Source organism: Physella acuta, unplaced genomic scaffold (genome assembly GCF_028476545.2).
Source record: "Physella acuta isolate Inbredline_101_S28 unplaced genomic scaffold, ASM2847654v3 ptg000915l, whole genome shotgun sequence".
In the NCBI taxonomy this organism is placed as follows: domain Eukaryota; kingdom Metazoa; phylum Mollusca; class Gastropoda; family Physidae; genus Physella; species Physella acuta.
In genome coordinates this window covers 54,241-126,329 of record NW_026732432.1, presented here as the reverse complement: position 1 = coordinate 126,329, position 72,089 = coordinate 54,241, and the positions used below count along the sequence as shown (strand labels likewise).

General features: G+C 37.9%; 2 protein-coding genes across 2 annotated transcripts; both read left to right on the top strand.

The window, feature by feature from the left end:
- The first annotated feature begins 25,773 nt into the window (after nucleotides 1–25,773).
- LOC131953266 (sodium-dependent multivitamin transporter) lies at nucleotides 25,774–42,001 on the top strand. Its single transcript, XM_059316372.1, has 16 exons — nucleotides 25,774–25,914; nucleotides 26,366–26,590; nucleotides 32,944–33,012; nucleotides 33,212–33,263; nucleotides 33,630–33,697; nucleotides 34,088–34,168; nucleotides 34,660–34,733; nucleotides 35,289–35,426; nucleotides 36,786–36,921; nucleotides 37,363–37,451; nucleotides 37,962–38,074; nucleotides 38,371–38,441; nucleotides 38,987–39,073; nucleotides 39,646–39,884; nucleotides 40,159–40,265; nucleotides 41,354–42,001. The coding sequence occupies exons 1-16, from the start codon at nucleotides 25,792–25,794 to the stop codon at nucleotides 41,563–41,565; spliced, it is 1,884 nt and encodes a 627-aa protein (XP_059172355.1). The 5' UTR covers nucleotides 25,774–25,791; the 3' UTR covers nucleotides 41,566–42,001.
- A 17,078-nt stretch (nucleotides 42,002–59,079) lies between these two features.
- LOC131953274 (lipoxygenase homology domain-containing protein 1-like) lies at nucleotides 59,080–64,305 on the top strand. Its single transcript, XM_059316388.1, has 5 exons — nucleotides 59,080–59,164; nucleotides 62,032–62,198; nucleotides 63,015–63,104; nucleotides 63,483–63,644; nucleotides 64,183–64,305. Exons 1-5 carry the CDS (start codon nucleotides 59,107–59,109, stop codon nucleotides 64,303–64,305), a joined length of 600 nt encoding a protein of 199 aa, XP_059172371.1. The 5' UTR covers nucleotides 59,080–59,106.
- Nucleotides 64,306–72,089: the final 7,784 nt, after the last annotated feature.

The window sequence follows — 72,089 nt, the reverse complement described above, 5'->3', positions numbered from 1 at the left end:
TTTACCAAGTCATGCAATGGTGCGGCAATTTTTGCAAAACCCGGCACAAATTTTCTATAATAGGAAGCAAAGCCCAAGAATGACCTGACCTCTACCGTAGTTGTTGGTTGTTTCCATTCTTTAACAGCTGCAATTTTATCTGGGTCAGTGGCGATGCCATCCGACGAAATCACGTAACCCAAAAAATGTACCGATTTCAAACCAAAGCAGCATTTGTCTGGGTTCAGCTTTACTCCTATCTCCCTAAGACGGAGAAACACTTGTTCTAATCTTTTTAGATGGTCCTCCCAAGTTTTTGAGTAAACTAGAATATCATCCAAATACACCAACATTATTTGAAATAGAAAGTCACTCATAGCACTCTGCATTACTCGCTGGAATGTAGCAGGTGCATTAGTTAGACCAAACGGCATACGGGTCCACTCGTACAGTCCCAGTGGAGAAATAAATGCAGTTTTATGTTGATCGTTGGGGTGCATGGCCACTTGGTGGTAGCCACTGGCCAAATCCAAGGTAGAAAAAAATCTTGCTCCCCCCAACGCATCAAGACATTCATCAATACGAGGCAAGGGGAATGCATCCCTTCTTGTGATATTGTTCAATTTCCGGTAATCACAACACAGTCTTATCTCCCCTGACTTCTTTTTTACCACTACAATCGGTGCCGCATACGGGCTTGTACTAGTTGTAATAATTCCCTTTTCTAGTAGATCATTCAGGTGTGCCTTCACCGCCGAGTAGTGACTTGGTGGCAATCTTCGATAAGGTTGCGCCACCGGCTTGTCTTGTAGTAAGGGTATCTGGTGTTTTATTACTTCCGTGTACCCCAAATCACCCTCATACGAGGCAAATATATCACTGTATTTCTTCAGCAATTCATTTAATTTTGGGTCTTCAGTTTCCGGGAATATATATGATCGGCCACCCTTTTTCTTCACCTCGGCCGTCACATTGACCGACCTAATTGTTACTTCATTACTGCTGGTATTGATCAGTTCGATGCACTGTGCCGACCTTTGTACCTCGACGTTCTGTGGTACTCCTACCAGAGTATTAGGCGGTATAAAAATTTCTTCATCCAAAACATTTGCTACCAACCCTTGAACTAGTCCGTTTTCCGCTGATGTGTATGTCCGCAGTAACACGACGCCTGCCCTCAGTGCGGCGCCACATGGTTCTATCATCACATCACCATTCACGCTTCTATCACCAATTTGTAATGTGATTGCCTTGACCGTGTTTGCCGGGACTGCTGTCCTTCCTCTGGTCTTGGCAAACCTGGCCAACTTGGATCCCCGACCTGGTGTGGTCGATCCGACAATATTTGTAAGAAATTCTGGCAACTGGCCAAGAATATTCATGCCCAACAGGCAAGGTATATTTGACACATTTGTCTCTAGGTTGTGTTTCGTAACGAACACCCCAACCTGCTTCAACCTATGTCCTGCCACCACGACATCCGCCAGAAAATAACCACAGTATGGAATGGTTAGTCCATTAGCTGCCGTTAGGCGCATGCCTGTGTCAGACCTCAACCTATGGTCTTTTCCTTTCATCCATTTGGTGTAAAAATTTTCCGTGATTGTCGTCACCTGGGAGCCTGTATCCACAATTGCCTTCACCGCGATGTCCCCAATCGTAATCACCATTTCGGGACAGACTCCCATCATTTTGTTTCTTGGGCCATAACCTCGCCCCTCTGTAGCTTGGCCCTGCCTTACAGAGGACGACCGTTTCCCTGGCAGTACCGTGCCATATGTCCGGGTTGTGAACAAGACCAACAAATTGGTCGACCGTCTGCCGTCCATTGGAGTGATGGCTTGGCAGGACGCGGCCGTCCAACCCGTCCCTGTTTTGTACCGTTCTTTTCCTGATTCTCAGCTGTTGACCTGCTTTCCAACCACTTCAAGCGTTGGTCAACCTTCTCTAGGTGGGCCAACAGTTGAGCCATCATGGTCTCCATCGTGTCGGCCCCTGTGGGTGGGGATTGTCTCTGTTCAGGCACAGAGACTTTGTCCACCGAACAGTTCGATTGGTCCTCATCCTCGGACCTGCGGATCGCTGAGTTCCTGACCTGAAGGAAGGTCAACTGCTGGTCTCTGTGGACCTCCTCTTTCAACTCTCTTCTTAAGATCGGGGTTGCTAGCCCCTCGATGAAATGGTCCCTCAGTAGGCGTACATCAATGTCCGGTGATTTGCCCTTTACCAAATCAAAGGCCCTGTTCATCCTGTGTGAGTACTCCATCACACTCTCCGCCATTCTCTGCTTTAAGCCCACGAATCCCGATAGCAGTTGCACTCCCGACCGTCTCTCCCCAAAGGTCTCCATAATCAGATCCAGCACCTTATCTGGATCTGATTGGACGGTCCTATCGTGGCACTTAACCTCTGCCCTAACCGTTTCACCTATACTACCCATCAGCAGTCTTAATCTTTCCTCTGGTGACATATGTCTCGAGGCCCAGGCCGCTTTGACCTCTTCACTGAACCTGTTGGTTAAAGTTGGGTCTCCGTCCCCGTAAAATTTGTTAATATGGGACTCTCTGGGTAGGACCACTATATGGGTCTGCTTCTCGTCCAGAGTAGACATTTTCTTCCTTAAGTACTAAAAAAAGAGTTCTTTCTTACCGTGTGTGTATGAAAAATTTTTCCTCGTTCCTCAATTTTCACAGTTCCTGAATGTCCGAATTCACACACACACTAAACACAGTTATGCACAAGGTTGACTATAGGTGCCTTAAACGGCAAGTCTAGTTGAATTCATCCTGTCCGACGACGCCAAATGTGACCTAGGCTACTCGCAGCGCCAAATGTGACCCTGCTCGCAGCGCCAATTGTGACGAGCGAACATTTATCCTGCCGACAACGCCAATTGTAACGAGCCAACAGTTACCATGCTCGCAACGCCACATGTAATGAGACCTAATTGTCTGTAGTGCCACGTGTTAACGAGTTTAACCACTCATTCTAGACAACATTGACCACAGTATAGATACTCAAGATGCAGGTTCGCTATTGATCCTTTATTACATGAATCAAGAAATGCTTCATAATAACACAATAAATCAACAGGAATGCTTCTCAATAATAGTCTGAATCAACTGACCCCTAACAGTCCTTCACTAGGCTTTATATAACTGAATCCACATGTCTATAATCCTCCTTAACACAATACGGCTAACCCGTTCTATAACCGACTTGACATAGTCACACAGACTGACTGATCTAAGCGAGCGATGAAGATGGAAGAGAGCTCGCTGAAACGGGAAGAGAGAGAACGAGTCCTGCCGTGCCCTCCTATTTATGCCTTGTATCCGTACTCGTCTCTGTACTTGTATTCCTCCGTAATCGATACTTGTACTCGATCTCCGACCACCAGTTGCGTAGTTCAAACGTACAGACCGTAAAATAACATCTGCGTCCTATCCATCAAAGTTGACAGGCCGTCTGAATACCGTTTCCCAAAATAGCACGCGCCGGCTTTGAGGTTGTTATCAGCCCGACCCAATAAGCCACCTGCTATGTTGCGTCAGACTAATACCGCGTCTCAGCCTCTCGTTCGTTATCATTTGTAACTGGTAGTTAGGCCTACCCCAGTTACATATATATATATATATATATATATATATATATATATATATATATATATATATATATATATATATATAGGCCTGTATGTGTATGTATATAAAGTATATATATATATATATATATATATATATATATATATATATATATATATATATATATATATATATATATATATGCATCTGTGTGTAGGTTACGAAACCTGAAGAATAAAATCAATACAAAGCCAACAATAATTTTCACCGGATATTTTTTTTCTCCCACTTATGGCTCATAAACCCTCAGCTTAAGCGGACAAATCGTGTCCGGACAAATGTTAATGTCGAAGATTTTATTTAGCATTCCACGCTTGCTGCCGTCAACTGAGGGGACTCGATCAATACTTGGGGGGGGGGGGGGGGGGGGGTGGTGGTGACAGAAGAGCAGGAATCAAGTGTCAGATTCTGGGATCTCAGCTCGCCTCAATTGTAGTAGTGTGGTGTTATTTTAGTCACCTTTAGTCACGTGATTCTGTTATTTTAGTCACCTTAAGTCACAGGTTTCTGTTATTTTAGTCACCTTTAGTCACGTGAATCTGTTATTTTAGTCACCTTTAGTCACAGGTTTCTGTTATTTTAGTCACCTTTAGTCACGTGTTTCTGTTATTTTAGTCACCTTTATTCACCCGTTTATGTTTTTAGTCACATTTAGTCGTCCTTTTTTTAGTTTCACCTGTTTATGTTGATTTAGTCGTTTTTAGTCACACGTATGTCGTTTTAGTCGTAAAGAGTCACACGTTTAAGTCAACTTCAGTCAGATTTTTTAATGTCACATTCGGTCACATTTTCTACTGAGCGTGACCTTTAACCTCTGATTTAGTCACCATTAGTCGATGTTCTAGTGTTTTGGTCACATTTTCTATTGCTCACTCTCAATCACGGTTTAGTCACCATTAGTCATGGATTTCTGTTTAGTCACCATTAGTCATGCATTTCTGTTTAGTCACCATTAGTCATGCATTTCTGTTTAGTCACCACTAGTCATGCATTTCTATTTAGTCACCATTTAATCACCATTAGTCACAGATCTTGCTAATTTCAATGTTTCTCTCTATTGATAAAGTCACCCCTGTTATTTAATGAGGAAAAAAATCCTTGCACGTACATTCCTCGTGCATCCTGACACCCCTGTGTTGTGTCTTGGTGCTTGCCGATTAGCCGTACCCTTCGGCTTTATCGATCATGCCTGACACTATCCTTAACCCTGGCCATAACTCCAATTACAGCCATAAGCTTAATTATAGCCCTGAGCCCTGACCAAAATCCGGGCCTAGAGGGTTCGATGACGTTAGCCGTGATACCACCGGGGACGAATATTGGGCTATAAATAGATCAGAGCCCATATTGTTTACAGTTCTTTCATACAGACTCTATCCTAGTTCAAGGAGAGGGTGCTTGACTCCTAACATCCTCCTCCCTGCTTTTCAACAGTTTTTTTTGTAATAACAAATCTAGTAAACCTACACCCCATCTTTACTGTCCGTAACCCCTTCTGGATTTTGGGCCGCCAACTAAAGGGCTCCCAAATCATCTGTCTTGTGCCATTTTCACAAAATAAAATGTACAGTTAGTCTACACAGTTTAAAAACACAAAAAGTCAACCAGGATAGCTTCTTAAGAAACGTATCCCATACTTGTCTGTATGACTATAAAACAACAAACCTACGAGTGCAACGGTCCATGGGGCAGGTGTAGTAGAGTTAAGCTGTTTATGTGACCTCGGAGTGTGTGATCAGCACTATGCATATCCGACTTTATTTCCATATCAACCACAACAATATCAAAACTATACAAAAACTAAACCACAATTATACCACAATTATACCACAAGTATACCACACGTATACTACAACAAATATCACAACTATACGACAAGTATACCACACGTATACCACACGTATACCACAAGTATACCACACGTATACTACAACATAACACCCCAACTATACCACACGTATACCACACGTATACTACAACATAACACCCCAACTATACCACACGTATACCACACGTATACTACAACATAACACCCCAACTATACCACACGTATACCACACGTATACTACAACATAACACCCCAACTATACCACACGTATACCACACGTATACTACAACATAACACCCCAACTATACCACACGTATACCACACGTATACTACAACATAACACCCCAACTATACCACACGTATACCACACGTATACTACAACATAACACCCCAACTATACCACACGTATACCACACGTATACTACAACATAACACCCCAACTATACCACACGTATACCACACGTATACTACAACATAACACCCCAACTATACCACAACTATACCACACGTATACCACACGTATACTACAACATAACACCACAACTACATCACAAACATACCACCAACACTAGCACACGGGTATTAACACTGGCTAATAAGATTATAAATGGACACGGGAACCATTTTAAAATCATTGATTGGCACAGCTCATTAAAAAAAATCATGGAGCGTTAAGAATAGACGCTTAAGCATGTCTGTGAATCACAAATGAGCTATCATTAAAAAAAATAAGTTTTTATCGTTGAATCGTTCATTCGAAAAAAATAATCAGCCTGAACAATGGCATTTTTTGAAATTTTCTTTTCATCCTATAGAAGAAAAAAAATCCCGACCTCAAAAAGAAATATAACTTGAAATGGATTGCTGAATTACATGAGAATAAAATGTATCTCAGGCGAAGCGTTTAATTTCCCCTGTATTTCCGCTCCATTCTTAACATCTAAGGCCGTGGGTGAGTACCGAGTGTTCAGTCTCCACCTCCAGGTCAGGCTGACATCTTGTATTGTGTTTACAGGGGGCGCTCACACATGGCGTGGTATCCAGTTGTGGGGATTACCACGTGACGCAGGATAACGAGAACACCTGATCTGGCACCGGGAATAAAAGAGACAGGTGTGAACTTCCAGACTTCCAGAAGATTCTCATCACCCACCCACTACTGTCCACAGTACAACAGATGTTATATATATATATATATATATATATATATATATATATATATATATATATATATATATGTTATATTTATATATATATATATATATATATGTTATATTTATATATATATATATATTATATATATATATATATATATATATATATATATATATATATATATATTATATTTATATATATATATATATAAATATGTTATATTTATATATATATTATATATATATATATATATATATATATATATATATATATATATATATATATATATATATGTGTGTGTGTGTGTGTGTGTGTATACATATATACATTTTTTTATAAAGGGCCACATACTTAAAGAAATTATATATATATATATATATATATATATATATATATATATATATATATATATATATATATATATATATATATATATATATATATATATATATGTCTACATTATGATACCACTGTGTTTGTGTAGAAAGGTACTCTACAGCCTGCAGGAGAGGGTGCAGGTATAATATTCCACATGCGGATACACTATGACGCGATGAGGCTCCTCCCAGCCACATCATGATGTTAGCCTGTAACATGGAGAAGCTCCTCCCAGCCACATCATGATGTTCGTGTGTCACATGATCACATTGCTTGCAGCATCGACTCCGCTAAACGAAAAACCAATTATTTTTTTTCCTCTGCCATTCTTGACAAATGTGATTTGAAATGAAATCAAACACACTGCGCATGCTTGTCAAATCATGTCCGCTGGGTTGGTCATGTGACTTGTCACACGTGAAGGGGAAAAAACTCAGGAAAAAAAATTGCCTCCCTTTTATTGGGGGATTTTATTCTTCCCCCTTTCGGTTTTTAAATGGCCACTTTGTCTGACAAACCGAATTTGCTGGATAATAATTCAAGAGGGGTAGAAAAAAAATCTGGCGTTGTAGAGCTCCTCAAATGTGTGAGGGGAATTTTTTTGGACCTTATTTTTGGAGGCTGGAATTTAACTATAAAAAACGAAAGGCAAAAAAAAGGTAATTACAGTAAAAATTGTTTCAAGATTTCTGGTTCTAAGAAGTGTGATAAAATGCTGACCCAAACAAAAGTTGTAAAGTACGCCAATAAAAGTGGGAAATACAGCAGCAATAAAAGTGGGAAGTACATCAACAATAAGAGTGGGAAATATATCAACAACAAAAGTGGGAAATACATCAACAATAATAGTGGGAAGTACATCAACAAAAGTGGTAAAAAAACAAACTGCACGAACAAAAATCGATAAAATAATTGAGAAAAGTGGTAAAAAACACTAATAAAAGTTGTCAATATTTTTTTCAGATGACCGCCATGTAAAGTTATAATATGCTAACCACCAAGAAATTTGGTGAAATACTAACCACTGACATGCGCTCTTCTCGATGAAAATACGTCACGATGACGTCACTGATGCGCTAAATATTAATGAAATAATTCCAGCTTAAAGGAATGATGGATAATTACTTAAAAATTAGTGGGGTTTTTTTTATGGAGAGACTATTGCATGAGCATAATGCATAATCGAACTACATGAATCTACTCACTAACCACATGCACCTACACAAAAACCACAGGCACCCAGAGTTTCTTTCAGACTTTTACCTCCCGCCTTCCCCCACCGAACGAAATATAATTTACATAGAAAATAAATACTGTTATCGGTGAAAGCCGCCCCCCCCCCCCGATAAATTTCAACTGCCCCCCTCCCCCGAGAAAATAAAAGTCTGAAAGAAACACTGCCGCACCTACACGCCAACCACTGACACCTACACACTCACTACACACTAATAAAAGCACCAACACACCAACCACATACCTACCCAACAACCACATACAGCTATCCACCAACCACATACCTACCCAACAACCACATACAACTACACACCAACAACATACCTACACACCAACCACATACAACTACCCACCAACCACATACCTACCCAACAACCACATACAGCTACCCACCAACCACATACCTACCCACCAACCACATACCTACCCAACAACCACATACAACTACACACCAACAACATACCTACACACCAACCACATACAACTACCCACCAACCACATACCTACACACCAACCACATACAACTACCCACCAACCACATACCTACACACCAACCACATACCTACACACCAACCACATACAACTACCCACCAACCACATACCTACACATCAACCACATACAACTACACACCAACCACATACCTACACACCAACCATATACCTACCCAACAACCACATACAACTACCCACCAACCACATACCTACACACCAACCACATACAACTACCCACCAACCACATACCTACCCAACAACCACATACCTACCCACCAACCACATACCTACCCAACAACCACATACAGCTACCCACCAACCACATACCTACCCAACAACCACATACAGCTACCCACCAACCACATACCTACCCAACAACCACATACAGCTACCCACCAACCACATACCTACCCACCAACCACATACCTACCCACCAACCACATACCTACCCAACAACCACATACAGCTACCCACCAACCACATACCTACCCAACAACCACATACAGCTACCCACCAACCACATACCTACCCACCAACCACATACCTACCCACCAACCACATACCTACACACCAACCACATACCTACACACCAACCACATACAACTACCCACCAACCACATACCTACACACCAACCACATACAACTACCCACCAACCACATACCTACACACCAACCACATACAACTACCCACCAACCACATACCTACACACCAACCACATACCTACACACCAACCACATACCTACACACCAACCACATACAACTACCCACCAACCACATACCTACCCAACAACCACATACAACTACCCACCAACCACATACCTACCCAACAACCACATACCTACCCAACAACCACATACAGCTACACACCAACCACATACCTACCCAACAACCACATACAGCTACACACCAACCACATACAGGTACACACCAACCACATACAGCTACCCAACAACCACATACAGCTACCCACCAACCACATACCTACCCAACAACCACATACCTACCCAACAACCACATACAACTACCCACCAACCACATACCTACACACCAACCACATACCTACACACCAACCACATACCTACACACCAACCACATACAACTACCCACCAACCACATACCTACCCAACAACCACATACAACTACCCACCAATCACATACCTACCCAACAACCACATACCTACCCAACAACCACATACAGCTACACACCAACCACATACCTACACACCAACCATATACCTACCCAACAACCACATACAACTACCCACCAACCACATACCTACACACCAACCACATACAACTACCCACCAACCACATACCTACCCAACAACCACATACCTACCCACCAACCACATACCTACCCAACAACCACATACAGCTACCCACCAACCACATACCTACCCAACAACCACATACAGCTACCCACCAACCACATACCTACCCAACAACCACATACAGCTACCCACCAACCACATACCTACCCACCAACCACATACCTACCCACCAACCACATACCTACCCAACAACCACATACAGCTACCCACCAACCACATACCTACCCAACAACCACATACAGCTACCCACCAACCACATACCTACCCACCAACCACATACCTACCCACCAACCACATACCTACACACCAACCACATACCTACACACCAACCACATACAACTACCCACCAACCACATACCTACACACCAACCACATACAACTACCCACCAACCACATACCTACACACCAACCACATACAACTACCCACCAACCACATACCTACACACCAACCACATACCTACACACCAACCACATACCTACACACCAACCACATACAACTACCCACCAACCACATACCTACCCAACAACCACATACAACTACCCACCAACCACATACCTACCCAACAACCACATACCTACCCAACAACCACATACAGCTACACACCAACCACATACCTACCCAACAACCACATACAGCTACACACCAACCACATACAGGTACACACCAACCACATACAGCTACCCAACAACCACATACAGCTACCCACCAACCACATACCTACCCAACAACCACATACCTACCCAACAACCACATACAACTACCCACCAACCACATACCTACACACCAACCACATACCTACACACCAACCACATACCTACACACCAACCACATACAACTACCCACCAACCACATACCTACCCAACAACCACATACAACTACCCACCAATCACATACCTACCCAACAACCACATACCTACCCAACAACCACATACAGCTACACACCAACCACATACCTACCCAACAACCACATACAACTACCCACCAACCACATACCTACCCAACAACCACATACAGCTACCCACCAACCACATACCTACCCAACAACCACATACAGCTACCCACCAACCACATACAGCTACCCAACAACCACATACAGCTACCCACCAACCACATACCTACCCAACAACCACATACAGCTACCCACCAACCACATACACCTACCCACCAACCACATACCTACCCACCAACCACATACCTACCCACCAACCACATACAACTACCCACCAACCACATACCTACCCACCAACCACATACAGCTACCCACCAGCCACATACCTACCCAACAACCACATACAGCTACCCACCAACCACATACCTACACAACAACCACATACCTACCCACCAACCACATACAGCTACCCACCAACCACATACCTACACACCAACCACATACAACTACCCACCAACCACATACCTACACACCAACCACATACACCTACCCACCAACCACATACCTACCCACCAACCACATACAGCTACCCACCAACCACATACATCTACCCACCAACCACATACAGCTACACACCAACCACATACCTACCCAACAACCACATTCAGCTACCAACCAACCACATACCTACCCAACAACCACATACCTACCCACCAACCACATACCTACCCACCAACCACATACCTACCCAACAACCACATACAGCTACCCACCAACCACATACCTACCCACCAACCACATACAGCTACACACCAACCACATACCTACCCAACAACCACATACCTACCCAACAACCACATACAGCTACCCACCAACCACATACCTACCCACCAACCACATACAGCTACACACCAACCACATACCTACCCAACAACCACATACCTACCCAACAACCACATACAGCTACCCACCAACCACATACAGCTACCCAACAACCACATACAGCTACACACCAACCACACACCTACCCAACAACCACATACAGCTACACACCAACCACACACCTACCCAACAACCACATACAACTACCCACCAACCACATACCTACCCAACAACCACATACCTACCCAACAACCACATACAGCTACACACCAACCACATACCTACCCAACAACCACATACAGCTACCCACCAACCACATACCTACCCAACAACCACATACCTACCCACCAACCACATACCTACCCAACAACCACATACAGCTACCCACCAACCACATACCTACCCAACAACCACATACAGCTACCCACCAACCACATACAGCTACCCAACAACCACATACAGCTACCCACCAACCACATACCTACCCAACAACCACATACAGCTACCCACCAACCACATACACCTACCCACCAACCACATACCTACCCACCAACCACATACCTACCCACCAACCACATACAACTACCCACCAACCACATACCTACCCACCAACCACATACAGCTACCCACCAGCCACATACCTACCCAACAACCACATACAGCTACCCACCAACCACATACCTACACAACAACCACATACCTACCCACCAACCACATACAGCTACCCACCAACCACATACCTACACACCAACCACATACAACTACCCACCAACCACATACCTACACACCAACCACATACACCTACCCACCAACCACATACCTACCCACCAACCACATACAGCTACCCACCAACCACATACAGCTACCCACCAACCACATACAGCTACACACCAACCACATACCTACCCAACAACCACATTCAGCTACCAACCAACCACATACCTACCCAACAACCACATACCTACCCACCAACCACATACCTACCCACCAACCACATACCTACCCAACAACCACATACAGCTACCCACCAACCACATACCTACCCACCAACCACATACAGCTACACACCAACCACATACCTACCCAACAACCACATACCTACCCAACAACCACATACAGCTACCCACCAACCACATACCTACCCACCAACCACATACAGCTACACACCAACCACATACCTACCCAACAACCACATACCTACCCAACAACCACATACAGCTACCCACCAACCACATACAGCTACCCAACAACCACATACAGCTACACACCAACCACACACCTACCCAACAACCACATACAGCTACCCACCAACCACAGAGCCTGCTTTCTCACAAAATGTCCACGTTAGAGAGAGACGTCTGTACGCCCAAGTCATTTGATTGATGCCTCTGTGTGTGTGTGGTGGTGGGGAAGGGGTGGAGAAGGGATGAGGGGCCGAGATCGACTATTTCAACTGTTGTCATTGTCATTTGTCTCTCCCTTTCACTCGTGATCAGGGGGTTAACGCGGTGTCATTAGCTGTCATTAGATGTCATTAGATGCCATTGTTTACTCAGGCGGAGGCGGGTCACGGTGACCTGGGATAATTTTATCAACTGGATAATGGTAAACATTCCACTTCTTAGGTAGCAGTACATACAAATGGTAAACATTCCACTGCTTAGGTAGCAGTATTTAGAATTGGTAAATATTCCCTGCTTTAGGAAGAAATAGAAAATGGTATACATTTTTCTTCTTAGCAATAAACCAAAATGATATACATTCTCACTGTTATAATATAAACAAGAGAATGGTCTTACATATTTCTCTACTTGTAGTATCAGTCATATTGATGTGTGTGCTACATTCATATACTAATTGAGTTTAGCATATATTTCCTATGCTACGGAAATACCAACTTGATGATATACATGCATCAGTGGATGACGGAACACATGTCATACATTCCTCAAAGCTATTCATAAAATAGTCCTAGAATGGAGAATTATTTTCCTAGAGTCCTTGAAACTGAAGCACTTTTATTTTTGTTTACTTGATAAAAAATCTCAGACGGATAATTCAAAACCCCAGACGTAAACTAACACCCCGAAATCTGAAAAAAAGAAATTTAAAAACATTTCCATGTAATTTGACGGTCTGAACGCCAATGCATCTTTTTATTTTCTTGTTTTGCTTTCGATTTCTTCGCTTCAGAAAAAAAACAAAAACAAAAAAACAACCCATTTAAAGTAGATCCAGCCGCAGTGGTTATTTCCCTTGGCTGGAAAAAAAACCGGTGGTCATCTCCCCTGAATTCAAATGTAACAAGACAAGGGGCATGTTGAGGCGAGATACAGCAAGCACTTAATGCAGCATAAAAGTTGATCCATCAACACAAATCTCCGGGTCTGAATACAAAAAAAAAGGAGAAAAATTAAAACGAAACAAAAATATAGGGCTAAACAATTTGTGAAGGAAATGGGAGGTAATTCACTTAATTTGATCATAAAGTGCGAAAAGCGTGGTAAAAGCGTTTAGTACAAATGAACTTTACTGTCGAAACGAGTGTTTTAATTTTAAAAAAAAACAACTGTTGTATGCTTACTGTTCAATATTTTACTTTTATAATTGAAAAAATTATCTTAGTTTACTAACTAAACTTTTAAAACTTCTACTATATCGAACAAGGTGACCAAGCAAAAAAAAAAAAAAATAACTAGTCTGAAGCGAAAAAAAAAACACATAAGTAGATATACAAATTAACGGGTGTAGGACAAAAGGCCGACAGCTAAAAGGCCGACTTGGCAAAAGGCCGACACGGACGAAAGGCCGACATGGACAAAATGCCAACAGCGAAAAAGTCGACAGGACCCCAAAATTAACTCTAATTAAATCCAAAAAGTAATTTTTTCAAACCAGGCGGGGCTGCTGAAGTAGAGTTTAACTTTTTTCTGACATCGGCCTTTGAAGCGATACGGTGGTCTACACAATGCCTAGGCAATATGCTGTCTCAGAATACGACTTACGGACTCGAGATCCGAACCGAGGTCAAGACTTTCAGGTTAATAATCAATCGTTCTGCCACTCGAGGTACTCACTGGTACTTATATAGTATATTCTAAACTTTAATATTTGGAAACGTGGTTTCTGCAACTTCGAACACTTTATTCAAACATCGATCATGGGTGTGCGTTGCAGAGTGCGGATAGCCTTCTCTATATCTAGTAAAATTAATCTTAACAGTGGCGTAGCCAGGATAGTCTCAAGGGGGGGGGGATCCAATTTTTACCCGCTGACAAACTTTCGATTTGCACCCCCACCCCCTCAAACTTTCGATTGCACCCCCCCCCCCCCCCTTAAACTTTCGATTTGCACCCCCCCCCCCCTTATACTTTATATATATACCGAGGGGTCTATGGGGGGGTTATGACTCCCCCCTAACCCTCCCCCTGCCTACGCCACTGAATCTTAAACATCTGGAATCTGTCACTGCGAATTCACAAATTTTTTCAACATCGGTCACGGGTTTGTGTAAGTGGGTTGCCCCACATGGTATAATCAGCCAACTGTCAATATCATGTGCTTTTGCCGATTTTGAAATCTGTAACAAAACGGTGTAACAAGCATACAACATCTCGGATGCTGTTGTTTATGCGATTGTATGATGTTTCTTTTAAAGGTCTGAAAATAAAATTTATCTTTATGATTTCATCAGCAGGGTTTTGTGCCAAATTTGCATGAGGTTGTGTAGGCCTCACCGCTGAATGTGATCAAACTTTTTTGGTAAATCAGGCTCGTATGTACGTTGTAATTATTCCAATAATCATCACAACATAGAGCAGACCTACATTCAGATGCCCCCCCCCCCGAAAAAATTCTACCGCCCCCCCCCCCCCGAAAATTTCAAGTGCCCCCCAGGAGAAAAAAGTCTGGAAGAAACACTGACTACATTGAAAGAAAAATTAAAATCTTTAGAAAACTAATTAAACATAATACGTGTTATTGGTCAGTATTTGGTAGCTTTAAAATAATATGAAGTTCTCAAATACCATACTAAATTACGGAAAATAATACGTTTAAAAAGATTCATCGTGCAAATTTTTGTTTTAAATAAATAATCACTAAAACACAGAAAGGGATATTTAGAGTTGATACACTTCAGAAGATAGAGTTACACATTGCTGGTTAAAAGTATATTTCGTTTCCCTCAAATAATTTATATGAAATAAAAGGATTGTATTTGTAGTTAGCCGAAGGTATTGATTGCCACAAGAGGAATTAATTAAACACAAAAAACATCGCAAAAAGCTCTATATTTGTGTTAACATGGGAAGTAATCAGGGTAAATGTATTAAATATAGCACAAACTGACGCAACTAAAGCTATAAAATGTTAAAATTCGTTTGATAATAAAAAAATACTTTAATGATTATGTTGCATTTTTACTAATATTGAACTTAAAAATACGCAATATAAATAAAAATTTACGAATAATTTTCAATGATTGTGTATAATATTAATTAAAACGAAAGCAAAACTGCACACATAATCTATACTTATAAGTTAATCTCAAGTTGCCGACAACTTAGTAACATTTAATGAGTGATATTTCCAAATTTCAGTTTTTTTGTGCACAAAATGCACTGACATCAATATTAAAGAAACATTTCAAGCAAAGCTATGACAAAGACTGGGAATATTCACATAACTGAGAAAAAAATGTACAGGAAGACAAAAAATAAAGTATTAATTTCTAATTTAGACAGTCTCAAGTCAAACATCACTCAATCAGCCCTCAAGTAAATTAACATTAGAACAGTCTTCTGTTTCCCAGGTTTTAAAAGTGCACAATCTGAATGGTAGAAAGAGATACATACCTCACCTCCCCCCCCCTACACACACACTTCCCCCCACTCAACCGGACTGGCTGATATATCAAGGTAGCGTGCCCTCATCGCCAGGGGTCAGTTTTGTGTCATGGAAAGTTTTGGAATGATAGATCAGTATGAGTATTAGCGAGAACCATCTCCCACAGTCGTTTCTATTTCTGTCCATGGGTGGCTACAATGTGAGCTTTTGACTCCGCAGCTAAGGACGGAGCACAGTAAACTAAGCAGTCAAGAGAAACTGATTTTGCACAATTTATTTTAGTCTAGTTCTTATGCCATTTTATTTTCTCTATTTAATTACTACATATGCAACTGATGTTCATGTCTTTAATGCTGTGTAAAACCATCAAATAAATTGTCATTAGTATTTTAAATTTTTAAAACAATTGAATTAATAATAATAAAATAAATAAATAAATAAATAAAACTGTTTGAGGACTGCTATAGATATAGATGTTTGAAAGAGAAGAATGTTTGATTTGATGTTTCCCATTGTAATAACATAACTTTTCCGGTTGCTTAAAATTTGTATCATTTTAATTCTCTGTAACCCCAAATTTATTTCAGCTCTTCTTAAAAACCCAAATTACCCCCCCCCCCCCCTCAGCCCACCAAAAAACCCTTGAATCATCATTTAATTATACGTTTGCATTTTCAGGTAGTTGTTTTTTATTATTATTATTTTATATTTAGATGTTTTGTATTAGATCTATGTATAAGTAAACCATCTTAAATGAATGAAAGTAGGCTACAAGTAAGAAAGAAATATTACTATTTTAAATATGTATCAGTCCTCACAAGCCGATTATGAGAACTAATACTAAAACGAACATGCAAGGCAAACTGACGCTGTAAATTACATGTCTGAGGCGGAAAAAAGGAAAATGAAAAAAAAAACAACAACATTCTAATGCTATTTCAGTTTCTACTAAAATTTTCTCAAATTTTGTACACCTCGGATTTTTTACCAAGAGCGGCTAAGACCAAATCATCACCAAAAATAAACTATTCTACCAATGCAACTACTCAATATTCTCAACTCGCGATTTTAACATACAATCACTCCACTCACATCTACCCAACCAGAGACTAATCAACTCTCGGCCACCCCAAAACGCTTTACCCTCAACTCGACATCATAAACTCAAGAGATTCAAGACTACCCAACCCTACAATACTATCAACTCTCCGCCTTTCTTCAAGGTCCATTTACAAGCAAGAGCTTCAACGCAAGCAAGGCTACCACTACAAAACCAGCACAATGGTAACATACAGAAAAATATCAACACACACACTCACACACACACACACACATATATATATATATATATATATATATATATATATATATATATATATATATATATATATATATATATATATATATATATATATATAATAAAAATAGAACTCTAAAACACACAAAAAAAGTATTCATTCAATTGTTGTAGAGTGAGTTATTAGCATGGGATGCACAATGTAGGACACATGTACTGTTGTATTCAGACTGTGAATTGCCTGCCTGTGAGTGTGTGAGACCAAAAAACAAAACAACAAACAAAATCTAAAGAAACAGGATTGCTTGATACATGGACACACACAACCCCATAAGACGGAACGGAAGTTCTGTTGAAGATATTAAAACCACACAACTGACCAGGGGGGGGGGGGGTGTGAAGGATTGAACAAGACCTCGATTTGACTCGGGTAGAGATACGTCTCGCACTGTGGAACCTTTAAGATAGATCTGCATTCGTGTCTGATGAGCGTGCGAGTGCGTGCCCCCCACCCCACCCCACAAATGTCAGATAAAGTCAGGAATAGCCTGGGGGGTCCCCGTATGACGTCACATCTAGGGGCGAGATGTTCACAGAAATTAGAAAGAAGGCGGAGTAAGAAAGAAAAAAAAAGAAAAGTTAATTCAAACCAATTCATGCGAATGAAAGGGCGGCAATCAGTATATGCATGAATAGGGCTGTTTCCAAAATGCTGAGGTTGTTTTTTTTTTCTCTTTCTGCAAGTCTATCTTGTATTATTTTTCTAACATTTAACAGAACGCATTCTTTTGCCTTCAGCGAGTAGATATAGAATATCTCTCCTCAAAAACAGTCTTATATGACTTTTTACGGGCCATTCATATCTAGAGCATGGGAGGCAATTCGATTTTATGATTCTATGGTTATTTATTTCATAACGGTATGATGATGTGATGGTACGATTGGATGAATATATGAATAATGATTGTGTGATGGTATGCTTGTATGATCATATGATCATACAATCGCATGATTACATGATTGTTACCTATTAGTTTCCGGCGTTAGTTAAACGGTAAAGAAAATAAAAGGAAAATATTTTTTTAAATAAATGTAATCCACTCAAGAACGACAACTCGATTTGCTATATTTATGGAGTTAAGTAATATTATTCATGAGCTGAGTTTTTTTTTAACACGAAGATCACGTGTCTAGAAAAAAATGAACAATAAATACATGAATATAAATTAATAAATGTGAGATGTTTTGAATATAGTGGTCACAAATAAAACTGCTTGCTGTGAAGTTTAAAATAAAAATACCGTAAGTATTTTACAAACGTCAGCATCCGTCAGCCACTAAATAAACATCCGTTTCTCTAGAGGCTTGGTATGTTGTATCTATTCAGTGACCTTTAATTGGGAGGGGAGGGGGATTTTCTAAATAAGTATTTATAAAGGGAAGCTACCTCACGTCTACCCTGAGGCTATATGACATTAGAGTTACCCTAAAAACTCATGGTCCGATATACCGTGAACTTTCTCATCTTAATAGACCGTTCACTGCTTACCTTTATACGTGTAAACCCAATACAACTTAATCCACACACCTTACCCCACACATCTTACCCCACACATCGTACCGCACAGACATTGCCCCACACACATTGCACTACACGCTTTACCCCACACGCCTTACCCCACACATCTTACCTCCACACACCTTACCCCCACACACCTTACCTTATACACCTTACCCCCAGTGGCGGAACTAGAAAAAAATGGCCACCCCGCAAATTTTTTTTTAGGCCCCCCCTCCCATATATATATATATATATATATATATATATATATATATATATATATATATATATATATATATATATATATATATATATATATAAAGCAATGTATGTGTGTTTGTCCTTTATGCATTACTACACCTCTCATCACATCGCCGTGAAACTTTGGGAAGTTGTTGAGAATATTCCTGGGGAGGTTTCTGAGAAAAAAAATATTTCAAATTCGCAGGGGTGGCGCCCCCACAGGGCGCGATTTGTTTTTTTCTATATACGGTATATAAAAATAAAAGTCGATTTTGGTTTGGCATCGTTCATCCTATAGCCATGAGACTTTGGGGAGTTCATTATACCACTCTAGGGAAGGGTTCTGTAAAAAAATAATTTTTAATTTCGCAAGGGCGGCGCCACGGGAGGGTCCGATTTTTCTCTATATACGGTATATAAAAATAATAAAAGTGAATCGCTGTGACACCATTCATCCGATAGGCATGAAACTTTGGGGAGTTCATTATAAAACTCTAGGAAAGGGTTCTGTAAAAAATCATTTATAATTTCGCAAGGGCGGCGCCACGGGAGGCTGCGATTTTTTTCTCTATTTACGGTTTATAAAATTAAAGTCTATTTCGGTTTCACACCGTTCAACCATGTACCATGAAACTTAGGGGGAGATGATTAGATCACTCAATGGTAGGGTTCTGCAAAAAAATATTGTTTAATATTGCAAGGGCGGCGCCCTCCGGGGGGGAGGGCGATTTTTTTTCTCTATACACGGTATATAAAAAATAAAACTCGGATGCGGTTCATCCGAGTGCCATGAAACTTTAGGGAGTAGATGAGAATACTCCCGAGAATATTTCTGCGAAAAAGAAAACTAAAGTTTCTTATGGGTACATATAAGGTACAACTTTCGTCAATACACGGTTTGGCGCCCAGAGTTTTAGAGCGACTATGTTGGCACTTAGCATCCGTTAATCGAGCGTCCTGCATAGCGAGAAAGGGGTACTACTATATTCAGCGGTAAAACTAAAACAAGCTTCTAAAAATAACTTTGTAACGCGAGGAAATCCTTCTGTACAGTTTCGTCACCTTTGCGAAAGATAAAAAAAATAACTTTTTGAATATGAGGAGCCTACGCTACTGTAGATTTTCATCACTTTGCGAATGATGCAATAAGCATCTATTATTGGACAGTCCAGTCAGAAATTGAGATTGAGCATCTAATAATAGACCATTAGTAACGCAAGCATATTGCATCAGTCACACTGATATTTAAAACACGTCAACTATTTTTTTTTACGTGTTAAAGAAAAAAATCCTGTTCATTTGTGTCACTTTAGCGAATGGCGAAATCTGCATCATTATTAACAGGATGCTATTTGGCCGATGGCGCCTTTTAGTTTTAAGGAGCCAGGGGTCGTACGCCGCGCCTATGCGGTAGTGTAATCGGGGGTGGGGGCCCTGAGAGCGCCCCTCTACGTCTCTGAAACAGGGGCGGTCACCGAAGTGTGTTCTACCATATTATTTCGGTGAGTGATTAATGTACACTCAAGGTTTTCATGCGGTAGTGTAGGTAAACCCGTGTCCTGATATTTAAGATCCAAGCGCAGGCATTGTTTACATTTAAATAACTCATTTTTAGAAAAGAAGGTCACGCGTCTAAGAACATATAATTGATAACGCGTTGGTGAAATCCTTCTAATATATTTCGTCAAACTTTCTTCTATCCCCGCGGCAACGCGCGGGGGGCGGGTACGCTAGTATATATATATATATATATATATATATATATATATATATATATATATATATATATATATATATATATATATATATATATATATATATATATACACAAACAGAAAATACGAACAGAGCATAGGATACTCATTGCTGGCCTGTTCGAATTTTGAAAAAAAAGTTATTTTTTCAATTAAAACAAATTACTACAAAACGTCATGTGTGTAAGTGCATTAGTGTGTTTTGAGAAAATCAGTTTCATTTTATCTGCTATGGGTTCTCTTAACATCTATCTGGCCAAAAGAATATAAAATATGAAATCTTTGTAGAAGTAATGGTGTCTCGTGTTATGATTATTTTTATGGGTTTTTTTTGTATTTATATTATTAATTTTAAATGCATTTCCTTTTTATACAAGGTCATTCTTTAGTAAGTACTTTATGAAAAAATATTTAGTAAGAGAAGTAATTGCTTTTTAATTTGTTTAGTACACATCTATTAAAAGGAGCTTATGAGCACCCCAATTTGACTATTTAAAAAAGGGAAATAAGTTATGGAAATGGTTTGAACGTTAGCTTATCTTTGTTAAGTTTAATTGTAGAAGAGAGAGGACTTGGCTTTCACAGTGGTTTAAAAAGAAAGGGAAAAAGAATATACAAGAGCGTGGAGATGGCGTCTATAGAATAAAGATAATCAAACCGCAGCTATGGTAATCGTTTTACAGAACAAACATCAAGTCAAAAATTGCAAGAAAATTAGATTTTTTTTTAACTATAATAAAAACTATTAGGGTCGGCCGTTGGCCCCTAAATGGCGTGGGCCCCCCCGCATTGCGGGGTCTGGCGGCACTGTAGTTCCGCCCCTGCTTACCCCACACACCATATCCCAGACACCTTACCACATACACTTTACTCCACACAACTTACCCCACATACCATACCCAACTCACCATACCCCACACACAATACCCCACACACCTTACCCCACACACCTTACCCCACACACCTTACCCCACATACTTTACTCCACACATCTTGCCCCACACACCTTACCCCACATACCATACCCTACACACCATACCCCACACACCTTACCTCACACACCTTACCCCACACATCTTGTCCCACACATTTACAAACACATACACACATACACATGTGCATAACTTGCACACCCAGTTATAAAATGTACTCCACCCACCAAGACTCACACCAACACGAATGTCGTCCTACAATGAAGATGTTGTTCAACTCAGTTCACTACACCAGTTCTTCAACTTACCGTACGATTCACGCATTGTCTGTCCAACCGAACACATTATTCATACTTAAGACGTTAAACCTACATTTTTATTGATACTCAATATTTTAAATCTACATCCACTATACATACTAAGTTGCCCAACCTACCAAACTATCTACCACAATTCCACATCGACGAAAACAAAACAATCGACAACCTCTAGGGTGTTAAAAAACCCAAATTACGATGTTTCTTAAAATAGAAACAAACCGCCCCTAGAAAAAGAAACAAATATTCATGAGAAATCGCACCCGAGAGCATTGCGCACCAGAAAACGGCGCGCTAATCAGAGAACGAGCCCAGGGAAAGTCTTGCATCAGAAAACGAAACAGGACGCGTATGTTAATAGCCGATGCCCAATATACTGAAGGCAATCGTTGCCTTCCCAGGAAACCACGACAGAGTTATTGCCCCTAAAGAAAGTCCTGGAGTTAACCCCCTTTTATGCCGTACGGGGAAACAACATTAACATTCAATCTAATTAACCTTAATGATTGATATGTGATATTTGTGAATATTTACAATAAAAAATCTTTATTGATGTCCACGAATGATGCTAAATATATTAGAGAGAAGGCAAGGGGGTAGTTTTGATAATAACTTCATTTTTGTGTGGATATGAACCGAGTAGAGTCTAGACAGAATAGTTGATAATAGAATTGTCAGTCTAAAAGCTAATCAGACACATTTCAAATATTTATGATATGGAATTAAAACTTTTCGAGATACACGTTGAGGATTGGGCAGTTCAGTTGCTAGTCTGTATAGAAAGTTTGATTAGTTCAGGTCTGTAAATGAGATTTGAGAAGTTCAGTTGCTAGTCCGTAAAGAAGGTTTGGTTAGTTTAGTAGTTTATCTAGTAATGATGTTTGGTTAGTGCAGTCTTTAGTCTGTAAAAAGGTTTGGTTAGTTCAGCTGTTAGTCTGTAAATGCGGACTCAAAGGCGTGTCTGTTTCTTTAAGCTATTAGTTGTAAAGTAATTAATCAATGATGCATAGAGTCTTATGTTGGGTTTATTCTTTGTGTGTACAAGTGTTGGATAGGGTATACTTATGGTTTAAAAAAAAACACAAATCAACCTCCCACCCTTAAAGCATATTTTTTTTTATTAATAATTTACACAAAAATCTATGCTTTTTTAAATTATTGCTTTAGCCTTAATAAATATGTTTTTCAATAATATATTTAAATAATCCTGTATTTTAATTAAGTTTTCCAACTAGAAAATTCAATTTTTCATTAATTCTTAAAATTAAAATAAACTTTTTAGAATCTAGAGTTTCTTCCAGACTTTATTCACTGGGGAGACTCTTGATATTTTCGGGAAGAGGGGGGGGGGGGGGGCTAAATTTTCCGGGGGGGGGGGGGGGGGGCGTACACGTGTAGAAGTATGTTTTCTATATAAATTCCATTTCGATCGGGGGGGGGGGGGGGATAGACCTCCTTCGAGGGGGGGGGGGAGGGCAGAGCCGCCCAAAGATAAGTCTGGAATAAACTCTCTTAGAATCGTTTATATAGCCTACTATTTCATCACTACCGACTCTAGTATACTGTTTACTTTTCATTTCATATTTTCCCGCGCGCAAGCCCTAAGACAACTAAAGATAATACTATCTCTGAAATCCGTTGACCCCAATTTATAAAAGTCGTCCGTGACTGGTCACTCGAACAATAAGAAAATTGTCGTCTGCCCGTGTAAACTCGAGTCTGCTGGCAGAAGGCACGTTCATGTCCCAGGTCTGCTGGTCTAATCAGTTCTACATGAACAGAAAGTTAGATCGCCGTCTCCATCCGCCATTAATCATAGCCATAGTTTGTCTCCTGGAGGAAATATATAGCACGACGTCAAGAAGATCGATAAGGGGAGGTAAGTAGAAAACACGGGCTCGAAAACAAAGGATAACTCTGTAACGGAAAAAAGGGGGAAAAGGGACAATTTTTTTTTCAGAAAAAAAAAACGAAAACAAAGTTAGTTTTTAAAAATGTAGACATTAATTTTATTTATACGCAATATATTTAAGATTAAAAATAGTATTACACTATTATATCGGGTTGTTATAAAATATAATAAAAAGGATTATCTTGACCAAAAGCTTGTACGATTACTCATCATTTAATTATTTTCGAGCACATTTTTATTGTTAACGCCTTTGTTCTGTACATATAGCGTCCCTGGTTCTAAAAAACAATAAACCCTTTGATTCCAATAATGACCTTACATTATACACACGTGATTCTAGTACTTTTACAAAGTCCCCCTAATCTCTACAACAACTACTATCTCTACCTTTACAGTTTGCATTAATTAGGTCACCTGTGTCTAACTTAATGAGGCTTTGTTATAACTGCGTCATGTCGGTCGTGTGATCACCACTGGAGGTCGTCAATGATTTATCTCCCTCTTTCTATACTTTTATACTATATTTTACCTCCCTTTTATTTCATATTTTCCTCATACATTTTTTTTTTACTTTCAATATGTTACCCCCCCCCCCCGCCCCTCCGTTAAATATTTTACCTCCCCTATTTTTCTATACCATTATATATTTCCTCTTTAACTCCCGCGTCAGCTCCCCCTTCCCCCTCCCCTCCCCCCTTGTCTTAAGCCTCCTCCTCCATTCACACTTTATACTCCCCCCTTATCCATTCTAACCCTCTTTACTATAGCTTTTCCAAATTACTTTTTTCTTTACCCCCAACTTTCCGAAATTAAACCAATAGGGCTGGTAAGTAGGTCGCCAAGCAGTTCTACGGCTTAATAAAACCTGAATGAGCCAAGAAATGGTTGATGACTTATTTACCAGCCCTATTCTTATATCCTCGTTTTACCTCCTTTGGAATCCCCTTCTACTCCCTCTTTAACTACCCGCATTCCCTTATCATCACCCCCCCCCCCCCCACCTCTATGTTGTTGAACCTATTTAAAAACTATTTCAAACATCCAAATCCATTTTTAAAAAAAAAAGAAAATAAAAACCATTTCTTTGAACAGAGTGGATGACCAGCAGTATAAAATGGAAACTACAGGCCAACTCTTCTTCGGCACGACAGACTACATCCTGTTGGCGGCCATGTTGTCTGTGTCTATGGGCATTGGAGTCTTCTTCGCGTTCTATGGAAGAAAGAGGCAAACCAAGGTCTATAACTCTTGATAAACTTTAAAATTTTCAAATTAAAATTACATATTTAAACAAAACAGCTGAAAAAGAAAAATCCAATAGAAATGTTTTACAATCTAAACCAATAATCAGTAATTATTTTTGTAATAATATAAAGTGCAATACACCTTTATATTTTATTTTATGCACGCAATGAAAACAGTCAAAGAAAAAAAATTGTAGTTAGTTTAAATATAAATTAATTACCTTAGTTATATTCATTTGAGTCAATAGTACTTGCAAATATCTGGTTCCTAACGGTTCCAAATTTTAGTTGCCTGGTTTTGTCTTTACATCCAGATCTAGAATTTATTTAAAGTGTCACGAAACATTGATTCTTCCTAATTTAAATCCAAAAACAAATTTTAGAATTTAGTTAACTTTTTACTCCCCACCCCCTTCCACCACCACCAACTTCCCGTAACACCAGATCGACTACCTGCTGGGCAGCCGGCGGATGGGCGCCATCCCCGTGTGCATGTCCGTGTTCGCCACCTTCCAGTCGGCCATCTCCCTGCTGGGGACGCCGGCCGAGGTCTACACCTACGGCACCATGACCTTCTACTCCGTGGCTGGCCCGGTGCTCTCCTACGTGGCCTGTCTCTTCACGGCCATCCCGCTCTTCTACCCTCTCAAGCTGACCAGCGTCAACGAGGTGTGTCCATTTTTTTTAACCCTTGCAGCGCCCCATGGGATGGTCCAGCCTTGCCAGTTTCAATGAGGTAGGTCAAAATTGGTTGTTTAAACCCTTGCAGCGCCCCAAGTGATTGTCCAACCTTTCCAGTGTCAATAAGGTTTTGGAGAACGGATTGATTTAACCCTTGCACCGCCCCATGTTATGCTCCAGCATGACCAACGTGAATAAGGCTGATTAAAATAATTTTGTTTTAACCCGTGCAGTGCCCCTTGATATGGTCCATTCTAACTGGTTATAAACGAGGTTGATCAAAATGTGTTTAAACCCTTGCGGCGCCCCACTTTTCATTTGACCAAGTCAAGGCCCACGCTGATCAATATGAATGAGTTTGGTCAAATAGTGTGTCTTAACTAACCCTTACAGCCCCCCCCCCCCCCCCCCCCATGGTTTTTAAGGCCATAATTAAAAATAAATATATACAATAAAAGGAAAAGAGGAAAGAAAAATAAAACAAACTTGAACCAAAAACAAAAATTATTGTACACATTTGACACAGTTGTGGGTGAAACAAACACAGTCTTACCCGGGGCGGTAGACGAAGAGATGCCTGAAAGAAACCCTGTGTCCCAGTCTAAAATCAACACAACCGTCCATAAATGTTGTCACTCACAGTACACCACGACACGTGATTCCACCCCCCCCCCCCCCACACACACAATGACATCAAACGAGAATCTACACAGCCACTAAAAAAATTGTATTTTTGTTTGTTGAAAAAAAAAGTTGATTAATTTGAGTTGCAGTTTGCTAAAATCTAAAAAATAAAAAAAAAACAATTTAAAAAAAAACTAAGTTCTAATGCAACAACGTGATGTCACACTTTACCCCTTAACCCCCCCCCCCCCCTCTTCCTTCTCAGCCCTAAAATTTGCAACCCCCTAGTAACACGAAGTTATTAATCGACGACCCTCCCCCATAAACCTATTTCTTTGGCGTTTCCGTTAGCGACTACTACCTATGCTACTCCAAGTGTTAACATTCTTTTTTCTGTTTCTTCTAAGTTTAACATACAGATTCCTTTGTTCTTCGCAAGTACCCACATTTTATAACTGTAAATCTTGTTTTCCTTAACGTAAACACGTAAAACAAGTTACGGTACATGAGCGCCTACATTTTTTTTATACCTTGCCAAAACAAAAAGCTAGTTAGAAAAGAACAAACTAGGCCCCAGGTGAAAGGTCGCCGTACTTAGCCTACATAATCTCTAACACCTGGTCTAATGAACAGCATTGTCTGCACGCGATAGGTGAAGCGGTGAACTCTTGATGCGGTTGCCAGGAAAATTTTCCCAGACGTAGGTTAGTTTTTTGTCGAATTGTCTGAAAAAAAAAGTTACATCAATGGCATGTTTAGCTTAATTTGAACTTTGCTAAGGTAATTATTATTAATCATTAGCGAAGTGGCTTTCTAAAAAAATTCAAAGCTTTATGATTTCAGATTTGCTCTTGTTGAGAACAATTAATTTAGTTAATGATTCTCACGGAGGTACCAAGTCTGTTAGCTCAAGGAAAAGTTTGATATCGGGCGTCGTGTCGTTCAGAAGTAACCATACTTTTAGTGATCTGGACTGGGGTGTTAGGGTTAGGGTGTAGAACTTGTCGAGGTATCCAAAAAATAGATGGGGGTAGGAAATATAAACGGGTGGGGGGAAGGCGGAGTTAAGAGTAAAGATTGATAAACCTTGTTGTGGATTAAACGTACCCAGCTGAATGACCGTGAGAAATATATTCAAATTGTTAAATAATGTTCTCAGTTTTTTATAAGACCTGAAAAAAAGGGAAAAAAAATATCCTTTAGTGTGCTTTAAAATGTGAAGATCTATAGACCAAATTAGATGTGTAAAACAACGCAGTCTTTAATGTAGCACTAATTCAGTTCACTCACGCTCCAGCTACATCAAAGGACGTGCAGGTGCTCAATGCATCGCCCACCCTCACGCCCTAATGTTTACACCACACCACACCCCCCCCCCCCCCCTCCGCATGAACAATGGCCACACTGCTCACTCCCACACTGTTATCTCCCCTGTCTGAAGCCATGAACAGGTAACTGCTCACCTGTGAAACAGAGAGGCTTTAAACAAAGACTTCAGGAGACCAGGCTGGCATCACAATACGCACATGGTGCCACGTTAGCCACACCACACGGTACGACAGTAGTAAGACCACACGGCACCATATTAGTTACACCACACGGCACCACATTAGCTACACCACACGGCAGCATATTAGCCACATCACACGGTACCACATTAGCCACACGGTACCACATTAGCCACACGGTACCACATTAGCCACACGGTACCACATTAGCCACACGGTACCACATTAGCAACACCACACGGTACAACAGTAGTAAGACCACACGGCACCATATTATTTACACCACAAGGTACCACATTAACCGCATTTGCCACACAGTACCACATTAGCTACACCACACGATACAACTTTAGTCACACCACACATCACCACATAGTACGACACGGTACCACAAAAGCCACACCACATAGTATCACATTGGCTGTACCATAAGGTACCACATTGGCCACACCATTCTGTCACAGCTTCATAATAGCCAAACCACACGGATACAAAACGGCACCACGTTAGCTACACTACATAGTACCACATTGACTGCACCATAAAGTACCGTCACAGCTCCATAATAACCCCACCACACAAACCAAATACCACATAACCCACATTACATTACAGCATCGTTGCCAGTTAATAAAGCGATAATACGACCGTAAGCTTAATGGTAATGTTACAAGGGAAGAACCAAGTTCTGGCCTTGTAGACATGAGCTGAGATTATTCTACAGATACTGCTACTGCTAGCGGTGGGGAGAACTTATATCTCTGTGCTAACTACAGACTAAGCAGATGACCGTACATGGGCTAGTTCTAATGTCAAATGACCAGTCTTATAATCTAGTTCTTATGATACATGACCAGTCTTATAATCTAGTTCTTATGATACATGACCAGTCTCAGAGGCGTAGCGAGGGGTGGCGGGGGGTGCGGACAGCACCGGGTGACACCAAGTCAAAAAAACAGCAAAATATATAGAGAAAAACTTGAGGGGGGGGGGTGCAAATCGAAACTTTGAGGGAGGTGCAAATCAAAAGTTTGAGGGGGGGGGGGGGGTGCAAATCGAAAATTTGAAAGTTTGTCCCCGGGAAGGGTCGCTACGCCTCTGGGGGGTGACACCATTAAGTGCCGCACCGGGTGACACCCGACCTCTCTACGCCACTGACCAGTCTAATAATCTAGTTCTAATGTCAAATGACCAGTCTTATAATCTTGTTCTAATGTCAAATGACCAGTCTAATAATCTAGTTCTAATGTCAAATGACCAGTCTTATAATCTAGTTCTAATGTCAAATGACCAGTCTAATAATCTAGTTCTAATGTCAAATGACCAGTCTTATAATCTAGTTCTAATGTCAAATGACCAGTCTTATAATCTAGTTCTAATGTCAAATGACCAGTCTTATAATCTAGTACTAATACCAAATGACCAGTCTTATAATCTAGTACTAATACCAAATGACCAGTCTTATAATCTAGTGCTAATGTCAAATGACCAGTCTTATAATCTAGTACTAATGTCAAATGACCAGTCGCTTGAACTAGTTTTAATGTCCACTGACCAATGACCTAGTTCTAAAGTCAGATGACCAGTCACATGGGCTAGACAGCTGACCAATCAACTCCATTGTCTCAGCCGGCCACTCCACGCGCTATTAAAATGCCGGCCACGTCCCCCGGGGCCATCTAATTATTCTAATCTCCCCTGATCACGTGACCAGTTCAACTTGAACTGACACTTGACCCGCGCGCGCCACGTTTGCAGGTGTCAACATAAATTCTCCACTTCCCCTCCCTCCCCCGCACGTGCCATAATTCTCAAAAACAAAATGGACGTGTGGGCTACCGACCAACGGGCTTTGAAATCGATTATTTCAAATCTCGTTTGTATTTATAGCCATTTTTCATTTCCTTTGTCGGAGAGGGGAGCTTGAAATGATCACTTACCAAAATAAAATAAAAAAGCGAGAAAAAAAAAACCTAACGATTCTACGATTTCATCGAACTCAAGGAATCTGTCTCGGTCTTGTCCCTTTTTCCTGCCGGGGAATATTTAATTTGGCTCGTTGGACTAGCCCAAGTGCCTGTTACACACAGTTTCTTCCAGGCATCTCTTCTGGAGGGGGGGGGGGGGGGGCCTCTGTCCCCGCCGAAGAAAGTCTACCGCCCCCCCCCCGAACGAAATGAAATTTATATAGAAAACATATACTTTTAACGGTGTTCGCCCCCCCCCCCCCAAAGAAAGTCTACCGCCCCCCCCCCCCCCGTATGAAATGAAATTTATATAGAAAAAATATACTTTTAACAGTGTTCGCCCTCCCTCAAAGAAAGTCTACCCCCCCCCCCCCCAAAGAAAGTCTACCCCCCCCCCCGAAAATTTCAAGTGCCCCCCCCCCCCCCGAAGAAAAGAAGAAAAAAGTCTGGAAGAAACACTGGTTACACACCCCTTCCATCCACGCCACCCCCTCACCATCACGACATTGAACGATTCTAACACAATTTTAACCTCACCACCCACATTTTACCCACAAGACTGAGACTAGGAAGCAACAGTTGACGTAGATTTCAATTTGTACCACGCTCGTTAGGATGTTGATTTAAGACAGCAATCTCGATCTATTTTTTGTAATTTTCAAATATAAATGTTTACATCTCCATCGTGAACTACCCAGTGGCGTAGCGAGGTCGGGTGTCACCCGGTGCGGCACTTAATGATGTCACCTTCCCAGAGGCGTAGCCACCCTTCCTTTCAATTTGGCGCGCTCTCTGGACCAACCTTTAAATTTTCAATTTGCACCCCTCCCCCTTCAAATTTTCCATTTGCACCACCCTCAAACTTTTGATTTGCACACCCCCCCCCCCTCCACCCTTGTCAGGATTTGTCAAATTTGCTCTTAAAAGACTATTTAACACACGAATTAATCACTTAATTAAGTGGAATTATCATTTTTCTCTATATATTTTGCTATTTTTTGCCTTGGTGTCACCCCCCTAAATAGTGTCACCCGGTGCGGTCCGAACCCCATACCCCCCCCCCCTCGCTACGCCACTGGAACTACCTCAGGTTGTGATATTATATATATATATATATATATATATATATATATATATATATATATATATATATATATATATATATATATATATATATATATATATATATGCCATCTTTATGCCATAGATAAGCCCAACCCCCTCCCACATGCGCCCCCCCCCCCTCCGCCGTTGATTTAAAGAAAAATGTGTTGCATGAATGTTCATCAAGCTGAAGATAATCATTAGACTTTGATGGGGAAGAAATGCACAATGAAAGGTTAGGTTAGGTTAGGTTAGGTTAGGTTAGGTTAGGTTAGGTTAGGTTAGGTTAGGTTAGGTTAGGTTAGGTAAGGTTAGGTTAGGTTAGGTTAGGTTAGGTTAGGTTAGGTTAGGTTAGGTTAGGTTAGGTTAGGTTAGGTTAGGTTAGGTTAGGTTAGGTTAGGTTAGGTTAGGTTAGGTTAGGTTAGGTTAGGTTAGGTTAGGTTAGGTAAAGAGGTTGCTCCTGGCGGAATAATCTAATACTTTGATTAAGTGAATTCTCTTTTCTATTCTCTTACGTGCTGTTGAATAAACGTAATCTTGTTAACAATGTGTTGTGTTAACAAATTGTTGTTGACAAAATGTTGTGTTACGATTTTTGCTCCCAACAGGTTGTGTAAAACGAATGTGATAACTGGTATGGTACGCTAAAGTAGGGCAAAAAAATCGTTCTAAGGGAATTAACTCAATCATTTGTATTAATTTTAGGCCTACACAACCGTAAGAAGCTATACTGACGAAAAAGAATTAGTAATGAGACTCTAATTTTGGGTTTATTAAATAAATAGATTAAATTTAACGTATACGACATTTTGAACTTTTTTTATAAAGGGCCACATACTTTAAGAAATTTTAAATATATATATATATATATATATATATATATATATATATATATATATATATATATATATATATATATATATATATATATATATATATATATATATATATATATATATATATATATATATATATATATATATATATATATATATATATATATATATATATATATATATATATATATATATATATATATATATATATATATATATATATATATATATATATATATATATACAAACATATATACATACATATATATGTATATATATATATACATATGTATTGTTTGTAGTATTTAGAAAGACGATATAATTCAAGGTTTATCCGGTTACTTGGCACAGTGACAGGCATCGCTGCTACAGTAAGTATCCATCAATGATCCACTCATCTCATAATCCACTTCACGTAATCCACTGTATGGCTAGTTAACGTTTATGCAGAGTCCGATGTTTGTATTAAAAAAAAAACAACTCCAATTTAAAAACCGAATAAGTTTAAATAAACTTGGTGTCTCTATATACCATGTTAAATGTGTGCTAATTGTGTATGCCCATCTACAGGTGACGTATATGTCGATAGCCCTGTTATCACCTGGTCTGGCACTACAAACAGGTAAATCAATTAAATATAGAACTCACCCGCTTCAAACTTAACAACTTACAATAGCTATAACCACTGCACTAAAACTCTAAAAATTTAAACGTTTAACAAGTATATAAACCTTTATAATTACACGTTGTTAATTGGACTAAAATGTGAAAATATAAATACAATTTTACTTACCTTTAATAATTGAAGTATCATATTTCTTTCAATACAACTGTACGATTTTATTACCTAACCACATCGATTGACGAACTACTATATTTATTAAAGAAAGATAACTTTGATTGTGTTGTTAAAGACCATCAATTACCTGTTGTTGTAAAGGTTTTTCCATGTTTGTTTTGTTTATGACGGCGTGTGATCTTCCATCAGCTGTCGGCTTACCTCTGTGGCTCTCTCTGGTAGTGATTGGATCTGTAGGCACGTTGTATACAGCTATAGTAAGTATGGCTGTTATTCTGTTCAGCTATAGACGCAGTGGGGGGGGGGGAGGTTAAAGGTAGGCAGATCCTAGTGTTACCCAGTCCATCCCACCAATACTCAAATTATTATTCTTTAATTGCTACGCCAGCTTACATTTTAAAGATTAAAACAAAACAAAATTGAGATTACAAATAATTAAGGTAATTTAAATAAAAAGTATTAATCTCAGTTGAGTTTTGATTATTATTCACTATAGAATTTCCTTTTGTTGCTTCTTAGGAGTAGAAAAAAAAATATAATGTTACTTCCAAGATAACGAATTCTATCGCTTGGTATAGTGACTTCAGAAAACTTACTTTTATTTTTTATCACCCCCCCCCCCACACACACACAAACGTTTGTGGTAGGGCGGAATCAAAAGCGTGATATGGACGGATGTCTTTCAAACTTTCATCATCTTCGGCGGGATCATCGTCGTTCTCGTCAAGGTAGGTAGGTCAAGCTACCCTTTTTGACCCGATGATCAGCTGTTTCAGTGAGCTCGGCATGGGAAGTGATAGTGGTGGTCAGTAGGAGAGAGGTGTCACCAATTGCAACTATATATATATATATATATATATATATATATATATATATATATATATATATATATATATATATATATATATATATATATATATATATATATATATATATATATATATCTTTTTCCTTTGGTGGTGGTGGGGGGGGGGATGACACCATGAGGTGCCGCACCTGGTGACACCCAACCTAGCGACGCCACTGGATGAGAGAGAACTCAAGACATCCTAACTTGAAAAACGTTTAGGCGACTTTTTCTTCAAAATGCATGCGAAGACGAACGCTTTATTAAATAATTTAAAAAAAAACGAACATAGACGTCTATTAAGAAACGTATTACTGCACATGAATCCACTTTCTCAAAGGCTATTTATAGATAACACTAACTTTTTTCCAGGGTTGCTTTGATGTCGGCGGTATTGAGAAAGTATTTAACATCACTGCGGACAAAGGGAGAGTAATATTTGATGAGTAGGTAATCGAGAACATTTTTTGAATTCTTTCCCCTTACAGCCGCAGCACTAGCAAAGTTTACGTTGAGCACGAAGCCCAGAAGAGAGTGCTCTTCTGATAATTAGGGTGTCACTTGACCTATATTTTTGTACTGTTGCCATGGTAAAGATGTCTGAAGAAAAAAAAAACAACTAAGCCTCGTTTTCGTTTATTTACAAAGTTTTGTGGTTATTTTAATGATGTTTACGCGCAGGGTTTTTTGTAAAGTGTAGTTTTATTGTGTTTCAAATATATTGTGTCATCCTTGTCACAAAGAGAGATTATTTCAGTATGAATTTCAGGCATTTCTTCGTCACCGAAAGAGAAAGAATTTATATAGAAAATGTATAGTTTTACTAGTGTCACCCCCCCCCCCCCTTCCCCTGAAAATTTAGTCCTCTCACCTTCTAAGTTTCTAATATCCACCCCCCCCCCCCCCACCTCCGGGAGAAAAAAACCTAAAAGAAACATTGAGTTTTAGGCTATAGATTTGTGATGTGTACGTATAACCACATTGACTCCTTTGACCCCCAGTGTCCGAGTGGACCCACGAGTCCGGCACTCGCTCTGGGGACTGACCGTTGGTTCCTTCTTCTACTGGTCAGCCTCCAACTTCGGCCAGTCTCTGGTCCAGAGAATCTCCGCCACCAAGTCAGTCCAGCAAGCCAACTTGTAAGTAAACAAGCTGTATTGACATCTGATGGACGTCCGTCATACTTACCACACAATTAACCTATCACCAAACGTTTAAACTGTTGGGGTTTTATCTGTCTCAATCGTTTGAAGGGTGAGTGGGCGTTTGCGTGCAGAGTTGTGTTAGTGTGTGTGTGTTTGGATGTGCATGTTTGTAGATGTATGTTGTTCTTTTGTTGTTTTTTCTTGAGTGATTAGCTGTTACACATCACACTCTCTTGCCCAACTATTTCTGTTCAGAGTTTTCCTGCTCTATATCTCTCTAACCCAACTATTTCTGTCCAGAGTATTTCTGCTATGTATCTCTCTAACCCAACTATTTCTGTCCAGAGTATTTCTGCTATGTATTTCTCTAACCAAACTATTTCTGTCCAGAGTATTTCTGCTATGTATCTCTCTAACCCAACTATTTCTGTCCAGAGTATTTCTGCTATGTATCTCTCTAACCCAACTTTTTCTGCCTAGAGCATTCCTGCTATAAATCTCTCTAACCCAACTATTTCTGTCCAGAGTATTTCTGCTATGTATCTCTCTAACCCAACTATTTATGTCCAGAGTATTTCTGCTATGTATTTCTCTAACCCAACTATTTCTGTCCAGAGTATTTCTGCTATGTATCTCTCTAACCCAACTATTTCTGTCCAGAGTATTTCTGCTATGTATCTCTCTAACCCAACTATTTCTGTCCAGAGTATTTCTGCTATGTATCTCTCTAACCCAACTATTTCTGTCCAGAGTATTTCTTTTATGTATCTCTCTAACCAAACTATTTCTGTCCAGAGTATTTCTGCTATGTATCTCTCTAACCCAACTATTTCTGTCCAGAGTATTTCTGCTATGTATCTCTCTAACCCAACTATTTCTGTCCAGAGTATTTCTGCTATGTATCTCTCTCTCTCTCTAACCCAACTTTTTCTGCCTAGAGCATTCCTGCTATAAATCTCTCTAACCCAACTATTTCTGTCCAGAGTATTTCTGCTATGTATCTCTCTAACCCAACTATTTCTGTCCAGAGTATTTCTGCTATGTATTTCTCTAACCAAACTATTTCTGTCCAGAGTATTTCTGCTATGTATCTCTCTAACCAAACTATTTCTGTCCAGTGTATCCCTGCTCTGTATCTCTCTCTCTCTCTCTAACCCAACTTTTTCTGCCTAGAGCATTCCTGCTATAAATCTCTCTAACCCAACTATTTCTTTCCAGAGTATTCCTGCTCTGTATCTCTCTAACCCAACTATTTCTGTCCAGAGTATCCCTGCTATGTATCTCTCTAACCCAACTATTTCTGTCCAGAGTATCCCTGCTATGTATCTCTCTAACCAAACTATTTCTGTCCAGAGTATTCCTGCTCTGCATCCCTCTGGCACTGCTGTACAAAGTGGTTCTAGTCCTGACAGGCCTGGTCATGGTGGCCTACTTTTTTGACCTTCAGTGTGACCCGATGACCGCAGGCTACGTGAAGAACTCCAATCAGGTGAGAAGATCGTCTGCTTGGATGCACGTGTAAGGGGAGCTGGTGCCAGAACAGCGGGGTGGGGAGAGCTTGGGGTAGGACAGCTTGATAGCCAGACATTAAGATTTTATGGGTCTGTAGGCTGGAACTAAAAGTGTTTTAAGCTGACGACCTTCTTTCTTTCTTAATCGTATGGCCTACTTAGTGCCTTTATCTTATGGCCTACTTTGTGCCTCTATCAAATGGCATACATGACCTACTTTGTGCCTCTAATGACATACATGACCTACTTTGTGCCTCTATCTAATGACATATATGACCTACTTTGTGCCTCTAATAACATGCATGACCTACTTTGTGCCTGTAATAACATGCATGACCTACTTTGTGCTTCTATCTAAGGATATATATGACCTACTTTGTGCATCTAATGCCATACATGACCTACTTTGTGTCTCTTAGATGATGCCCTACTTTGTTATGCACAGCTTAAGCTTCTTGCCTGGCTTACCTGGACTGTACATAGCCACAATATTTTCTGGTGCCTTAAGGTAAGATTTCCTTTAAACCTTAAGGTTATATTTCCTTTAAACCTCAAGGTAAGATTTTCTTTAAACCTTAAGGTAAGATTTCCTTCAAACCTTAAGGTAAGATTTTCTTCAAACCTTAAGGTAAGATTTTCTTCAAACCTCAAGGTAAGATTTCTTTTAAACCTTAAAGTAAGATTTCCTTTAAACCTTAAGGTAAGATTTTCTTCAAACCTTAAGATAAGATTTTCTTCAAACCTGGACATTTCCTCCCAACATTACCCCCCCCCCCCCAGTGACTACCCTCCTGTCAATTACCCCCCCCCCCCCCCCGTCAATTAACCCCCGCCCAGTTAGGGATAGGGTTAGGTTTAGAGTTATTGTTAGGTTTACAGAGAGGGTTAGGGTTAGAGTGAGGCAGTTCCTAAACCCATATAAACCATCTGTCTCAATTACCCTCTCCTCTGGGTTAAGGTTAGAGTTAAAGTTAGAGTTAGAGTGAGACGGTGTCCCATGTGAACTCTCTATCCCCAGCACCCTCTCCTCTGGCATCAACTCTCTGGCTGCCAACACTGTGGAAGACCTGCTGGGCTCAGTGCTCACCCACAGGAAGGAATCTACGACAACAGCAGTGACGAAATGTATTGGTGAGTTGGTTGTTTATCACATTAGAAATAGTTGAGCTGTTTACTTCAGTTGTTGGACCCATCTCCTGTTCCACATTCTCATATCAAGTTCTTTTCCCAAGTTCTAGTTCCAACTTCTTGCTTTTACTACTTGTTCCATGTTTTGGTCAGGTTCTTGTTTTTATTATTTGTTCCGAGTTCTTGTTCTCAGTTCTTGTTCTTCAAGTTTTTCTTTGCAAAATGTTCCCTATAAAGTATAAACATGTCATACTAAAATGTCACTTAACATTATGTCATATGTCATATGTCTTCTCCAGTGGTTTTCTACGGGGCGGTTATAATAGGTCTGGCTTACCTGGCCCGGATATTCACAGGCCCAGTTACACAGGTAAAAAAAATTTTGACCATATATGGCTCGTTTATAACACCCGGGTAGGGGGGGGGTGGGGTTAGAATATGCGACGCCACATATAGTTACTGAAATTTATCAATTGTTTCGCATATTTGCCAAGACTTTAAAAAAAATACATTGACCAGTCTCGGTTATTCGTTTAGAAAAAACAAACCACTGTTAAAAAAAAAAATCCCATCGGAATTTGAGCTTTGGGGGGGGGGGGGAGGGGGAACAGGGGACGGGGGAGACGCAGTTTGGAGCTGGCATGGCGTGGAATGGGAGCGGGTGGGTGGGTTGACTGAAGAGTAGATAAGTGGGTCGTACTGTGAGGTAAAATTTCACCAAAAAACTTGACGTCATTTATGGGCGACCCACTTAAATGTTGCACAGCCTTAAGTAGATGTAATACTTGTGCTTCAAACTAGCGAAATTTATTATTTAACTTATCATGCTTAACCCCAACGCTTTGATTAAAATACCCCCCATTTTCACATTTTTCAACCAGATCACATATTCAAATTTTCACATCTTTACACCAGATCACATATTCAGCTTTGGGGGCCACGAGTGGCCCAGTTATGGGCTTGTTTGCACTCGGGGCCACCTTCCCACAGGCCAACAAAGTGGTGAGTACGGACTGAGCATGTCAGAAACACACACACACACACACACACGCACACGACATTTATTTTTATATGAAAAAAAATAGTTCAAAGGCCACATTAATTTAAAATTAACATAACGTAATTGACAAATTATCCAATTGTAAACACAGGACAATATGACTGTATAACATTTTATTTCGTGAGCTTTTATTCTATTATGTTTGCCAGTGTAACTTTAATTGAATCAAATACTTAAACTAAATATTCATGAATATTCTAAAGTGTTTGCCAGTTTTTATTCCACTATTTTTAATCTATCCATATCTACATTCTAAAATGTTTGTCAGTGTAACTTTAGTTGAATCAAATACTTAAAATAAATATACACGAATATTTTTAAGTGTTTGCCAGTTTTTATTCAACTATTTTTAGTATATCTATATTAGTTTTACCTTATTTTAATTAAATATTTTTAATCAGTCTTGTCTTAGTCTTCATCCATCAAGGTTATGACTTTTAAAGAAATAAAAATGAGATATTTTAATGTTTCGACTGTTAAAATTTACAAATATTTTTTTTTAAATTCCTTCCAGGGCGCCGTGGTAGGTGTATTCACTGGGCTGGTGATAAGTATGTGGATCACCATCGGCTCTTTTCTGTACGGTGCCAGAGCACCCGTGCTGGGCCGCGGCTCCACGGCTCTATGTACACCTGTCAACGGCTCCGATATTCTCTATAGTGACGTATCCGGTTATGGGAACATGACGTCAGTTCCGTGGACAAACATCACCACACTGTCGCCCTCCTTCATGACCACTAAACACATACCAAGGTAGATAACTCAGTAAAATAATAATAATATTTCTCTTTCAAGAGTTACCTTACTTGAAACTTCTCCCATTTATTTAAATAAAAGAAGTTGGAGGCTATACATTACAAGGAACCTGAACCTTAGGTTTGAGTGGGAGGTTGCCTAGAGGTTGGGCTGATATTCAATCACAAACATGCAATAGGCCCAAACTTTTTTTAAGGTTTTGTTAATACTCTTGAGCTACCAATTTACAAACAAAAATTCACTCTAGCAAAACCCCTCTTTGTATCCCCAGCCAAATAAAGACAGATTTCTCCTTCTACGATCTATCATACCTGTGGACACCCATGATTGGGTCTTTAATAACCGTCGCTTGTGGATTAACCGTCAGCATTATCTACCGTAAGTCCTCGCTTGATAAAATACACATTTTTAAAATCATTAAAGTTTCAGTCCATCAGTATTATAATTGGTAAAGTTAGTCTCTCCGTCTATATCTATATTAGTTTAGTTTGTTTTTACATTTGAATATGTTTTACATTTTTGTTACTTTTTTTTCTATTTAAATGTGTTTATTTACAATCCGTTTCATTAGATAATTTTCTATGAGTAGCTAATACTTTTCAAATACTAGACTAATTGTAGATGTGCAAATAATACTTAAATATACATTAACATAATTATTTGGTTTTTCAAGTATGTTTTGTTAGATGTTCAGTTTTATTATCCCATGGATAAAACTTCATGGAATTAATGTGAGAGACAATATTAACAATATTGTATGTTCCACAAGAACCGCCTCAAATTTAGCATTAACTTCACAAAGCGGAGAGAGGGGGAGGGCGTGACACCATTAACGGGTTCGTGCCAAAATGAAAAATCGCCGATTTCCATGAAAAAATTGACTTTTCTCAGTTGGTTTATTTTAACTTTATTAAAGCTTACCTGCATAATTCGGCACAGGATGACACCATCGTGAATAGGGGGGGGGGGGGGGGGGGAACGACACAAAATTCGTGACAGATTTAGTCACCCGACCTAGTGACACTTTTTTATTTACAAGTTTTTATGGAACAAAATTACAAGCATCAGTCACAATAAGTCAGAAGCGTAGCGAGGGGGGGGGGGACGACGACATATGTCCAGGGGGCGACCTTAGGGGGCGCCAAAATGGGTTGGAAAAATAAATTGACAGCTTGAGGGGGGTGCAAATCGAAAGTTTGAGAGGGGAGGGGGGTGCAAATCGAAAGTTTGTCCCCGGGCGCCGGGAAGGGTCGCTACGCCTCTGCAATAAGTATTTTAAATATTTCTTGTCCGACCAAGATTTTGTTCTTCTTTTATTTCTAAAACATTTTTGTTTCTTTTTTTAGTTCATTATAAGCTTGCTATTATAAAGATTAAAACGATTTTTAATTATAATTGTTTTATTTTCCTGTTCAGCATACGAGCATCCTTTACATATGTTTGTGATCTTCTTTCCCAAATTTGAGGTCACCTAGCAAACGACCAAGACGTTGTGGAACCGAGGCTACTGTTTCCACTGACCAGACGACTGTGGGGGATACGCGTGCAAGAAGAAACGGTTTCCGGGGTAAAAGAGCTCACGACCTTTAACCCCGGCAAATTGACGTCTGCTCAAGGCAAAGTGACTCTTGACCCCTCGCCCAGAAATTTTGAGACAGAACACACCTTGAAGTTATGAGACCTAAGTTAATACATCTCATTCAAAGACAATTACATACAATTACGGCCATCATTAATTAATTAGAAACGAAACAATTTTGATTAGTTGTGATACCTAAGTTAATACATCTCATTCAAAGACAATTACATACAATTACGGCCATCATTAATTAATTAGAAACGAAACAATTTTGATTAGTTGTGATACCTAAGTTAATACATCTCATTCAAAGACAATTACATACAATTACGGCCATCATTAATTAATTAGAAACGAAACAATTTTGATTAGTTGTGATACCTAAGTTAATACATCTCATTCAAAGACAATTACATACAATTACTGCCATCATTAATTAATTAGAAACGAAACAATTTTGATTAGTTGTGATACCTAAGTTAATACATCTCATTCAAAGACAATTACATACAATTACGGCCATCATTAATTAATTAGAAACGAAACAGTTTTGATTAGTTGTTATACCTAGGTTAATACATCTCATTCACAGGCAATTACATACAATTACTGCCATCATTAATTAATTAGAAACGAAACAATTTTGATTAGTTGTGATACCTAAGTTAATACATCTCATTCAAAGACAATTACATACAATTACGGCCATCATTAATTAATTAGAAACGAAACAATTTTGATTAGTTGTGATACCTAAGTTAATACATCTCATTCAAAGACAATTACATACAATTATGGCCATCATTAATTAATTAGAAACGAAACAATTTTGATAAGTTGTTATACCAAAGTTAATACATCTCATTCAAAGACAATTACATACAATTACTGCCATCATTAATTAATTAGAAACGAAACAATTTTGATTAGTTGTGATACCTAAGTTAATACATCTCATTCAAAGACAATTACATACAATTACGGCCATCATTAATTAATTAGAAACGAAATAATTTTGATTAGTTGTGATACCTTAGTTAATACATCTCATTCAAAGACAATTACATACAATTACGGCCATCATTAATTAATTAGAAACGAAACAATTTTGATTAGTTGTGATACCTAAGTTAATACATCTCATTCAAAGACAATTACATACAATTATGGCCATCATTAATTAATTAGAAACGAAACAATTTTGATTAGTTGTGATACCTAAGTTAATACATCTCATTCAAAGACAATTACATACAATTACTGCCATCATTAATTAATTAGAAACGAAACAATTTTGATTAGTTGTGATACCTAAGTTAATACATCTCATTCAAAGACAATTACATACAATTACGGCCATCATTAATTAATTAGAAACGAAACAATTTTGATTAGTTGTTATACCTAGGTTAATACATCTCATTCACAGGCAATTACATACAATTACTGCCATCATTAATTAATTAGAAACGAAACAATTTTGATTAGTTGTGATACCTAAGTTAATACATCTCATTCAAAGACAATTACATACAATTACGGCCATCATTAATTAATTAGAAACGAAACAATTTTGATTAGTTGTGATACCTAAGTTAATACATCTCATTCAAAGACAATTACATACAATTACGGCCATCATTAATTAATTAGAAACGAAACAATTTTGATTAGTTGTGATACCTAAGTTAATACATCTCATTCAAAGACAATTACATACAATTACGGCCATCATTAATTAATTAGAAACGAAACAATTTTGATTAGTTGTTATACCTAAGTTAATACATCTCATTCAAAGACAATTACATACAATTACGGCCATCATTAATTAATTAGAAACGAAACAATTTTGATTAGTTGTGATACCTAAGTTAATACATCTCATTCAAAGACAATTACATACAATTACGGCCATCATTAATTAATTAGAAACGAAACAATTTTGATTAGTTGTGATACCTAAGTTAATACATCTCATTCAAAGACAATTACATACAATTACGGCCATCATTAATTAATTAGAAACGAAACAATTTTGATTAGTTGTGATACCTAAGTTAATACATCTCATTCAAAGACAATTACTTACAATTACGGCCAACATCAATTAATTAGAAACGAAATAATTTTGATTAGTTGTGATACCTTAGTTAATACATCTCATTCAAAGACAATTACATACAATTACGGCCATCATTAATTAATTAGAAACGAAACAATTTTGATTAGTTGTTATACCTAAGTTAATACATCTCATTCAAAGACAATTACATACAATTACGGCCATCATTAATTAATTAGAAACGAAACAATTTTGATTAGTTGTTATACCTAAGTTAATACATCTCATTCAAAGACAATTACATACAATTACGGCCATCATTAATTAATTAGAAACGAAACAATTTTGATTAGTTGTGATACCTAAGTTAATACATCTCATTCACAGACAATTACATACAATTACTGCCACGTTTAATTAGAAACGAGACAAATGTAAAAACATTTGAATCATCTGTATGTTTTTGCATTTGTCCAAGATGTCATTTAGTATTTCTACATTGTTCTCAATCATTCAGGTTGTGTTCAACATGTTATTGACTTAGCACATGTTATATTTTTAATAAACCGATGATATTTAAAATGTGAGATTGTTTTCTATGTAATCTGTATACGTCAACTCTTAAATAGTAGAAAAAACATGCAGGAATTAAAGAAAACAAACATCTTCATTTAAACATGTAGTTGTTTCTTCAAAATGTGTACCAAGATGAAGGAAGTAAATTAGGGACATTAAAACACGGACGATTATTTATAAACCTTGTGAGCTCACCCATCTGACCACGCCTGTCTTAAGTCAGGGAATGTAAGGCGTTTTGGCATAGTGCCTAATGCTGACGACAACACAATCTTTTCATATGCTGCGGTCAAACAGATGAACTCTTCTTCATCTGCTCCATGAACCTTTCAGGTCGGAAACGCTGCTTCACTGTATTTACTAATATCACTAATATCGATATATATATAAAATATATCGATATATATATATATATATATATATATATATATATATATATATATATATATATATATATATATATATATATATATATATAATTCTCTTCATGGCCAAGACTATGCAAGCCGACTATCTAACCCTCATCCCGCCCCCTCTCTCGCTCTCCTGGCATTCGCAACAGACCATTTCGCTACCACCCCCACCCCCACCAGTTTGGTGAGCTGTGGTTCACCCCGAATGTTTACAATCGTATAGCCGGGTCGAATTAGTGACGGCTATTAGGGGCAGATTATTTAACTTTTAAACGATTTGAAACTAAGGGGAGGTGAGAAGTTCGGCTTGATCTATTCATTCAATCATTGTCGTCTGTAAACTGTCGTCACGGACGGTGCTTTCAAGGGAGCGTGGGGAGGGGGAGTGTGGGTTGTGTCGAATTCACAAATTATAAATTACTAAGTAGAAAATAAAACTACTAAATAGCGGCGTATGCTTACCGCGCGGGTCAGCTCGTGTTCACTAATGTTCCTGATTTTATTTAGTTCAAAAAGTAAATGATAAGAACAGGTAAACACATTTTATGCAAGGGAAACCACCCTCAACAAATGTTTAGCCAAGCTGGCCCATACAGTCGATAGTGAGAGGTCTCTAGCACAGAAAGATGAGGTAGGGAACATATGTGAACTCTCTGATGCGAAGGTGAGAATCATCATCTTTTCCCGAACGTGGAAGTTTTACTGATTGAACCCGGATTCGGACTCGAGACTTTCGGGTTAGCAGCCCTCTACCGCTACATTATGGGGCTATTCAACCATATATATATATATATATATATATATATATATATATATATATATATATATATATATATATATATATATATATATATATATATGTAATGACTATCATTTTTGTACATAGAGCTGGACACGAGCCAAGAACGTCAAAAATTACTGCAGCGTAGCTGATTTTAATCGCACGCCTCACATCGCATAGGCAAATTTAGATTCACGCTCCATTCCACATCTTACCACAGATGGAGGCCACACATGAAAGATCTGCTTAACCATTATGCAGAGTAGATGTTTCTTTTCGTCTGTTTCAAAGCTCTAATTTGGTAAACAACAAATAACTAATCAACATAAATATGTTTTTGTTTTTTTGTGGGGTTTTTTAAAGTTTTTGTTGTGGTTTTTTTTTTTTTGCTAAGCCTACCGGAGCGTGAACATTAATCTAAATAAACCGGGAGTGATCTCCCCTAAACTTTCTCGAATATTCTTATATAAAACAACAGGGGATGGCAGTGGCGGAACTAGAAAAAATGGGCCACCCCGCAAAAAAATTTTTTGGGCCCCCCATATATGTATATATATATATATATATATATATATATATATATATATATATATATATATATATATATATATATATATATATATATATATATATATATATATATATATATATATATATATATATATATATATAAACACACAATACGAACATAGGATACTCATTTCTGGCCTGATCAGGTTTTGAAAAAAAAAATTCAATTAAATCTAATCACAACAACATGTCATGTGTATCAGTGGCGGAACTAGAAAAAAAGCCCCCCCCCCCCCCGAAGAATTTTTTTGGGCCCTATATATATATATATATATATATATATATATATATATATATATATATATATATATAACAAGGTTCGCTCTCAATTTAAAAAAAATTCCATCTGGTACACGAATAAATCAGAGGTTTTCCAACACACGAGCTGGCCCCTTTCTAAATCTAGTCCAACACACTAAACTGAGGCTTTCATCAAAACGTTACTAACCGTGTGCCCTGTTTTCCAGAAGTTGAATTAAATGTTAACAATGTCGGCAGTTCATTTCTTGGATCTTAGGGCGCGGGTTTGTCCACACTACCAACTAGACACGCCAAGGCATGCTGTAAATCCCTCGGCGACGGCCCAGGTGTCAGGGGAGTCACGGGGCTCTTGAAGCTACCGGTTACATTACTGCACGGGTGATGGGTGTGACACATTGTTTCTTCCGGCAGAGCTCCCCCCTCCCCTCCCCCGAAAACAGTCTACCCTGGAAGAAACATTGGTGCGACACCTAATTAGATTTAGTCATCGAGTGTAGTAGCGAGACTTATTCCTAGTGTTGTGGGAACTTTTAAACGACTGTCTGTGGGGGCCAACTTGCTCATATGTGATGCGCTCAGGATGACACTGACGCCAGTTGTATTCAAGTAGTAACCTCATCCGCTTATGCAGGATCACGGGGCGCTAAATCACATATTTCCGTTAGGAGTCCCCACTCAAATATGTACAAATGTTAGGCCTATGACAGAAACCTTTGCGGGGCTGTACTCAACAGCTTCCCAAGTTTTCATGGCGATTGGGTGAATGATGCAAAAAATAATCTTACCTGCCCTGTTTTGTGAATTAGATGTGCCTAATACTATGAAAGTAAATTAATATGCGTTGACTAGATCTAGTGCTGTCTAGTGTCTGACAAAATGTGCTGAAGTGGTGAATCGTACGGTTAGGAAGTAGTTCATAAACGATACATTTATCTCCTCGATACTTGTGAGGTTGAGAAAGAGGGATGGGATAGGGGTCGGCTCGGGAAAAAACTTGAAAGGGACAACAAAACGCCTTGATCTATGTATGTCAGCATCGCCCATGGTAAAACGTACTCAGGGGAGATAATTTGAAGTATAGGCCTTAAAAGTTTACTATATTTCTTGTAAAATCAAAAACAAGTAAACTAAAGTTTCTAGTATTATATTATTTTTTTAAAATTATTTGTACGATACAAGATAGTACAGGATACAAATTCAACCACTATCACAAACACATATTAACATTGAAAAATGTACAATGGATTTCGGGTCCCATACCTACCAATGCCGCAAATAAGAACCCCGCATCATGAAAGTATTGCAAGCCCACTTCATATGTAGCGGCTTTTCGTGCTATGGACTTTGTTGTTTTTTTAAAAAGAATTTTGCCGGCGACAGCGTGTGTTTGATTGTAGGGAAATAGAGCTCGGCCTTGACGATGGTTAAAAAATACAACTATAAATAACTGTTTTAAATATGTAAAGAATTTGTCGACAATTTTTTAACCCCCTTTTTGGTCCCCATCCCAGTGGCGTAGCGAGGTCGGGTGTCACCCGGTGCGGCACTTAATGGTGTCACCCCCCCCCCCCCAGAGGCATAGAGACCCTTCCCAGGGACAAACTTTCAAATTCTCGATTTGCACCCCCCCCCCCTCAAGTTTTCGATTTGCACCCCCTCCCCTCAAACTTTCGATTTGCACCCCCCTCTCGAGTTTTTCTCTATATATTTTGCTATTTTTTGCCTTGGTGTCACCCCCCTAAATGGTGTCACCCGGTGCGGTCCGCACCCCCGTCCCCCCCCCCCTCGCTACGCCCCTGCCCCATCCCCTGCCCCATCCGCCACAGTATACTTTGGAGGATCGGTCAAACAGTTACGTGTCCTCTATTTAGCTATCAAAGGGAGGGGGGGGGGCAACGAGTCAAAGAAGTCATTCAAAATTTGAAGAGTTGCCTATATTTTACACTGTAGTTTGTGTAATGGATTTTATCTTTTGCGGAAGAGCGTGGTATAGTGACTGTAAAATAAAGATAATCGTACCGCAGCTACAGTGTTTTTCTTTTACAAACCAAATATTAAGTCAAAAATTAAATTCAAAATTAAAAAAAAAAATTTTTTTGGTCAGCCGTGGGCCCCTAAACGGCCTCCCCCCCCCCCCCCCCCGCGCATTGCGGGGTCTGGCGGGACTGTAGTTCCGCCCCTGTTCATCAGGTAAATGAACAACTACTGACTAGTGTCTTTAACAAAATGTGCAGAAGTGGTCAGTTTACAGTTCATAGACGGTTCGTTAATCTATGCATTACATCTTATTGTAAGAGTAAGGGTGTGGTGAGGGGTAGAAGTGAGGGGTAGGGGAGAGGGGGGGGAGAGTTGGGAAGGGAAGGGGACAAGAAAGCGCCGATAAACATCTACATCAATAGTGCCGACTTTTTCCGATCGTCTAGAAGACCAGGATAGTCGCCTCGCCGCAACATTTCCCCAGCCCGATTTCAAAGCGTACCGGCACAGTCAAATTTCAGATGCTTCGTCTTTGAAGTTGTCTATATGTCTGGCGGTCTCTCGAGCTATAGTCAGTGCATTTTTCTCAAAGACGTTTGCCGACTATCGTGTTTGTTTGTAACTGTAGAAGAAAGATAACTCGACCTCCACCTAATTTTTTTTTTTTTTTTTTTTTTTAATAATTTAGCCAGGATTTTTGGGCCCCCAATTGGTCTGGGCCCCCCCCCGCATTGCGGGGTCTGGCGGCACTGTAGTTCCGCCCCTGGGGGATGGGAACTCGGGCTATAGACATGATTTTTAATCCATTTTAAATACTTAACGTTTTAAAAATAGAATAACATCTCGTAGACAAAAGAATTGCACACCAAGTGAACGCCAAATAAAAAAGTGCATAATAGTGCGCAATATTATTAGTACCTTAAAAATTTACATTAGTTTTTTGAGAAATCGGAAGTAGCGTAAATTACTACTTCCGGTCAACGGAAATTACTCAAAATTTACCAGAAGGTAGAATAAAATACTTTAAAAAAACTTTTTAAAAAACCACGTTTTTCTTGTGGACTAAAAAATAGAAAATAACTATTTACATACATTTGATGACAAAAAACGTGGGTACGTTCACCATCAAATTTCCCGACCCATCTGCCCGACCCACGTTTTTTGTCATCAAATGTATGTAAATAGTTATTTTCTATTTTTTAGTCCACAAGAAAAACGTGGTTTTTTAAAAAGTTTTTTTTAAGTATTTTATTTTCTCCTTTTTAGTCCGTTGCTACACATGAAAAACGTGGTTTTTAAAAAAGTTTTTTATATAGTTTATTTTCTACTTTATCTAATGACTTGATTAAGTATGAATTGACTAAGTGTTTATAAATACACGGACTAAAAAAATCTTGAGCGACCAGGATTCGAACCTGGGTTGTCGCGGCCACAACGCGAAGTACTAACCACTATACGATCACGGCCAGCGCGCTCACATCGATTGGGGCCGAAGTAACTGTGTCAATAAGCCTTCAGTCTTGTCGGTATCTTTAGAAATCATGTCCTCAATTTTATGGTCCTTTGGGCGTAATTAAATTAAGCTAATTACGGTCTCTAATTGCTAGTTTTTATGATTGCATCTGAAATTGTTAGGCGAAAGTAGCATGCATGCCAAATTTCAGGTCTCTAGAGCAATCAGAAGTGGGCTAATTTTCGATGTCAATTTTAACAACAAACAAATCCACACATCCACAAACGCGAAGCTGAGTTAAGAAAAACGTGTTAAAATTAGATCTTTTACTTACATGTGAAATTTCATTTATCTATCTGAAATAGTACTCAAGTTATAGGCTTTTGAAAAACTCAAAGTAGAAAAAGTACCACTTCCGGTTATCGGAAATCGCTCAAAAGTTGATCCGGATCTACGATTTTGATAAAATACTTATATATGAAATTTCATCAACCTAGCTGTAACGGTACTCAAGTAATCGTGTTTACACACAGACAGACAGACAGACACACAGACATACGGACAGGATTGCAAAGCCCAGTTTTTCAGAGTGGATTACGCATAAAACCTCTTAATTTAGATAAATCTGGATTGATAAGTTTTGCCCGATTAAAATAAGTCCTCTATACTTCGGATGTGATGAAGGACTGAGGTGTAATACGGTGAAAATTGTTAAAATTTCAAGAGATTTTTTTGCACGATTACAATACTTTCTGTATACTTCGTATATACGAGAAAGTAAAAAAAATTAAGCGGGAGTGATCTTCCTTAATTTTTCTCGTATATTCTTCAAGAAATGTTTTTTATTAGTATTTTTTTTCTCGTATACAGAGTATAGAGGAAATATTAATTTTGCACAAAAATCACATGAAATTTTGTCAGTTTTCATAGTTTTACACCTCAGTACTTCATCATATACGGAGTGTAGTGGATTTATTTTAATCGAGAAAAAATGCTAAATCTAGATGTATCAAAATTTCCTAATTTTAGGTGTCATTGAGTCGGTAAAAGTTAATTTTGCAATCTTGTCTATATGTCTGTGTGTCTGTGAACAGGATAACTTGAGTACCGTTACAGCAAAGTTGGTGAAATGTTATATATACGTTTTAAATCAAATTTGTAGTTCTGTATTAACTTTTCAGCAATTTCTTTTTCTACTTTTTATAAGTAAAAGATCTAATTCTCTGTTTTCTATCAATATATGAGTAATTTCCGGTGACCGGATGTAGTACTTTATACTATTTCTGATTTCTCAAAAAAAAAAACGCATTTGAATTAATAAAGCACTAGCGTGCTCGTCCCTGCGCGTTGCTGCGGGGATAGAATAAAGTCTAATGCAATATTTTAAGAGGGTTCCATCAATGCGTTACCAATCCTATAGCCTAAGGCGCCACATTACACCATACCGGCGCCTGATTTAATTTAGTGAGCGATTATAGTAATCCATTGTGTTCATAGCCTATCGCACTGTTTAAAATGGACCTAGTTCACACGCCAAAACGCCCCATGCCGCACCGGAGGACGCGCATCATGTGAAGATTGTTGTTGCTCATCGTATCTTCAGTGCAAAGCCTTTATTTTTAAAACGATCGTAGGCGTCATAGTGCTCACAAGGGAGCCCGGGGTGCTTCGGGTCACGCAATCGCAGGGGCGCCGGCTGTTGCAGCTTTACCGCTGCAGGATGCCCATTTTAACGGATACCAAGCACTAAGATAGCCGCTCTGGAATTCTGGGCGACGCCCAAAAGAGTTTTTTTCCCCGCAGAAACATTCTCGGGAGTATTCTCATCGATTCCATAAAGATTCGTGGCACTCGGATAAAACGGTGTCGAACCGCGTCCGACTTTTATTTTTTATAAACTGTATATAGAGAAAAATCGAATCGCGCCCTGTCGGGAGTGCCACCCCTGCGAATTTGAAACTTTTTTCTCCGCAGAAACCTCCCCTGGATTATTCTCAACAACTTCCCAAAGTTTCATGGGGATCAGATGAAAAGTGTAGCAATGCATAAAAGACAAACAAACAAACAAATTGCTTTTTATATATAAAGACTCGTATTCCACACTATTATACACTTGGTGTGCAATTATTTTTTTTCCATTTTAAAAAGTTTAATTATGTAAAAAATTGATTAAAAATCAAGTCTAAATTCCGAGTAGCCATCCACCGTAGTTTTATATAAGAACATTCGAGAAAGTTTAGGGGAGATCACTCCCGCTTGAATTATTCAAGCTGAATAGAATAAAACAGTAGTTATATCTAAAGGAAACAATGATAACCTTTTTTTTGATAAATCTGAAATAGCTTAAAGTACTACTTCCGGTCACCGGAAATCACTCAAAATTTGAAAGAATGCAGCGAATAAGATCATCTATGAATGACATTTCGCGTAGATAACTGAAACAGTACTCAAGTAAAATGGTATTTTAGTATTTTTTTAAATAAAAAATAAAGCACCATTTACGGATTTCGGAAATCACTCAAAAATTAAAATTGATTCAAAAATAAGATCTTTTACTTTTGAAATTTCGTTTACGTAACTGAAAACGTTCTCAAGTTATCGTGTTCTTTCTTGAGCATTATCCTATAACTATCTATAACACCATATAAGGCAATGGCTGCTGTGTATAGAACTGACAACACTACCTAATTATGTGCTGAGGTCATGGTAACAGAGGAACTCTATTATTTCTTCCCATATTGACTGTCAATACTGTCATGTTCAAAATGGTAACTAAAAAGGTATAGCGCGACTTAAGAGAATAGTTCTATTTGAGTAGGCTAGCCTATGTATGGATGTATGTATGGAATTTATATAGAAAATATATACTTTTACCAGTGTCCGACCCCGAAAATATCTAATGACCCCCCCCCCCCACCCATCCTACGAAGAAAAAAACTCTGAAAGAAACCAGTGGCGGAACTAGAAAAAAAAGGGCCACCCCTCAAAAAATGTTCTAGCCCCCCCCCCATATATATATATATGTATGTATATATATATAAATATATATATATATATATATATATATATGTATATATATATATATATATATATATATATATATATATATATATATATATATATATATATATATATATATATATATATATATATATATTCTATATAATAGTTTCGCTGTCTGTCTATCTGTGTATGTATCTATCTGACAAGAACGCTATAGAGAAAACACAAGCAAATTAAAAACTTTCATAGTAATACGGAAACGAAATATGACGTCACATTTAGCATATAATAGAAAATAGTATCAAGCTTGGAGAGTGCACACAGGAATATGACGTCATTGATTCTCGAGTAAACATTGAATTAAAAAGCCAATGTTGTCTAATCTTTAAAGTGATTTGCGAGCAGAGTTTCTTTCATGCAATTATTCGTGTAGGGGCTAAACCCCATTCCCGCCCCCCCCCCCTCTAACTCAAAAGAAATGACGTCATCGATACCCTATGATAAAAAAGACTGACATTAAGGCATAATTATTGTGTCTAATCTTATAAGCGTTTTGCGTGTAGAGTTTCTTTCATGCAATTCTTCGGGTAGTGGCTAAGCGCAACATCAGTATTTCTTTCAGACTTTTTCTTCCCCGGAGGGGTAGAACTTTTTCTAATCTAAAAAGTGTTTTGCGTGCACAGTTTCTTTCATACATCTCTTCCGGTAGGTTCTTCCTTTAGTTTGTATGATCAACAAATACGACCAGTGTTTCTTTCAGACTTTTTCTTCCCCGGAGTGGGGTGGGGGTACTGGAATTTTTCGGGGTCGGGGTAAAATTTTCTGGGAGGGGGCGGGCACTGGAAAAAGTATATATATTTCGTTGAATGGGACGGTAGATGTGCTTTGAGGTGTGTGTGTGGCGAGGGGGGGGGGGGGGGCAAGTAGAGTCGCCTAAAGGAGACTCTAAATGCGACTTTTGTCATGATTCAGATTAGTTGGGGTATCTTTTATTTATTTATTTATTTATTTATTTATTTATTTATTTATTTATTTATTTATTTATTTATTTATTTATTTATTTATTTATTTATTTATTTATTTATTTATTTATTTATTTATTTATTTATTTATTTATTTATTTATTTATTTATTTATTTATTTATTTATTTATTTATTTATTTATTTATTTATTTATTTATTTATTTATTTATTTATTTATTTATTTATTTATTTATTTATTTATTTATTTATTTATTTATTTATTTATTTATTTATTTATTTATTTATTTATTTATTTATTTATTTATTTATTTATTTATTTATTTATTTATTTATTTATTTATTTATAACGGTAACATTAGTATCAATGTGCAGTAACTACGTAGAGATCAAGCTTAAATCCTATTAAAGTACCAATTCTGGATAAAAATCCGTTTTCAATGTCATTTTTTGTTTCCGGTTAAATTGAATTAAGGTGGTGATTTTGGTTTTGGTTTTAGTTTAGAGAAAATAGACATTACTATCAACCTAGCGCCCGTTGTATCCTTCCTCAATAGGCCATTTTTCTCGTATATATATATTAGACAATTAGACAAATTAGATGCATCCAATTAGACGAAGCCACCTTTTACTTTAAGTTAATTAGCTAGTGTAATTAGCGAAATAGATCTACTTCATGATTAATTATAATAGTTAATTATCGAAATGACCATGTTATAATAGAGGAATAAGTAGTTTACCTGGATGGGACAGTGAACTTACACACAGGTAAATAATGACGTCAGTCAGTGTTGCTACCTGGTAGTGTTGGGGTGAGCAGCACTTTCATCATTCTAATATGTATAGAGATACGTAATTATATAGGCCTATATATATATATATATATATATATATATATATATATATATATATATATATATATATATATATATATATATATATATATACAAACACAAAATACGAACATATGATACTCATTGCTGGCCTGTTCGGGTTATGAAAAATAATTTTTTTTTTTTTAAATTAAAACAAATTACAGCATCATGTCGTGTTTGTAAGTCAGGGGTCGGCAACCTGCGGCTCGCGAGCCGCATGCGGCTCTTTTCGTGTCAAGGTGTGACTCTTCAGTTCCTTGCACAAATATTAATAAACGAGAAAAATGGCCCGTTGAGGAAGGGTACAACGGGCGCTAGGTTGATAGTGCCGTCTATTTTCTCGGTACTTTAATTTATACAAAATATAGTCATAGGCATATCCCTAAACCATGCACCTAATCTCATTCATGACAAAAGTCGCATTTAGAGTTTCTTTCAGGCAACTCTACTTGGGAGGAGGGGGCTTCGCCCCCTCCCCTCCCCCCCCCCCTCCCTCCCCCCCCCTCCCCCTCCCTCTTTCCCCCCCCCCCCCCCCCACACAAACTCCAAAACATGTCTACCGTCCCATTCAACAAAATATAATTATATACTTTTTCCAGTGTCCGCCCCCTCCCAGAAAATTCTACGCCCGCCCCCGAAAATTTCAAGTACCCCCACCCCTCTCGGGGAGGAAAAAGTCTGAAAGAAACACTGGTGTCGCGCTTAGCCACTACCCGAAGAATTGCATTAAAGAAATTGCAAGAAAACCACTTTTTAGATTAGACACATTAATTAGGCGGTAATTTTATTATAGAGTATCGATGAAGAAATTTCTTTTGAGTTGGGGAGAGGGGGGGGGGGGGCTTAGACGTTCTTAAGCGGGGATGGGGCTTCGCCCCTACCCGAAGAATTGTATGCAAGAAACTCTTCACGCAAACCATTTAGATTAGACAAAATTGCCTTTTTATTCAATGTTTACTCGAGAATCAATGACGTCATATTACTGTGTGCACTCTCCGGTTTGAGATTATTTTCTACTCTATTCTAAATGTGACGACGTCATACTTCGTTTTTCGAATTACTATGCATGTTTTTCATTTCCTTGTGTTTTCTCTAGAGCGTTCTTGTCAGATAGATACATAGATAGACATACAGCGAAACTATTAGTATTAATTTATTATTTAATCTTCAAAACTCACCAAAAAAAAATACTGTAAAAAAAAACATCTTCGACTTAAACAGGACTAAAACATTCATCGGCGAACAGTGAGAGTAGGTGTGGTAGAAGGTTTACAGACAGCTAACAGCCGCTTGGGCACCAGCCCCACAGTAGTGCTGCAGCCAACACCGTTGCGACTATTCTATGCTTGCCACTGCTAGAGTGCAGACTTTTTCGAATATAGTTAAATGGGGAATGTTATTCTATTCACAATGCATTCCTTTACCTGTCAGTATGCATTAATTTGACCTGAGTGACGAAGTATTTTAGTTTTTAGTTTCCTACGGTTGAGCCACCTCCTGAGCCAGTGGTGTCCGTAAGGAAAGGAAAAAAAATTAGTTGCTTCTAAAGTGTATTAGGATAGCCAGGGGCGGAACTACCATGTCGCCAGATCCCGCAATGTGTGTGTGGGGGGGGGGGGGCGGGACGTTTAGTGGCCCAATTCCGACCCAAAAAAAAATGAATTTTCTTTTCATAAATAATGTTTTTCTTGCAGCTTGATAATGGTTTTCTAAAAAAAAAAACAGGTCTACTATAACAGCGATTGTTCTACAGTAACTAACACACACTGTTGCGTAGAAAATAAAAATATTTTAAAATCTACAAAAGCTATAGTTTGAAAGATGGGCAACCGTTCTCACTATTTCCACGACTTACTGCCCTTATTTAAAATAGGGTTGCCCATTAAGCTCATTTAAATAGTTTTGCACTATGTAAATTAAAAAGCAATTGATTCTCTTAGTTATTATTTAAATAAGACATGCTAAAGAATCGTATAGCTATAAAATGAATGTACTAAAAATTGATAATATAAATACAAATAAACCGGGAGTGATCTCCCCTAAACTTTTTCGAATATTCTTATATAACTCGGAATATAGACATACTTAAAATTTTAAAAATAAAATAGAATCTCGTAGAAAAAAGAATTGCGCACCAAGCGAATGCCAAAACAAAATGTGCATAATAGTGCGGAATTTTATTAGTGCTTTATAAATTTACTTGCTTTTTTTTTTGAGAAATCGGAAATGGCGTAAATTACTACTTCCGGTCAACGGAAATTACTCAAAATTTGAAAGAAGGTAGAGACATAGATCTTTTACTTACATGTGAAATTTCATTTATCTATCTAAAATAATACTCAAGTTATAGGCTTTTGAAAAATTCAAAGTAGAAAAAGTACCACTTACGGTTTTGTTATCGGAAATCGCTCAAAAGTTGATACGGATCTACGATTTTGATAAAATACTTATATATGAAATTCCATCAACCTAGCTGTAACGGTACTCAAGTTATCGTGTTTACACACACACACACACACACACACACACACACACACAGAGAGAGAGAGAGAGAGACACAGACATACGGACAAGATTGCAAAATTATGTTTTCCGTATCAATGAGGTGTAAAACGTCGAGAATCGTAAAAATCTCGATTTTGTTTTGCACTATTACATGACTTTCTCTATACTTCGTATATACGAGAAGGTAAAAATTATAAAAATAAATATAACGCGAGAAACCATAGCACAAATCAAGCTTACGTGTTTTCATACTTTTGACCGGCTTAGACTGTTATGATTTAACGAGAAAAATGACCCGTTGAGGAAGGATACAACGGGCGCTAGGTTGATAGTGCTGTCTCTTTTCTCTAAACTAAAACCCAAACCAAAATCACCACCTTCATTCAATTTAACCGGAAGCGAAAAATGACATTGAAAACGGATTTTTATCCAGAATCGGTTACTTTAATTTATACAAAATATACTCATAGGCATATCCCTAAACCATGCACCTAATCTCATTCATGACAAAAGTCGCATTTAGAGTTTCTTTCAGGCAACTCTACTTGGGAGGAGGGGGCTCAGCCCCCCCCCCCCCCCCACCCACACACACACCCCAAAACATGTCTACCGTCCCATTCAACGAAATATAATTATATAATTTTTCCAGTGTCCGCCCCCTCCCAGAAAATTCTACCCCCGCCCCCGAAAATTTCAAGTACCCCCACCCCTCTCCGGGGAGGAAAAAGTCTGAAAGAAACACTGGTCGCATTTGTAGATCATACAAACTAAAGGAAGAATCTGGGCGGGGTTTCGCCCCTACCGGAAGAGAGGAAAAAGTCTGAAAGAAACACTGGTGTCGCGCTTAGCCACTACGCGAAGAATTGCATTAAAGAAATTGCAAGAAAACCACTTTTTAGATTAGACACATTAATTAGGCGGTAATTTTATTATAGAGTATCGATGAGGAAATTTCTTTTGAGTTGGGGAGGGGGGGGGGGGAGCTCAGACGTTCTTACGCGGGGGTGGGGCTTCGCCCCTACCCAAAGAATTGTATGAAAGAAACTCTTCACGCAAACCACTTATATTAGACAAAATTGCCTTTTTATTCAATGTTTACTCGAGAATCAATGACGTCATATTACTGTGTGCACTCTCCGGCTTGAGATTATTTTCTACTATATGACGTCATACTTCGTTTTTCGAATTACTGTGCATGTTTTTAATTTGCTTGTGTTTTCTCTAGAGCGTTCTTGTCAGATAGATAGATAGACAGACAGCGAAACTATTATATAGAATACTTCTCACAGTTAACGGTGAAATTTAGTGCAGCAGGCTAATAATGTATATATATATATATATATATATATATATATATATATATATATATATATATATATATATATATATATATATATATATATATATATATCTACCTATGAATAAATCAATAAATTAATTAACGTTTTTAAATAAATTTGTGATTAACAGTCTGTCTGAAAACAAAAATTGTTCTCTACCTACATACTATTTTACAGCTCTCCACAATGAGTAGAACCATTTACAATAGTCAATCAGACAAACAAAAAAAACAAACAAAAAATAAATATTCAAACATGTAAACAAACTTGAGTTTTAGTAGTATATAGATGTTTGATTTTATTACAAATAGCCTCTAAATTAAAAAGAAATATTTTTTTAGCGTATTGTAACACTCCGCTCTAAATTTAGCAACACGCTTGGTGTCAATGAAACCAAAATGGCTGAAATCTTGTCTACAAGTCACATGTAGATCACCTCGACTCTACCTCCCCAATGCTGGAAGTGCTGAACGAGTTTGTCGACGAGAACGGAAATAAAGTTATTGTCCATCGAAATCGTAGCTAAAACTCTACACGAGTGAATCCCTGAGAATCATATTTTGATTCAGACATCCGTTGTTCGTGAGACATTTAGTTTGAGATCCATTGTCATGAGATCATTTGTCCTTGAGATATTTTGTCTTGGATCATTTTGTGCTGACTACCAAATCATATGTTGCCCTAATTACCTGTTTAAAAATCAGAAAATTACAAAACGATTCAACCGTTTAAAATGTAAATTAATTTTTAACGAGGTGTCAAGTATATAAAAGCCATTACTTTATTCAGCTAGTTGTGGTGCTTCACTGACGGGTCTTTGAACCAACAGGCGCTACAACGATGGCATTTCTAGCACTACTCTTCCTGTCATTGTGTGGAGTCTTCACACAAACCTACGGTAAAACTGATTTTTTTTTTCTTTCTTTAATTCAACATTGAATTTTTCAGAGTAACTGAATTTAAAAATGTGCACAATTTTTTTAATGTAATTGTTATAACTGGGTTCTATATGTGTACCACAGCTATGCAGTGAGAGGGTAGAACTACTTGATCCAATATTATATTTCAGTACCACTACCATTTCATTATGTCTAGCCATGCAATAGTGCATCTTGAGACACGACGACATCAACGATTACTAATGATTTGACAGAATGACATTGTTTACTAATTACATTTATTGCACTATAGAAATAGACATCGGACAGCTTGAACAAACGATACTGAGACGGGACAACCTAACCCTAACATAACATGAACAAGACTAATCTAAGCTTCTTCCCCGGCAACAACGAACTCACACTCAAACGTCACTTTCTTGCGTACCGCGTCACACTTTCACTCGTTCAATATTATCGCTTCGCACCAGCATTCATGCGCACCAATTTCCCTAGTCGAACATGCATCATAACATTACCCCCCTCTCCCTTCAAGCTAATCACATTAGCTTTATTAATTACATCAATAATCCAACATTCTATTTTACCTAACAATAGCAACTATGGTAGCATTCACACATAGACCTTAAAGGCTAAACAATTTTAACTAATTCTTGAAGTTTCTGTTTAGTTCGTCTCCACACGCACAAACATATGACGATTCTTCAAAGTATAGCCTACATCTCAGATCACAAGTTGGGAATACATCCTTCAAACACACTTCACGTTGATTCATCATGTAAAGGCCAGGATTCCATACAATGCCGATCATATCATAGACCTTAAACATCCCATCAGTTCCACTGAAAAGAAATTATTCCTAGGGGAAAACAACATGTCACTACTAATCGGTTATCATTATCTAACATAGTCTCTCTAACCTAATATATTAGACTTAATCTAATGTAGTACCTCTTCTGTTAATTACGCTATATTATTTATACAATAAATTACATCTCACGTGTTAATTTAGTGCTAAGTAATTAAGTAACCACATCAAATTTCATAAATCACTATATCACCTGCATATATTCATCTCATGTTACAATGACATGTACCAATAATAATTCTTAACATCTTCAGTAACCAAATACGATATCACATAGAGGAATATTTTCCCTAGAACCCTTAAATCCATGACCAGGTACTCGGTACATCCTCGAGCTACCCACACAAAAAAAATCTGACTGCATCCTCAGTCTTGAAATCAACTAACTACCGATGAAGCAACCGACCAACGAACAATCCCCCTGCTGGCCGGGTGACGACACCAAATTATCTTAAAACAGCATTATCCTAATCTACTGGGTTCCTTACGCTAAGAAAACAAACCTCATAGGATAACATATCATCACATATCATACATTGAAAATCATTATTACAACAAATAAATTCCAGATCAAAGTGACATTATCATCATGTCAACAATATAACTCCGCTCTCAAACCGGCGTGTCCATATGAACTATAACAATATCAATTATCACTAATAATACTGATGTCTTACTGATCATACTACAACCCTCATCAGCACAACACAGCAATGGGCTCATAATACCTACAGCCCCAGCCTAATCACTACAATTTTTTGTTTCACTAAGACGTAATAGAAAAAAATGTACATGCCTACTACTTAAAAAAAATGTATAAAGAGGTACTACTTATCTAATTTGTAGAGCTTGGGCATCATCATCGGCTTCATCACACAACACACACTTCCCACACAGATCCCCTTGTCCTTCACAACCTAGGTCCTCCCAGCACGGTGTTCATGTCAAGGTCCTCGCAGCGCGGTCATCACATGTTCTCCCCACACGGTTCTTCATGGCATGGGTCCTCACATCACGGTCATCACATGTTCTTTCCATACGCTTCTTCATGGCATGGGTCCTCCCAACACGGTTTCTCACAGCACGGGTCATAACGGCATGGGTCATCAGAGCACGGGTCTTCTTAGAACTAGTCTTCATACATATGTCTTCAAACACGGGTCTTTTTAGCACGGGTCTTCACACACAAGTCTTCTTAGGACGGGTCTTCACACACGAGTCTTCTTAGCACGGGTCATCACACACGAGTCTTCAACATGGGTTTTCACACTGGGATCTTCACACACGGTTTTCACAATAACAGTCCATATATCACAGAGACATAGTCCGTACGAAAATTATATCGATGAAACTTGACTGATTAGACAGTGATAGCGTTTTCTGACTAGATGTTATATCCGCCGACTAGCATCTAAGTATTTTAAGCTACTTCGCCTTGTTATACTGCTTCATGCTGTTATACTGCTTGAGCTGTCTTCATTCTGTTATAGCTGCTTCATGTTACTATAGCTAGTTCACGTTAATGCTGCTCCACCATGTTATAACTGGGTTCTATATGTGCACTACAGCTATGCAGTGAGAGGGTAGAACTACTTGATCCAATACCATATTTCAATACCACTACCATTTGATTATGTTTAGCTATGCAATAGTGCATCTTGAGACACGACGACATCAACGATTACTAATGATTTGACAGAATGACATTGTTTACTAATTACATTTATTGCACTATAGAAATAGACATCGGACAGCTTGAACAAACGATACTGAGACGGGACAACCTAACCCTAACATAACATGAACAAGACTAATCTAAGCTTCTTCCCCGGCAACAACGAACTCACACCCAAACGTCACTTTCTTGCGTACCGCGTCACACTTTCACTCGTTCAATATTATCGCTTCGCACCAGCATTCATGCGCACCAATTTCCCTAGTCGAACATGCATCATAACAGTAATGAATTATTTTAATTTTTGATGTCCACGATAACAGCAGCGAATTATCGCGTAACCGTGGACACCGGAAACGTGGACAGTGCCGGAACCGATGCTAAAGTTTCTCTCACCATTATCGGAAACCGCGGACGTACAGAACAGCTCGAACTGCCTGAAGACGCACAGAAGAGTAAGTTCGAGCGGGGCAACACGAATGACTTCGATGTGAGTACTGTTGGTGCTTGTTACTATTGGAGAATATAAGTTTGTTTTTAAAATTAAACAACAATTTTTAGATATTACCGTTGTCCTGAAGTTTAATTTTTTTTTTTACAAGTTTGACCGACTACTATGCGTATAACTTTTTTGTTTGTTCTTGACTGTAATAATGAAAGGCATATCCTCCAACACAGTATCGGAGTTTTATGTCCTAAATGGGTTGCTATCCCCAGCCAACGGGACTCATTTGCATGGGGTCCGAACTTGGGGCTTTGGAGTTATGAATCATACAGTCACACACTCACTTGCACTACTAAGCCGTCGCCCCTAGCACGTTAGCAAAGTCCATATATTATATATATATATATATATATATATATATATATATATATATATATATATATATATATATATATATATATATATATATATATATATATATATATAGTGACCAACGGTTTTTTGGGGTACTTGCCGGTGACGCAGGCGCTTCAAGTTTGACAGGTCCCTGCTACGGATGAAAGAATACATGGTAAATTCGGCCACAAAGTTCAAAAAGTGGTTGAAAACTTAGCGCGTGCGACCAGCGCCTCCTATAATTTATAGAATGAAAATCTCAAAAGGCCCTGAAAACTTCGTTAATTTGTAGACTAGAGTCCTTGAATTTCCGAAAAATGTTTTTCTTTTTTTTATATATATAAAACAAAGATTTGGCTACTAGCTGCAAAAATAACGAATCATAAAATGGAGAAATGTCCGGTGATCTAATGATACGCGTATTGTTACTTGTATGATTCAGTTGGCTTTTTAAATTTTGCATAGGTATCCTCGAGTGCTAACGTTGGAACTATTACAAACATCATAATTGGACATGACAATTCTGGCGTTAGACCTGGCTGGTTCCTTAACACAGTGAGTGCCATCTGTATTTTGGGGTTAGATTTGTCTACGTTTTATAATATATATATATATATATATATATATATATATATATATATATATATATATATATATATATATATATATATAAATCTGACCGTAGCCCTTTTGTAAGTATTGGTGCTGGCCTTGATACAAGTACCGATGCCATTACATTACTACACATTCGGTTGATTACTAAAGTTTTTTTTACACAAAGTTTTAAATTTGGCTGCTAGAACTATGGTTATGATGGCTATGATACACTTTACCTCACAAATATCTATAGTCAAATAAGCGCTCCGAAGTTTCTTTTAAATTCTTTTTAAAATTGTTATATGAAGTATTTACCGCCCATCTTTTGTTTTCTAGGTAAGGGTGAGAAAAGTGTTTACCACAGCAGAAGCTGCAGAGATTTTAGAGTTTGTGAAAGCGCGTGGCGGTTCTCACAAAAGTGGAACTTGCTACCGTCGAGGGGACGAGGTGTACGGTGTAGTTTACAATGACTTGTTCAACGGGAAAGGGCTTGCCAAGGTAAACTTTACCATAAAATACAGCGGGATTGATCTCCCCTAAACTTTTTCGAGTATTCATATACATGAGTAAGGGAATAGCACTTTAAATGCAATCTTGCTGTAGTACTATTTTTTAATTAATGTTTTTAGTTCTTAAATCTTTTAAATAGAATAGAATCAAGTTGGAAAAAGAATTGTGCACCAAAATTAACGCAAACAATGTGTGCTTAGTAGAGCGGAACATTAGTACTTTATATAGGAAACATTGAATTATTTTAAAGAAAGTTAAACATCCAATGAAGTCACAATTGATGCTTTGCCATCGAGTCTTGACCTTAATGAAAATTTTGAAACAAAAATGTATCCAGTAGAAGAGATGTTTTTTTTTTTGGGAAATCGGAGAATGCTTATAGTACTACTTCCGGTCACCGGAAATCACTCAAATTTGAAAGAATCTAGAGAATGAGATCTACACCTATATATGAAATTTCGCCTACCTAACTAAAACAGTACTCAAGCGTTCAATCAATTTATACACGTAATCTTTCTTCTTCCAGACCCCAGCCTATGTTGAGTATGAGTTCAACTGGAAAAACTGGATCGCTGCTGATGAGCTGGACCGCACCTTAGAAAAAACTCTTGACGTCTCCAAGAAAACAGTGGGGTTCTCTAGTGCTTAATAATAATAGTGCACGATACAACGATACGTTCCACATTTTTAGTTATTTGTTTCAGAAATTTCTATAAAACTTTTAACTCTGTTACCTAAATATCCAAACCCTCTTTCTCATTAACGCAGTTATAATATTTTTTATATTACTTTTCTGGATTCTTTTTGTGTGTGGTTACTAAATTCAAACATGACAACAATTTGGATACTATATTAATGGTTTTAATAGTTAGATCGAAAGTTTTAAAGTGTTCAAAAACAGAATGCTGTAACGTACAAATGCATCACGTCTGAACTGAAATAAAACTCACCACTTTGATTCCACGATTTGATTGTTTATCTATTTTTATTATCTGACTATTTTTATTATCTGACTTGTTTTTGTTGTGACTGACCGTATATATCGGAAGAATATACCAACGCTGTTTATGTTGGTCATTTTATCGCCGCGGTGTGTGGTATTCTCGTAACTGTTGTCATAGTTCTTAGCAGAAAAATGGACTGCAAGAATATAACGGCGTTTGTTTTTTGCTTCAGGGCTGGTAGGCAAGTGGATACGTGGTATGTTGTCATTTGATTGTATGTGTGGTTGCATATGGAGAATAAACGAAGAATCTAGGACCTAGGAGGTGGGGGTGGGCCGACACTGTTAAAAGTATACATCTAATATATAAAGCTCAATTCTGTATGTAAAAATACATGTTTGTCGTTGACATAATTAATGGATTAAAGTGTTAGAATATTATCGTGCGCATTTGTCTAAATTTATGAGTTAAAAAATTATTATTGAAAGTGTTAGGAAATAATTTTCATTTTTCAAACTGATAGTAATAATTGTCGGCATGTTCATTAAACACAATTTTAAAAAAAATATCATCTTTTACAAAAACTCTAATTATGTCTGAAAATTATTTATATTTAGTCCTTTAGCATTTACTTCCCTTTGATAAATTAGGAAAACACAATTACTTCCCTTTATAAAACATTGCATTAGTGGAAAAGAATTTATTTTTTATTACTTGGTTTTGGTATACTTTAACGACAAAGAGTGGTTGGAGAGAGCATCATACCTAGCAAATATATTCTTAAACATCAACATAAGCTTAATCTGAAGCTTCATGGAAAATACACGAATATTATCTCTTTTTCATAAATAATCTCAGGGCATTTTTATCAAAGCTGTAAAATTGGCGAAGAAAAAAAAATCTTGGAAATATTGCCATTTTTGAAAAACCCTGCAGTGTGGTTGATGAATCTGATAGTGAGATAAAATAAAATTTTGAAAGAGGATTATGGGCATCTTGAATCTCTTGAAAACGAAGTGCGGCGTAAGTCGGCGTTATGTTCCCTGAGCTGAAAGAAGAAGAATCTGCATTGACACATTACACATTCTCTGTTTGCCAGCATCCCCCATGAATTACAAGATGACCTCTTAAATTTGCGGAATGATTCTGCATCACGTACCGTGTAAATGAAAAACTGCTCACACAGTTGCCTTTTGAGTTTTAGTTCCTTTTGTGTTTACATATCTTTGCGAGAATAAATTCTCAACACCTTCTCCAATTAAAAACAAAACAATGAAATAAATTAAATGTTGAGAATGGCATGAGGTTGGCGTTAACAAAAACTCAACCGCGAATGTTGAGGCTAGTTAATAGCATGCAATTTCACTCATCCTATTAAAACAATCAAAAATAATTTATATTGAAAGTCTACTAGAAAATCTTATTTAAGTGCTTATTAATTTCCTTACACCGCGTTTACACTTACGACATGTATACTAGACTTGACCTACTAAAGTGTTTTCTAAACATGTTACTGGTATATGGAACATCTTCTGAGTCGCAGGGCACAAAACCACGCCACTTTTTTGTGTTCTGGGTCAAGTTTTTGTCTTCGCTCGCTGGGCGAGAACATTGGACATGTTCTGAATTTTCAGTTGAGTGCGCATGCGTTGAAAAGTAGTAAGCGCATTCTAGGTCTCAGCTGATTGCAAAATTAAATATACTGATCTTGAGTTTTTGAGCACACGATTTCATGATTTATAACTTCTCTAGTGCCCTGCTAAAAATTACATTTTTATAATTACTTATTATTTCTTTAATTAAATCCCAAACACGTTTTAATGAAAAAAAGGTAATGTCTAAGGCATTACAATTTTGCATTATAACCAGTTTAGGTATTAATAACAAAAATAATAATTAATTAAAAAATATAATTTAACCAAATGTATCTCCAATTTTTCCTTGACCAATATTTTGTTTTAAGTGTATAAACATATTTTCAGTTTCCGTCTGACATGACTAAATCTATAGTCCCCCCCCCCCCCCCCCCCCCCCCCCCAGAATGTGCTCGTGGGATCACACAATCAACTGACTATAAAAACTGGCAGATAAAAGTTAAAGGCTAATTATTTAGGTTTAAAATGGGACATAATAAACATAAAGAAACTAGGGGAGTGGAGGGGGGAATGAGTGTCATAGGCCCTACTCTAAAAACTAGATCCTCTTTTTTTCTTAATAATAGACTAGTTATAACGCGATCTCAATACGTTTAATGAACTTGACAGATGCAAGTTTTCGAAGAAATCGGGCCTTTCAGCAAACAAATATTTAGCCCTGTTCATTAGGATCTGTTTCTGCAGGATATAGACAAGCAAAAAAGCTGGGAAAATGGCTACCATGGGGTTGGGGTGGGAAGGGATGATTGTACTGCGGGATGGGTAATGTCTACGACCCGCGCTATTATACACAGCATTAAATTTATAAAAACTGTCTAGCTCTAGTTGCTGACACTCCAATAAAATTTATAAAATCTTGCATGTCCTCTAATTTTTAGATAATTTGTTGTTGAATCGCAAGCCCCGTGGCTACACCATTTTCCTTTTCTCTTTCTCGTATATACGAAGTATAGAGAAAGTCTTGTAATGGTGCAAAAAAAAAAAATCGAGATTTTTACAAATCTCGACGTTTTACACCTCACTGATACGGAAAAAACATAATTTTGCAATCTTGTCCGTATGTCTGTGTGTCTGTCTGTGTGTGTGTAAACACGATAACTTGAGTACCGTTACAGCTAGGTTGATGAAATTTCATATATAAACATTTTATCAAAATCGTAGATCCGTATCAACTTTTGAGCGATTTCCGATAACCGGAAGTGGTACTTTTTCTACTTTGAATTTTTCAAAAGCATATAACTTGAGTACTACTTCAGATAGATAAATGAAATGTCACATGTAAGTTGACCGGAAGTACTAATTTACGCTATTTCCGATTTCTCAAGAAAACGCATGTAAATTTATAAAGTACTAATAATATTGCACACTATTATGCACATTTTGTTTTGTCGTTCGCCTGGTGCGCAATTCATTTTCTACTAGATTCTATTCTATTTTTAAAAGTTTAAGTAAACAAAAATCTTGTCTATATTCCAAGTTGCCATCCCGCGCAGTGTTATATTAGAATATTCGAGAAAGTTTAGGGGAGATCACTCCCGGTTTATTTACATAAATAAAGCTGCGTGCCCACTATCTACGTTTTTTACTTTCTCGTATATACGAAGTATAGAGAAAGTCTTGTAATCGTGCAAAAAAAAAATATCGAGATTTTTACAAATCTCGACGTTTTACACCTCACTGATATGGAAAAACATAATTTTGCAATCTTGTCCGTATGTCTGTGTGTCTGTCTGTGTGTGTGTGTGTCCGTGTGTAAACACGATAACTTGAGTACCGTTACAGCTAGGTTGATGAAATTTCTCATATAAGTATTTTATCAAAATCGTAGATCCGTATCAACTTTTGAGCGATTTCCGATAACCAGAAGTGGTACTTTTCCTACTTTGAATTTTTTTAAAGCCTATAACTTGAGTGCTATTTCAGATAGATAAATGAAATTTTACGTGTAAGTAAAAGATCAAATTCTCTACCTTCTGTTAAATTTTGAGTAATTCCCGTTGACTGGAAGTAGTACTTTACGCTACTCCCGATTTCTCAAAAAACTAATGTAAATTTTAAAAGTACTAATAATATTGCGCACTATTATGCGCTTTTTTATTTGGCGTTCACTTGGTGTGCAATTAATTTGTCTACGAGATTGTATTCTATTTTTAAAACTTTAAGTATTTAAAATGGATTAAAAAAAAATTCATAAAAAACGTTTTAATAACAAGCTTTTATGTAATAATGCACTAAAAAGTAGAAAATAAATTATAGACTACTATTTAAATAACTATAAAGAAAAGCGTGGGTCACTTTAGTATCTATTGGATACCTTTACTAATGTTAAGGAAGACACCCACGCTTTTCTTTATAGTTATTTAAATAGTAGTCTATAATTTATTTTCTACTTTTTAGTGCATTATTATATAAAAGCTTGTTATTAAAACGTTTTTTATGAATTTTTTTTCAGTACTTTACATGTTTTATTTACAATAAAGTTACATGACTAAAAACCATTGCGCGCCTACTGAACATCACGTTCAGTAGGCGCGCAATGGTTTTTGAACGCAGCCATTGAAGCTATTGAAGGTGATGGCGCGTGTGGTGTGGTTGGCTAGACATGCCTACTAATTCGGTCCAAATTTTTATTAATTCATAAAAAACTAATTAGGCATCCAATTAAGTCAAATTTAGTTTCAGATTGCATTGTCTTCATGTCTTGACCCACGTGCCAACTGTGAATCGTATCGGTCAAGTAGAACTGTCCGAATTTTCACTCCTGCGTTTCCGTCTAGACTGACGACTGACGACTGACGACAGAGGAAGTGAGTTAAATAAAAGCTTGTAAAAATCATGTCTATAGCCCGAGTTCCCATCCCCTGTTATTTTATATTAGAATATTCGAGAAAGTTTTGGGGAGATCACTCCCGGTTTATTTATACTTTGATTACTCTTCATTTTAATTATCTGTGCCTTTATAGCAGACGCTCCGGGTCAAAGGTGATGCATCATAATGCATGTATTATAAAATGTTCTATAACATGTTCTGTAAGTGTGAACGCTAAAGTATACATGTTCTTTGGATAAAATTTATAACAGTGAAACATTGATGGATCGTATCTTGGGAGTGTGTGTGTGAGATTGCATCAGAAAAAGACAGTGGCTGTACGCATGCGCGAGAGGAAGTAGGGAGAGGAAGGCAAGAACATGGCGTAAGTTGGCTGAACACGCTGTCTATGTGAAGACAAAATAAATATATATATAACGTAAAAGAAGGCTTGTCTTGTGATTTCGTATGTGATAGATAAAGGTAGGAGAAAGGCCTGTGGCGAGTTTATATCGTGAACCCAGTCACACAAAAAGGGTGTGACATTTTGGCGTCAGAAGTGGTCGGTGCTCAGCACCGTGAAGGAACAAATTAAATCTAGATTTAGTAGTGTAACTGAATAACTGTTCTTGCATCATTACGATGGAGTTATATGACAAATACATTCAGTGGGCTGATTCGTTAGGTTACACTGGGGCAGAAAAGGCCAAATGGGTTTAAAAGAAGGCAGCTGATGCAATTGAGAGGGAAGACAGAGCTCGAGAGAGGGAAACAAATAGGCAAAATGAACTAGATCTAGCAAAAATGGAGGTTGAGAAGGAAAAGATTAAAATGGAGGCCGAAGATAGAGAAAAACAGAGACAATTAGAAGATAGAGAAAAACAGAGACAATTCGAAGATAGCGAAAAACAAAGACAATTAGAAGATAGAGAAAAACAGAGGCAACTAGAAGATAGAGAAAAACAAAGACAGCATGAGTTAGAGTTAGAAAAAAGTAAAAGTAACCAATCTCAAGTACTATTCGCAAACAGAGAAACTAAACATGAGTCAACAGGTTTTTCTCCTTTTGAACTGATATATGGGGTAAAGCCAAGAGGCCTATTAACTTTATTGAAACACAAATTATTAAATAAACAGGAAGAGGAATTTGATCCTCATGAACTAGTAACCCAGACTAGAGAGAGAATAGTTTATGGGGTGCAGACAGCCCAAGAGAATGCACAGTTAGCCAGTGAAAGGCACAGAAATATAAAAAACAAACATAGATATTTAAGAACTTTTGAAAGAGGATATTTAGTTTTTGTCAAACTGCCAGACAGAAAAAAACATAGATGTATTTCAAGGACCTTTTGAAGTAATCAAGAAACTGTCTGATGTAAATTATGAAATAAACATAAAGGGAAATAACACTCCTATACACATAGACAGAATGAAGAAATTATATGTAGAGCCAGAGAAACTGATAGAAGAGGAACATATGGCCTGTACTATAATAAGTGAAAGCTGTAATACACAAGAAATTAAGACTAATCATATCCCAGTGAATGAGAAAAACATAATAGACAAAATAATAAATGAATACAAAGATGTGATTACAACAGAAATGGGTTTTACTGAAACAATTCAACACAAAATAGAATTGACTGATAGTGCTATGAAAGGGAAACATTACCAAGTACCAGTTGCTTATAGAGAAGCTGTTGAAGCAGAACTGGATTTTCTACTTGAGTCTGGGCAAATAGAAAGAACAGAATCAGCATACTCATCACCCATGGTGATAGTAAGAAAAAAGAACAACAAAGTAAGGATATGTTGTGACTATCGAGAGTTGAATAAAAGGACTAAGATAGATGCTGAACCCATTAATGATCCTAAAGACATTTTGGAAACTATCAGTAAATCCTCAATTTTCACCACTTGTGATTTGAACAGAGGTTTCTGGCAAATAGGACTGGAAAAGGAGTCAAGACAATACACCGCCTTTACATCTAGCAAAGGTCTATGTCAATGGAAGGTGATGCCATTTGGACTTGTGAACAGTACCGCCACGTTCCAAAAATTCATGAATAAAATGACAGAGGGAATGAAAAACCTGGTCTTCTTTGTTGATGATATATGCATACATAATAACACATGGGCAGAACACATAGAAACACTAAAAGAACTACTGGAAAGACTTAGAAAACATGGGGTTACCATAGCACCAGAGAAACTGCATGTGGGAGTAGATACAGTAGAATTCCTAGGATTTAAGGTTGGAAATAAAGAAATTAGACCTACTGAAGAAAATAAGGACAAAATATTAAATATCAAAACCCCTACTACAAAGAAAGAAGTGAAAGCATTGTTGGGACTATGCAATTTTTATAATATTTTTGTGGATAAATATGCTGAACTTACTACTCCTTTAAGAGAATTGCTATCCAAAGACAAAGTTAAACTAGTGTGGACACAGGAATGTGAAAGTGCCTTGAATAAAATAAAGACTGAATTCATGAGTGACAAGGTACTAATGTCACCAGATTTTAGTAAGCATTTCACTCTTTTTACTGATGCATCAAATGTAGCATTAGGAGCCTGCTTAATGCAAGAAAAGGGAAATAAACTATACCCAGTACAATACCTCAGCAGGGCATTATCACCAACAGAACAAAGATATGCAGTGATTGAGAAAGAGTGCCTTGCAATTGTATGAGCATTGAGCAAATTACAGAAGTATTTATTGGGAAGACACTTTACTCTCAGAATAGATCACAAGCCATTGATCACAATCAATAAGAAAATGATAATGAATAGCAACATAAATAGATGGGCACTGATTTTACTAGATTTCAAGTTTGAGATAAAAACAGTAAAGGGACAGCACAATACACTAGCTGATTTTTTATCAAGACAGATTGAAGATGAAAAAACAAACATTGAACTGACTAAAGAAAATAATGACCTGAGACATATCAGCCAATTCTTATAAGGAAATTTTGAATAATGTAGTATGTGTTGTGTACTTCCAGAGAACATTAACATT

Coding starts and splice junctions, on each gene's coding strand:
- LOC131953266 (XM_059316372.1), top strand. CDS start 25,792: ATGGAAACTACAGGCCAACTCTTCTTCGGCACGACAGACTACATCCTG. Junction 34,169..34,659: donor TCATCGTCGTTCTCGTCAAG/GTAGGTAGGTCA, acceptor ACTTTTTTCCAG/GGTTGCTTTGATGTCGGCGG. Junction 37,452..37,961: donor ATATTTTCTGGTGCCTTAAG/GTAAGATTTCCT, acceptor CTCTATCCCCAG/CACCCTCTCCTCTGGCATCA.
- LOC131953274 (XM_059316388.1), top strand. CDS start 59,107: ATGGCATTTCTAGCACTACTCTTCCTGTCATTGTGTGGAGTCTTCACA. Junction 63,105..63,482: donor CTGGCTGGTTCCTTAACACA/GTGAGTGCCATC, acceptor TTTGTTTTCTAG/GTAAGGGTGAGAAAAGTGTT. Junction 63,645..64,182: donor ACGGGAAAGGGCTTGCCAAG/GTAAACTTTACC, acceptor TTCTTCTTCCAG/ACCCCAGCCTATGTTGAGTA.